This window comes from Camellia sinensis, chromosome 13, assembly GCF_055761805.1.
Source record: "Camellia sinensis isolate YWXY chromosome 13, ASM5576180v1, whole genome shotgun sequence".
Classification (NCBI taxonomy): Eukaryota; Viridiplantae; Streptophyta; class Magnoliopsida; order Ericales; family Theaceae; genus Camellia; species Camellia sinensis.
The window spans coordinates 153,298,468-153,370,556 of record NC_138973.1 but is presented as its reverse complement, the minus strand read 5'-3'; the positions used below and the strand labels follow the sequence as shown (position 1 = coordinate 153,370,556).

General features: G+C 38.3%; 1 protein-coding gene and 1 long non-coding RNA gene across 8 annotated transcripts; one reads left to right on the top strand and one right to left on the bottom strand.

The window, feature by feature from the left end:
* The first annotated feature begins 13,978 nt into the window (after positions 1-13,978).
* Positions 13,979-30,669, top strand: LOC114310547 (uncharacterized). 7 transcript variants are annotated; one of them, XM_082903777.1, is made up of 8 exons: positions 13,979-14,340; positions 14,453-14,999; positions 15,106-15,249; positions 16,363-16,474; positions 16,585-16,674; positions 19,071-19,137; positions 19,244-19,315; positions 30,398-30,669. In XM_082903777.1, exons 3-6 carry the CDS (start codon positions 15,215-15,217, stop codon positions 19,110-19,112), a joined length of 279 nt encoding a protein of 92 aa, XP_082759903.1. In that variant the 5' UTR covers positions 13,979-14,340; positions 14,453-14,999; positions 15,106-15,214; the 3' UTR covers positions 19,113-19,137; positions 19,244-19,315; positions 30,398-30,669. The 7 variants fall into 7 exon arrangements, with proteins under 7 accessions (XP_082759903.1, XP_082759901.1, XP_082759906.1 ...); XM_082903775.1 differs by having other exon boundaries at positions 13,979-14,999; XM_082903780.1 differs by lacking the exon at positions 30,398-30,669 and adding an exon at positions 25,949-27,922 and having other exon boundaries at positions 13,979-14,999.
* Positions 30,670-35,299: 4,630 nt separating this feature from the next.
* On the bottom strand, positions 35,300-47,178 carry LOC114310544 (uncharacterized). Its single transcript, XR_003646163.2, has 3 exons — positions 46,945-47,178; positions 36,016-36,065; positions 35,300-35,630 (listed from the first exon to the last, which is right to left on the bottom strand). It is a non-coding gene; the product is annotated as an uncharacterized LOC114310544 (long non-coding RNA).
* Between the last annotated feature and the right edge of the window lie 24,911 nt (positions 47,179-72,089).

The window sequence follows — 72,089 nt, the reverse complement described above, 5'->3', positions numbered from 1 at the left end:
AAAACATGATCAAACTTGGCAACTTGATAGAAAACATGGTAAATTCCCAAAATATAAGTGAGATGAAAACATGCATGAAAGAATTCTTTGAAATCATGCTCAATTTGTGAAGAAATGAACATGCATGCATGGTATGACCTAGTTTTACTCAATTCTAGTGTAATTCCTTCATAAGTTCACCTAATTCACTCAAAGTCTTGTAGAGTCTAATTCAATTACACAATTTAGAGTTTGATTCCTTACCTAGAGACTTGAATTCACAAAGGTTGTAGGTGAAACTCCCAAACTCTCTTCAAATGTCTACAATTCTAAGAAAACCCTCTCAATGACAAATGTTGATGCCAATTCTCATCCTTGGTCTCCTTTCTCCATCTCTCTTTCGCTTGATCACTTGGAGGCTCAAAGATGTTGTCAAAATAAAGGCTCTAGTGGGTGTATAGGCCTTATGTAGGCTTGACAACAGTGTAATTAATTAAGATCAAGTAAGTGGACATTAATTCAATTTAATTTAATCGTTTCAAATCACATTTTAATTAAACCTACCATAAAGTTCTAAAAATTCCAATTAACACATAAATCAAATCAATTTCTGTATTGGATGCCGATAAGGCTTTCAATTCGCAAATTGAAACCAAAACATGAACAGATCTTTCTACGTGAAACAGATATAAACACATAATGATGTAATGCACATATATTTGACTTAGGATTTCTTTTTAATTACTTATTTGGCATACTCAAACAAGTTGGCAAATGGCAATGGCCAAGTCAGGTTCTGCATAGGTTGAGACCGAACTGCCTCCTATAGAAATTGCCGCATATGCATCCAGATGATGTGCTCAAACGTGACCTGATAGCCATGCTGATAGCCGTGTAAGACTCGAACAAACTCCAAGCGACGCTCAGCTTTATGCCCAAGTGAAAGGGCATTCTTATGTACGATGGAGTCAATGAATAACATGCTTGCTCCAGTGCAAGCATGTGAAACTTGTGTCACCATGGGCCCCCGGGAAGTACTGTTAGATAAGGTTGTATATGGATTGTTGGTCCTCAACTTCTGGGAATGGCTGGTATTCCGTCTTGGCAAGGAATCCTAACGCATCAGCAATCATGGATTCAGTGATGTTGACAAGATGGCCATCAATAGTGGACAACAGTCCTACCTCGGTAAGTGACTTATACATGTTCTGGTAGAAGAGTCGTACCAGACGAGGATAAGTGGGCGCTGTCACAGTGCAAAGGCCCAATTGTTATCGGAGGCGGAGCTGCACAATGGCCCAAGAGGTGACTGGGTCATTTTGAAAATAGGTGAGCTGGAACTGTGTGAACTAGTGAAGCGGGCGTGAAGCCCACTCCGACCGTGGCAACTCAACCGGTGGTGGTGGTGAGGATGGTGGTGACGGTGGCGGTGGTAGTGCCGAGGAGGTGGAACCTCTGGCCTTTTTGGAGTCCTAGGCGGATATCCGTCGACTCATGTCCTGCACACACCAAAAAATAGACACTTATACCCATGAAACCAGCATGAGAATCAAATAAAATATTTAAGCACAAGTCTGCCCACTAAAGTACCAAATGCAATTCTCATAATTTTTTTTTAATTTATTATTATTATTATTATTATTATTATTTTAACAAAAAACGAAGAAAATAGAATAATATAAACTTACATATTAACATTTTGACAAGTATTGAATTAAACTAACATGTAATACTGAGATAATAGAATATAATAGATGGACAATACAATAAATTAGGAAAGCTAAGTATTAGAATTTTTTTTTTTTAGAGAGAAATAAATGAACTAAAATAAAACACAAAGAAAAATAAAATAAAAACAACTAAAGTAGTATACTACAACTAAATAAAGACAAATAAAATAACAAAAACATAAACAACAAAATAAATAAATAACCTATGAAACAAACAAAGAGCTAAGTAGGAATTTTTGTTTTTAATTATTTTGTTTTTTGTTATTATTATTATTATTATTATTATTATTATTATTAAGGATCAACAATAGATGATGACTTCAATAAAAACAAAAACCAAACTCTACTTATCTACTCCTACACTCACAAAAACAAAAACTTTACGGCAAAATTTTTTGTTGTTGTTATTTATTTATTTTTTGTTTTTGTTTTTTTGTTTTTTTTTTTTGTAAGGATGAACAATAGATCAGTATAAAACTATCCCTAAATCTTCACTACAATGGAAGATTGAAAGAATAAATATGAAGTTTTAAACAAAAATGAAGTATTTATCTTTAAATAGTGAAGAAAAAAAGAGAAAGAAGAATGATCCGTCGGAAAAAATGGTGGTCACCGGAGATTCGACGGAAAAGAAATAGGATGCCGGCGGTGAGATGGTGGTGAGGAAGAAGGAATGAGGGGTGAGAGTTGAAGGAAGAAGAAGTTGGTGATGGTAGGGGTATGATGAGTTGGTGGGTTTGTGGGGTTATGAGAGAGAGAGAGAGAGAGAGAGAGAGAGATAGATGATGAGAGGTAGAGAGAGAGTGTAGTTGGGAAAGTGATAGTCAAAGAGGGTCCAGGGTTAGGTTTTGTTGAAATCAATTATTTATTATTATTATTTTTTTACTGAATGTATTTTTTTAATTTTTTTTATTAGTTTTATTATTATTAGTTTTTTTAAAAATAAGTTATACTAAAATAGATTAAATAAAATATATATATATATATAAGAAAGAAATCTTTTTTTTTATTTTTTTATTTATATATATTTTTTTATAGAGAAATACAATAAATTGAATTAAATAAATAAATAAAGGAAACAAACTGCAGGTTTTTTTTTTTTCTCTCTCTCTCTTTGGGAACGCCCTTCCGCACGTGCGGGATTGTTCCATGTACGTGCGGACTCACCCCGCACCAAGCACGCACCTGCATATAAAGCAGGGGTTGCATTAGATTCAGAAAGTTTTGCCGCACGTGCGAAATTTTTTTTTTTTGAAGAACGACGTTCCGCACGTGCGGCGTGCAAGCCGTACCACACCACGCACCTGCAATTAATGCAGGCTCAAAAAACATTTTTCAGATTATTTTTATTTATTTTTCAAAGAATCTTCGCACATGCGGGAGTGAACGCTGCACGTGCGAACGCACACCCCGCACCTCCCCTACACACCTGTATTTAAAACAGTGTGCCACTTTGTGGAATGAAATTTTGCTGCACGGGTGGGAATTTTTTTTTTATTTTTTTTTTTGAAATGCAACCCAAATAAAATTTACAACGAACTAAAACCCAAGTAAAAAATTCAAATCATTTTTACCTTAGTTTCGCATCTGAAGTAAATAAAGCATAACAAGAAGAACTACATGCTCACCAAAGGTATGATCTTCACACGAAACCACGGGTATTACTTTTCTCCCTAACTGTGTTTGTAACTTTCCCTATTCTCCAACAGGGTGACAGACTAGGTTAATTCGGTATCTAGAATCGAGGTGCCTAAGGCTAACTCGACCTATGAGGCTACCATACAAAGTTCAAGCCGGGGTGGTTTTGAAGCAATCTCCACACCCCTGGGTATTCAAACCAGACTTTAGTCTCGAAAATTCCAAACCTTTGCGTTCTAGGCTTTGCCATTCGAACTCTAGTTTCCACCATCTAAGTTGGTCTCCTAGGAACTCACTATAAACACAGTTAGGTGGCTATACCAGACCGTCAGATGCTGTTCAGGCACGGCTAACACCAAAGGAATTACTCCTTTAGAGGATTTAAAGTCTCATAGATGCAAATAAAGCACAACAAGAATAAAGAAAAATAGAATATAATATAATAAAAAGAAAAGAAAAGAGAACAAGACATCAATCTCTCAATCATAATAAAAAGGGTCCATCAAAGCAATGGACTCAATCATATCCCCATTCCCAATCCCCTCTATATATGGCTTTGTCTTTGGCCATTCACTTTGAAAGTGTGGCCATTCTTTGGATCTTGCACTTCAATGGCGCCATGAATAAATGCCTCTACAACCACAAAGGGACCATCCCATCTTGATCTAAGCTTACTCGGAAAGAGTCTCAATTTTGAGTAAAAAAGCCACATTTTTTGGCCGAGTTCAAAAGATTTTCTATTAATGTGCTTGTCATGGAATTCCTTAGTCCGAGCTTTAAAAATTCTCAAACTCTCATATTCATCATTCCGAATTTCCTCCAACTCATTGAGTTGCAATTTCCCGTTGAGCCCAGCCGCGACCATATCGAAGTTAAACTTCTATATGTTTTACAATACTCGATGCTCAAGTTCAACCGGAAGATGGCAAGCTTTGCCAAACACCGCCCTATATGGTGACATCCCAATGGGTGTCTTATAAGCAGTGCGGTAGGCCCATAATGCATCAATAAAACACTGTGACCAATCTTTCCTATTTGGCCTCACCGTTTTCTCTATTATATGCTTTACCTCCCTATTTGAGACTTCCACTTGGCCACTAGTTTGAGGATGGTATGGAGTGCCAACTTTATGAGTGATAGAGTATTTTTTAACTACCGACTCAAAGAACCGGTTACAAAAATGTGTACCCTGATCACTTATTATGGCTCTAGGAAACCCAAAACGACTAAAGATGTTTTCATACAAAAATTTGATTATTATTTTATGATCGTTTGTTCGGGTAGCTTTCACCTCCACCTACTTAGACACATAATCCACTGCCAAGAGAATATACTCAAACCCGAATGACGACGAGAAAGGGCTCATAAAATCAATCCCCCAAATATCAAAGATCTCTACTACAAGAATAGGGGACATTAGCATCATGTCACGCCGAGATATCGAACCTATTTGCTGACAGCGCAAACAAGTTCTACAAAATTGATGGGCATCTTTAAAAATTGTGGGCTAATAAAACCCGCTTTGTAAAATCTTAGCGGCCGTTTTATGCCCACTAAAATGACCGCCACATGCAAAAGAATGACAAAAAGTAAGAATGCTATGCACCTCACTCTCCAGCACACACCATCTGATCACTTGGTCAGAGCAATATTTAAACAATTCTGGATCCTCCCAAAAATAATACCTGACCTGCGAAAAGAATTGGCCTTTGTCTTGCTTAGACCAATTTTGAGGAATTTTCCTAATGGCCAAGTAATTCACAATATGTGCAAACCACGGGGGGCTCGCTCGTGACACCGCAAGGAGTAGTTCGTCTAGAAACAAATCATGCAAAATAAGAAGGTCACTAGCATACTTAATAAGGATTCGGGAGAGGTGATCCGCCACTGCATTCTCAGATCCTGAAGCAACAAAATCAATCTAGTTAACCTTTGTTTGGTCTCTTTCTTTGATAGTAAATACCGCAAAGCAGAATGATCAGTGAAGACTATGACCTTGGAACCTAGGAGATATGACCGGAATTTATCTAAGGAAAAGACCACAACTAGCAACTCTTTCTCGGTAGTAGTATAATCCAATTGTGCATCCAAGAGAGTGTGACTAGCATAGTATATAGCATATGGTGCCCCATTGACTCTTTGACCCAACACAGCCCCAACAGCATAATCTGAGGCATCACACATGATTTCAAAGGAAAGCGACCAATCTGGTGATTTCATGATTGGGGCGGCGGTAAGGGCCATTCTTAGTGTTTCAAAAGCCTTCAAGCATGCCTCATCAAAGATAAAAGGCGCGTCCTTAACAAGTAAACTACACAAAGGGAGTGATATTTTACTAAAGTCTTTGATGAACCTACGGTAAAAACTTGTATACCTTAAGAAATACCTAATTTGACGCACGAAATTGGGTGGAGAAAGGCCTGCAATGAGGTCAACCTTAGCCTTGTCTACCTCTATACCTCGAGGGGACACAATGTGTCCCAACACTATACCCTCACGAATCATAAAATGGCTTTTTTCCCAACTCAAAATTAGGTTTGCCTTAGTACATTGTTCCAACACTTTAGTCAAGTTCCTAAAGCATTTCTTAAAAGACAGTCCAAACACCAAAAAATCATCCACGAAAACCTCTAAAAATCTCCACCATATCGGAGAAAATGGCCATCATACATCATTGAAAAGTCACCGGTGCATTACAAAACCCAAAGGGCATACGCCTATAAGCAAAAGTGCCAAAAGAGCAAGTGAATGTGGTCTTTTTCTGGTCAGCGGGGTACACCAGGACTCGATTATACCCCAAGTAGCCATCAAGAAAGCAATAGAAACCCTGCCACGCTAACCACTCTAGGATCAGGTCAATAAAAGGTAAGGGAAAATGATCTTTCATAGTCGTGGAATTCAGTCTCCTATAATCAATGCACACTCGCCACCTAGTAGTGGTTCGTGTGGGGACTAACTATCCTCTCTTATTCTTAACAACAGTGATGCCCGATTTCTTGGGCATCACTTGTGTGGGACTCACCCACTTGCTATCCAAAATAAGGTATATAATACCCATATCTAACAGTTTCAACATCTCATTTTTTACCACCTCTTTCATATTAGGATTAAGCCTCCGTTGCATTTCACGAGAATGTTTGGTGTCCTCCTCTAAATGTATATAATGCATGCACATAAAGGGATCTGTCCCTTTCAAATCGGCTACCGACCACCCTATAGCACTCCGATGTGCCACAAGAACACTAATTAATTGATTTTCCTACTCTGCAGTTAAGTCAAATGCAATGATGACTGGTAAAGTATCCTGAGGCCCTAAAAATGCATACTTGAGTTGAAGCGGCCGGGAGTGGCTTCAACTCAAGTATAGGTAGTGTGACCAAAGATAGTATGGCGGGTTCTCTCGACGAAGGAGGAAGTGACTTAAACCAGGCTTGCCATGGAGGAAAATCCAGTGTAGAAGAAGCATTAAGCAAGGCATTCACCTCCTCAACCGACTCGTTAATATGAAAATTTTCAAAACCAAAATGAGTTAAACAAGCTTCTAGAGGGTCCTCTACAAGAATGGAGGGCAAAGCTTCCTCCACAATCCCATCCACAACATCCACAAATAAGCACTCCTCCCTCTTATGGGGTTGTCAGGATGCTTGAAAAACATTAAGTTTCACTTGCATGTTACCAAATGAAACTTCCATAACCCCAGTACGACAATTTATGCATGCATCGGCCATAGCCAAGAAAATTAGACCTAAGATCACCGCGATTTGCTTCCTAGAACTGCTACCGGTTCCATATCTAACACCAAAAAGTCAACAGAAAAGTAAAACCTATCAACCTTTACTAGCACATCCTCAATCATGCCACGTGGCACTTTGAGGGATTGGTCAGCCAACTGGAGAGTAACAGTAGTGGGCTTCGACTCACCAAGCCCAAATTCTTCGTACACAGAGTATGGCAACAAATTGACACTAGCCCCTAAATCTAATAAGGCCCTATTAATGAAATGGTCCCCTATAATGCATGCAATGGTTGGGGCACCAGGGTCTTTAAGTTTAGGGGGTGTGTCATTCAACAAGATGGAGCTTACTTGCTCCGTGAGTATGACTTTTTGGGACACGTGTGTCCTAGATTTACACTTTTGCGTACAAAGGTCCTTCGTAAATTTAGCATAGGAGGATACTTGCTTAATTGCCTTCAACAGGGGGAGGTTGATTTTCACTTGTTTAAAGACCTCCATCATCGCTTCCATTGATGCCTCCTTCTTATTAAAAGGGGACGGTGTATTAAGGTATTGGGAAAAGGGTGTCCTAGGCACATGTGGTGCCTTGGGCTCATTTGAAGTGTTAGGGACTAAGTCATCCCTCTTAGGTGTTTACCCCTCACCCTTTCTCTCATTGGGTGGACCATCGTGGTCACTCTTTTTAACCTTAGTTGCATCAGACGCAACTGGCTGAGGCTCTAACTCCCTCCCACTTCTCAAGGTAATCACAGCTTGCAGCTGCTCATGGTGCTTTCCATTCCCACCTGAACCCTCTACCCCATATTGACCCTTAGGGTTGGCCACTGTCTGACTCGATAATTTTCCCTCATCTCTCCTATTCATGTTATTAGCCATTTGACCTAATTGGGCCTCTAGCTTGGCAATGGAGTGAGTGTGGGAGTGAACTACTGGTGCTAACCCCTTAAGTTCTGAGAGAACTTCTAACACCTGAGTCTCAAAGACAAAGTTGCCTTGAGGAACATGTGGGGGTTGTGGTTGCCAGTAAGGTTGTGGTGGTCGGTAAGGTTACGGTGGCCGGTAGGAAGATTGGTTGGCAAAATGATTAAAATTCTGCCTTGGTGGTGGAGGGTTGTAAGAAGTGCCTTGTGAATGAGGTCTCCATGAAAAATTAGGGTGATTTCTCCATCCCAGATTGTATGTGTTGGAGTATGGGTCATTACTCGGGTTGGAGAATCCTTGAGCCGCATTCGCATGCTCTTGGATTAACTCCGGAAATTGTGATGCCGAAGGGCACTTACTCAAGTCATGAGCAGGGCTCGCACAAATAGCACACGCCTCGTGAAATTGAGGATGATCTTGCTGTGTAGGGGCATGTCCCGCAGCTAATAATTTGTCCATGTTGTAGGACAATGCCTCTACTTGATGAGCTAACTCTAGGTTTTGCCTGACCTCATAAATGCCCCCTCTCTTCGGGGCTCCAACTACTGGTTGCCAGACTTACCGGGCTGTAGAGGCAAGGTGAAGGGAATTATTACTTAGGTTCTCAAACAATTGCCATGCCTCAGCATCATTTTTGGACATGGATGTCTCACCACAAGATGAATCCACTATTTGGCGGTGAGGCTCAGTTAAGCCATAATAAAATGTTTGAACAAGTTACCAATCAGGCACTTGGTGGTGAGGGCACTGTTGGAGAAGGTCACAAAGTCTCTCCCATGTTTCGTGAAATTGCTTGCCATCAATTTGAGCAAAATTGGTGATGGCTCGCCTAAGTTGGTTGGTTTTACCGATGGGAAAGTACTTCTCCAAGAACTGTTCCTGTAAGTGGTCCCAAGTTGTGATTGAATTAACAGGTAAAGAATTCAGTCAGTGTTTGGTTTTGTTCTTTAATGAGAATGGAAACAATCGCAACATTAAGGCCACATTTGTGAAATTCTGGATTCTTACTGTAGAGCAAATTTCCAGAAATTCATTCAAATGTTTATAAGGATCATCATGAGCTAGTGCATGGAATGATGGGAGCATTTGTATGGTGCTAGACTTAATCTCATAATGAGCAACAGTGGTGTCAGGTAATTGGATGCATGATGGTGATGTATATGCAGTGGGTGTGAAATAATCCTTAAGGGGTTTGGTTGGGCTCATTTGGGACATATAGATTTTCCATCTCTAATGGATCAAAGTATGGATATGAATATTCAAGCCTAGGAACACGGGCAGAGGCTCTAAGTTCCCTAAGAGTCCTTTCTAGTTCAAAGTCCAAACTCCACAATTCAAGGCGACAAGAACGGCGCCCGTGCATACACTACTCACTCACACACACTAAGTTTTGACTCTGTGCACTAAGTTATATAAGCAAAAATACCAAAGAAAAGTATACTCACAGCGATTTAACGAAAATGCTTTACTCGTCTTGCGGGTGCTTGACGTGTAGACGTTATCTCCAACCTCCAATTGAGCTTTGTCTTTCTTTGTAGCACTTTGGTGCCTTGCTTGCGAGTGTTTACTTCTTTTTTTAAGCACTTTAGTGCTGCGGTTTGTTTTTTTTTTTTAAAGCTCGGTTGGCTCCACTTGCACTTTAGTGATAGCTTCCACTTTCAAACGCTCTGCACACTTAGCAACACGAAAGCATAAAATCCTAAACTAAAAATTAAAATAAGTATATAACTTTAAATTAATTAATTTCGCCAGAAGTCCCCGGCAATGGTGCCAAAATTTGATGGGTTGTAACACACACCAAAAATAAACGCTAAACTATACCAATTTTTTTTAGAATAATGGCAAGTCCAGGTCCGATCCATAGGAATAATTGTGAAATTAGACTAATTTAATTGCTAAATTTCTAAATTAATTTTGATTAAAAAGATTGAAAGATTTTATGACTAAAAAGGAATTAAATGAAATTAATAAATTAAATTGACAATTAAAAATTAGGGTTTGAGATATTAATTTTTGGGAAAAATCCTAGGGCAATGAGTTCATATCAATTATGTTACGGTTCGAATGGAATAATGCTTCGCAACTATAACTTCAAAGCATTTAACAAGAAAATCATCACGTTCAATGTACAGGTACGCAACCATCTCAAGTAGTACGAATCGTTCACTCTAAACTAGGGTAGCAACACGACTCGTCCCTTGTAATATGGTTTGTCTCATACCTTGAATGTGAAAGAATAGAAAACTATTGTATGAAAAACATTTAACAATCACAGAAAGCCGAATACTTGAAGAAATAATGAAAAATATATATGTGAAACTTCTAAAACACCATACATTTGTTTAAACCTTTACAAAATTAAAAATAAAAAAGAAAATCTAATTACATGGCTAGGGTTTCATCAAAACCCAAGAAAAAAATAACCTAGCCACTCATAGAGGAGTGGGAAGAGGTGAAAGAGATGGGAGAGATGGAAGCCCCATGGAAGTTATCTTGAAAGTTTGAGAATCCTTCTTTTTTCTCCAAACCCTAGCCTCTCTCTTCTTGGAATTAATTTCAGAACCTTAATCTAGCCTCTTTCTTGTCTATTTATGCTTCTGTTGTCTTTCAAACAGGTTTAAAACATCGGGCCCATTTTCCAAGAAAAATCAACACACGTGCAGAAAAAGTCAACGCACATGCGGGAAGCTGTTTTCTCTCCAAATTCTGTATTTTTGCCCATTTTATGCTCCGACTATGTACAACCTAATTGACATTAAACACACATAAAATATATAGTTTGACAAGCTAGTAAAGTTAAAAGATCCTAATTAACGGTTTCAATGTTGTACAATTCGGCCTTAATCATAACCTTCCATCATAAGCTTATTATACATCCCACTATACTTGATTATCCTCTTCCACTTCTCCTTGCCCATACCCTATCGTGATCCAACCCTTCTTGTTCAACTTCACATTCCGCCATAGCTATCGCCAGTCTCCCTTTCCCTTTGCCCGCAACCATCTATCACAATCCCCCAATTCACTACCTCATTCCACTCCTCCCACTGCTAGTGCCCCTACCTCAATTGCCATTGTCTTTGCTATATCTTCCTCTCATTCATCTTTGATCACCATCACTTCCCTCCCCTTTCATCAGCGACAACCACATCCTTCATTCCCTTCCACTGGCGACTACCACTTTTTCCCCCCTAATGGTGACACCACCTCCTCTTACTTTCCACCTACGACCGCCACGCACTTCCTTTTTTCCACCATCGATTACTACTTCTTCTTCATTTTCCACAGCAATCGCCACTTGCTTTCTCTTTTTCACCGATGACTACCACCACCGTCTCCCCTTCTCCGTTGGTTCCCATTACTCATTCTCATCAATCACTATTATTATACTTCATCATCCCCATTCCCCTTTTCCTTTTTCATATACAGCTAGTGCCTCCCTCGCCAAATTCATAGCTATATTAAAGATACGAGTCAAATGCAGATTTTTAGACTACAAATTTTGAAGATTTTCAGATCTTTATCCCCATAAATGCCTGTGATTTTGCTTGTTGATTTTGTTTAGATCTCGATCGAGAACGGGAGATGATGAATGTAGTGTTGGGGAAGCAGAAAGAATAAATAAGGCTGTTGTCAAAGAACAATAGAAGGAAGAGTGAGAGTGGTGGATCAAGGCAATGGTGGTTGCATCTGAGGGAAGAAAAACATCGTTGAATGTTAAGGATGGGTAAGAGAGAGGAAAGAGTGGATGTGGAAAGAAGTGAAAGTAAATGACTAAAAGACCATTTTTTGTTTATTTCACTTAACGGAGATGGACGGATGTATGAAATTTGGATCAAATAAAAAACTCAGGGCTGAAATTGAAAAAATAAAACCTCAGTATGTGATCTATTTACCAAAGTCAAACCTTGGGGTTTTTTTTTTTGTTGTTGTAATTTTCCTAGTATTTATTTTTTTTCAACTAAATTAGACTCCAACGGTTAATGATTTGTAGAGTCATCTCCAATTGGACTACATGAACATAAATTAAAAACTTTTGGACTAAATAGACAAAATTAATAGTTTAGGAATGAAATAGAATAAATGGTGATAGCTTGGGGAATAAAAGTGAAATTAACCCACTCTATTACGACATAACATTATCCCACATCGAGAAGGCAACGAAGCATTAGTTATCCCACCTTCTATAAATAATGTTGATTTATCATTTTGGCACAATTAGGTTCACATCACCATTATCCTATCAATTATTCTTTTATTTCATTGATCTAGATGAATATCAAGTTTTTGATTTTGTGATTTCTTATTGTTTGAAGATAAATAAGTTGTGATTTGGTGTTATTAAACTTTTATAATTATAATTTTTAATACTTTCGAGTTTTTTCAATTTGTAGAATTTTTAGATTTGAGTTCCGATGTTACATAAAATGACTTTGCCAAACTTTTAGTTTAAAACCAATTTTTTGGCAATAATTTTGGCATTGGAAGGATTTGTGTGAAGTCTATTCATTTTTTAGCTTTGCCAAGCCTTTTGGCTTGACCATTGAAATTGTTTGCTTGACATCAGCTATAGAAGACGGAAGAAAATTATGTTTAAATGAATCACCTAAATAATAAGTCTTTATGTGTATTTATAATAATAAAATTTTTTTTTAAAATCTAACCTAATTAGCAAAATAATTATATTATTATTAAATTAAAAATAATAACAAATACTCTCTCTGTTGCATTTTGTTTGTCTTTTTTGGAAATTGTGCCTTTATCTGGATTAAGAAAAAGGCATTTTTGTGAATATACATATATATATATATATATATATATATTGCACAATCAAAAGAACAATTTTTTCTTGATTCGAAAAAAGGCACAATTCTAAAAAAAGAACAAACAAAATAAGAGAGAGGGAACACTAATTAAGAAGTTTAGTTTTGCGCGGCTAAAGAGCCTGCGGGGGTTGGAATAAGGTTTCTAAGTGCAGTAGAAAAAGGTTTGTAATCTCAATGGATAGACGTATTAGTTGGACAAGAAAATGAGAAAATTATTATAAACATGGGTCAATAACGTATTATAATCTTAAAAGGATTTACTACTATAGTTAACATGGGTAGGCCCATAAAGGCTACAACCCACTATGAACAACCCAAGCCCACCACTTAGGGCCCAATGCATAATCCAATTAATGAAGCCCAGCACTGCTGAAGCCCCACACAGCAATAAAAACCAATGACACCAAGACATATGGCAAGAGAAGGGCAAGCCACATCAGCAAACAAAGATCTGCAAAGTTATTGCCACTGCATGTCGCCATTAATGAAACCCCTTACAGCATTTATTGCGATAAGCCCTCTCCGTCGGAACAGCACGCCCTCACCCTGAACAAGATAAGCTACAACATAGACTTTCGGCCAGGGTGATAGGTCGGAAGGGACAACGAAATGACTACCAGGGGATATAAGCAGATGATGAAGACAAGAAGAAGGTTAAGCTTTTCTATCTCTATTCCCTCTTTATACTCCACTTCTCTCTCTAACTTGCTTGTCGGAGGGTTCGTTGAGAGACTTCTCGTTCTCCGTTGAACTCTTATGCAAGTCTTCAAGTGAGCTTAGTCATTCGAACATAGGCTTAAAGAACGTGGATCAGCTCGACCCGTCCTACCATCATGAACTGTATCTCCAATAGCAATAACAGATATATTGTAATTATTTTCTTAATTTCTTGTCCACCTAATACGCGTTGATGACCCATTCATTGAAATTACAAACCTTTTTCTAGATTCTATTTTCAGTTTCATCCCATGTGCAAGGAAGAGACGGAGAAGTGCGCGCGGTTTTCACAATTGCGTTCAACGTGATCATGTAGTGAAAAAATACACTCCCAAAAAAACAGAAAAAAATAATAATAAAAGACTCTTACACACCCGCACCCATTGCAGAAACAGAAAAACAGTGTCACCGAGAGAGAGAGAGAGAGAGCCAGAGAGAGAGAGCTCACCGAGAGAGACAAGCAGCTCACCGATCTGATCTGAGATGGATGAGAGTGTGAGAGACTAAAAGCCCTGTAGAAAATACTTATGCCCATTAAAGTAATTTATTATTTGCTGATATACATGTTCGTTGGTTGAAATATGTTAGGGCAATGACCTCAAACCCATTGATCGTCTTTCTGAAATGCCAGATGACATTCTCTCTTTCATTCTCTCGTTTTTGAGTATTAGAGATTCTGTCAAGGCAAGGATAGTGCCTAGAAGATAGAGATATATCTGTCCATTCATTTTGAATCTTGATTTTGATCTTCATACCGTGATCGGAATCAACTACAAAGCAAGGTACTCAAAGAGTAAGTTTGTAACTGGAGTTGATCAATTTTTGGAACTATACAATGGTCAAAAGCTAGACTCTCTCAGGATCTGTTTTTGTCTTGGTAACGAGCACGCTGGTAATGTTGATAGGTGGATTAGATTTGCAAGTATAATGAAAACTGAAAAGCTTGATCTTGACTTTTCTGCTAGTCCTGAAAGTCCGCTTCTTCCTCAACCTCAAGGTGATTCATCTCAATTAAAGTATTTGTGCCTAAAATCATGCAACCTAAGGCCAACCCCTAATCTCCCTAAAATCCCTTGATTTAAAACATGTGCCTCTAAATCAAAGTTGTGCTAACAGTTTCGTTTTTAGTTGTTTAAACCTTGAATGGTTGAGGCTAAAGAACAGTCTTCTACCTGAAACTTTATGCATTCATGGCCTATCCCTCCATTTGAAGATTTTGATTGTGCATGAATGCTATGGAGTAGAGAAGTTTGAGATTTCTTCTATTGGTCTTACCACATTTGAATATATTGGTAAAGTGAAAAACTTCTCTTTTCTTGACGTTCCTCGGCTGGAAAAAGTGCATATCAGGTTCATGGTTGTATATGAGAGGGGCACACAATAGATGTTCAATGGAATTGCAAATGATCTTCCTCAGCTTCAAACCTATCACTAGTTTTGACAACAGATGAGGTGAGAAAAAAATGAAAGAATTATTACTTTATTGTGTACTTTTTCATTTTGTGTATGAAAATGGGATATTTTTCTATATAAAACTTTTTTCTTCTTTTCTCCTCAGGTCCTCCCAATACCTGCAAGGATAACTAGATTCAACTCTCTCAAACAATTGGAGTTGTTTGTTTTGGTATCATCAGACTTTAACCTTCTCTCTCTTACTTCGCTCTTAAATGCTTCTTCTCTTCTGCAGAAGCTCCATTTGTAGGTGAGTCATCAGAATCATTTTGATATTGTTATGGTGTAGTGAATTGAATACAAATTCCTACAATTGCAATGGTAGTTTCACATTTTTTTAGCAATTTCCTATAAATCATGTTACCTTTTATATATTGTTCATTTCCTTATTGGTTCATTTATCCTGGTAAAATGCAACAAATATGGGCCTCTGTACTTGTATTTTTACTGTAACTTGCGCTCCGTTTGTTTAAACAAAAAACATTTTTCAATGGAAAACATTTTCTATGAAAAACATTTTCAGAAAAAATATCTCCCTATGTTTGGTTGGGTTCTTGAAACTAATGTTACAAAATAGTGCCAACTTTTTAAAAATAACAACTATGGAAGACTCAAAAACCCAAAAAAATCACGACATATTTTTATAGAATAACAAAAGTAGCCTTTTTTTTTTCAATCTCTTTTGCAAACAACCTGCAGCCGCGCATTCGTTCACCCTCCCTCGCCACCTCTACAACTTCCCCATCTGCCTCACTCCAGCACTCCTCCACTCCTCTCCACCTATCTCAATCATCTCTACTTACCTCCGTCACTCCCCTACCAATATCCGCAATTTCCCTACCTAGCTGTGCTACCCTCAAATCATTCCTACTCAACCCAACACCCTAGTTGACCTAAAACCTAACCACTAGAACTATCCAAAACCCAAAATTTACAAAGTGCACAATTTGGAATGGGTTTTGACAGAGGACTTCATCACCAATTGCCTGATATCTCTACATCCTTGACTCTAGTGCCTAAATTCATGCTTTATGAGATCTCCATTGATGAGCTTCTTTGACACTTGCTTGATTAGAGTTTGCTTCTTTCTCAATTTTGTTATGGAACATTGTCCAATCTAGTGTTTAAAGGTTTAATGAGATATAGTCATTTATCTCATATTTAAGCCACTAAATTAGTATTTTCTCAATTTTTTTTTTTAAACCCATTTTCTTGTATTCCTGATTGTAGGAAATAATAAGTAGTAATTATTCATTTATAATTTTTAAGCTTTTCAAGTTTTGATCGCAAACAATCTTTATTGATAAATAATATTTTGTTATTTGGTCACTATAAATAGCTTTCATGGATGGGTTGTTTGCAGGTACATTACTAAGACATTGTATGGTGATGATGATGAAGAGGTTACTCCTCAGAATAGCGGCACAGTGGAGGAGCCAAAATGTTTAGGTCTTTACCCTGGATCAAATGAGAAGGTTTTCCTTGTTTTGATTTAACATCAATTATGTGAAAAATGAATCTTTATCATCTTCAGAAGCTTATTACTGCTTTTAATGTATGTATTGGAATTATTTTTATTTTTTAGATTCTCTTGAAGAATGGTCCTTATGGATTCTATGTTCAGCTTGGTGAGGACAGGAAGGGATACTTGCCTAAAAGACCCTCGGTTTCCCAAGTATGTACAGCCTCATTTGTATTTGTAATGGGACTACCAAATTTTTGGAGCTTTAATTCCTGGCCTACTGCCATTATCTGCATATATGTAAATGCTTAAGTTAAGCATCTATGCGTCGTTTTCTTTTCAAATAAATTAGGGATGAATACTTAGCCACTACTGGTCATTAAGGAAGTCTTGTGATGTTAATTTTCTTCCTTTTTTACCCCTTCAAAGCAATTAACATCAAGGGATAATCTGCGGATCAGATACAAAGGGTTGGGTCATGCCTGTTTGGTTTAATTTGGTTATTCGAATCAGGCCTTCAAATTTCAAGAAGTCCATACATATACAGACTGAAATCAATAAATCTAAACATTAATTTATGCATAATGTTATCATAAAATCTATAAACCTAAGACCGAACATAAACATATCTAGAGATTCTAGACTGGTCTTGCATGCTTTTCTCTCTTTATGCAAGCATTCGTGTGCTGACACTTGTTCTCTTGGAAGAAGAATACACCTTGTGGAATATGTCTTTTATTTTGCATATTTGTGTTGTGAACTGCACGATAGAAAAAAAGATGGATTATAAAAGATTAAGGGGCATATATAAAATTTCAAAGGGGCCAATTTGAAGAACTTTATAAGTACAGGTTAACTTGTAACTTTAAAAGAGTTGAGGGAGGCACTGCCCCCTCTGGGCCAATGATGGCTCCGTCACTGGCCACATGAATATCTTGCTTCTTCTGTTGATACCAATTTCCAGAGTGTTTTTCTTTTCTTTTTGTTGTAAGTATTGTAGATGCAGATGCAGTAGTCGTCGTTGTTCTTATTATTATCTGAATCCAATAGTGTGTCATATTTATTGTCGTTAATGAATAATTTTTGTTTGTTGCTATATAGCCTCTGCTCCTCGGTAGCCTCTGCTCCTCGTGTTTCATCAGTATTGAATAATTAAAAGTGGGATACAAAAAGTGCAGTTTATCAGCTCCCTATAGAATTGACAGTGGTCACATCATCCTCCCAGAATATCGCTACTACTTTTGTAGTTAATTTTATAAATTCCATTAATCTTTAAAACAATATTTTCCCTTATTCTTGACCTTGCAGGTCGTTTTTCTCACTACTTCCATTCAGTCCTTTTAGACTTCTTGATTTTTTTTGGAAGGTTCTCCTGTTCCAGCGCAATCCTCACTGACTGAATAATGACTCATTTGTTATTCCTGAAAATCTTCTCTGCTTCAGGCAGATGCCCCTCTATTCTTGCCAATGTTTGTCACATTATTCTAGAGCAAACTGTGCTTCAACCACTGAGCTGAAACTCCATTCCAGTGTCTGTGGTTATCTCTCCATCATATTGTCATATAGCTGGAAGGTTTTGGATTTGGTTGTTTCGGATCATTTGGTCATCAATCTTCCTTTTATACTTCATCCCTTTCTTCTTTTCCTTTTTTTGGGTGAATAATCTTCTTCTTTTCCTTGTCTTGGTCCTACTTCTGAAACATTTTGGTATTAGAATATCTAGTTTTGCGCCAATCTGATTTTGTTGAAGTTAAAAGTCACATTTCATCCAGTTTTTATTTGTATCACAATTTGATTTCGGTATTAGAATAGCTAGCTTCCTCTACTTTTTAAAAAGTTTTATCATGTGCCTAGGGCAAAAAAGATGCTATCCCCAAGTATGAAAAGTCCTGCATGATATTTTTTATAGGTAAAAGAATATAACTAATGTATGACATATTTACAATCATATAACTATAGAATGTTAAAAAAATTTACTAGTTCGTTTGATGCCCCCTTTTAAAATACTTTACTAAAGCATGTGAAGCTTCCACTAAGGTTTTTAAGCACCAAAGTTGATATGTACTAATATATTTTTCATCAGTATGTTTCTGTTTTTATTATTATGGAGAAAATTATTCTTTCCTCCAAGGGGAGTACCTGGAGGATAATTGCATTTGGCCATGATGCAATAACTTGGTGCTCAAAAATGCTGGCTGTTGTGGATTAATTATAAAAATATGGATTTATAAATAATAATAATAAAAAAAAGAAAGAAAAAGAATCTTAAAAAGATGGATTATGTGGATGCTCTCTGAGGTCTCTTGGTGCATCTAGGCATCTACAGATGGGAGATCGACTTTCATCCATGCCTTCGTTTTATTTTTTTAGGATATCATACACAAGCTTCAATTCAGAACTTTTTTATGAACTGTTTCGATATGGCAGTTCATGCATCTGTAAACATTGCCTGCTTCTTTCACCCCCCACTAAAAAAATAAAAAATAAAAAATAAAAAATAAAATAAATGAATAAAATGACTTGTATTTGTTGTAATATTTAATTCATACATGATTGAAAACATTTATTATTTCAGAAATTTTTTTGACAAGTAACATTTGTTATTTCAGATAAAAACATGTAGACTATATTACCCTGGAAGATGCTATTGAGTTGCTGCGCTATCCTGCGACATTGGTATGTCTTCATCTAAATAGAGGGTTTTTTTAAAAAAAATTATTTATCATTGTCAAACTCATTTTTCCTGCATCTATGTTGGGGAAACCATCCTGATGATGGCCAGCCAGTTGTATTGAAGGTTGCAAAGTTTGGATTTTCCATTAGACATCGACGCACAATCGCGCCTGTGCCCAAGGTATATCTTTCTTTGTTAAGCATGCCTTTATTAAATAGCTATGGTATTTTCTAACTCTTTTTCTTCACTAAATTCAGCTTGAATCTCCTATTTTAATACTCATTTTAGTATAAGAAGTATCCACAGCAAGTTTAACTAATAAGCTATTGGCCACCATATTAGCCTCCTATAGCAAAACCTTACAATTGGGTTCTTAAAACTAGACAGCTGGTGTATATAGGTCAATTCTCAGCCATACACAGTTTGGAGTATTTTTATCAGTTTGTGAAGTAGGTATAGGAGTTGGATGGGCAAGAAGCTGAAATCTGCCCTTAAATGTGGCACTTGGGGGTAGGGGTATTATTTTAGATGAACATGAACACCTAATACTTATAAAAAATTGAATATGAACACCTAATACTTATTAAAAAATTAAATATGAAACACCTAATGGAGAACTATGTTAATACATATATAGGAAGTGTTATTTATGGAGTGAAATGTCTGCAGTCACTGTCATTTTGAGGTCCCAAAATAAGGAGAAGACACTGACAAAGACATTGAACACTGAACAAGTGATGAAAAGAATTACTAAAAGTGTTATATGAAAGTTTGTAAAACATAACTTAAGTAATAATTTGGCAAAACAAAAGAATGAATTTCCAGCATGAAATGCTTGTCACGTAGCAACAGGCCTGAGTTGTCTTTATGTCCTAAATATTGATTAAATTACACATGATTAACCATGCATATATGCTATACTTTTAACTACCAAGTACCAACCAATTGCACGTGTATTTATTTGTGAGATTGCCTTTTTCCTTTTCCTGTCTTCCCCTTGTGAGGTGGGTAGATTGAGTCTCAAGGGTCCAGCCATAGACATATTTTGTTCTTGATTTCAGAGACCAAATTTAAGGCAAAACGGGCAAATATAAAGCCTCTCCAAAACAAGGAGGGAAATGAAAAAAATAAGAATAGAAAGGAAGAAAGAAACATACAACTATTGGGAGTATTTTTGGCTTTTGCAAAAGCAATGTACAACTTTTCCAAAGTATTGGACCCTCGGAAATGCTTTAGCGGTAGAACTACAGCTCTGCTAGAGGGCTGCCCTCTTAAACTAACAAGAAGAGAAAGATTATAACCTACTGGGATAATCCAGTTGGCTGGAACACCTACATCTCGTTAGGAGGTCAAGAGTTTAAGTCTTGTCACAGGCAAGACTACCCTTAGGCTACAACGTCCAATTACCCAAAAAAAAAAAAAAAAATATAGACTATGAATTTAAATAATAAATATATGAATAAACCTTTAGGAGTGCAGTCATAAGGATTGAGTAGATTGGCCGATCTGCATACTGTATTATACATTGAATTTAATGGGTTTATAATTAAATGAACCTTTAGGAGTGCAGTAATAGGATTGAGTAGGTGGGCTGATATACGACAAACAGCTGCACACTGTATGATACATTGAATTTGGTGGGCGTATAATTAAATAAACCTTTACGAGTGATGCATTGAATTTGGTGAGCTTATAATTAAATAAACCTTTAGGAGTGTAGTCATAGAGATTGAGTGTTGTTTGGACTGGATTTGTGATATACATTTAGCGATGTCCAAGGAACGCAAATCATTACTGGCAAACAATTATTTTCCATTGAACTCAACTGGTGAATTCGTCTTGTAAATCTTCCCATCATAAATGTTTTAAAATTTGGATTAAGTGGATGGAAAATTGGATCAAGAATTGGGAAAAAAAAGAAAAATCTTTTCCCAAACTCAAGTGCAAACTTGTGATATTAAGATCTTTAAAATACATATCAAGCAAATTTGATGTGGATTCGTTGTGTTGGTGAGTTATTATTTCTTGATTAGCTTTTGTATTTGTTTTCCTATGCTGGTTCAATACATACATGTTTTTCTTGCTTTTGAAAGACTGCTGTTTGAACCTTACCAAACCAAACCAAGCCAAACCAAACAAAGCCTTAAGTCCCATCAAATGGGGTTGGCTACACGAATCCTTCTTCTCCACGCGGCCCTATCAAAGGCCATTTCGTTAGTCAAATTAAGTAGATCCATATCTCTATTTATAATGTTAGCCAACGTTAATATAGGCCTACTCCGTCCCCTAACACTCTCCTCTACCGTTACAACATCGCATCTCTTCACTACTGCCTCTGTTGGTCTCTGTTGAATGTGACCAAACCATCTCAATCGATTCTCTCTCAACTTATCTTCTATCGGTGCTACTCCTTCCCATTCCCGAATACACTCATTCTTAATTCTGTCTTGTCTAGTCTTGCCATACATCCACTTTAGCATCCTCATCTCAGCCATACTTATCTTATCTATATGTTTCTTGGTTGCCCAAACACTCCGTCCCATACAACATCATTGGTCTAATAGCCATTCTATAGAACTTACCTTTTAGTCTAGTGGGTATTCGTTTATCGCACAGTACCCTAGACGCACTCCTCCACTTACACCATCCCGCCTTAATCCTATGGGCCACATCCGCATCAATCTCCCCCGATGTTGTGATAATCGACCCTAAATAACGAAAATGTTCACTCTTATTTTGGTTCTCAATCTTCACTTTTCCTGTACTTTCATTGTTACTGTTACTAAATTTACACTATGTACTCTATCTTATTTTTGCTTATCCGGAAACCTTTAGATTCAAGAGCTTTTTTTTCAAATCTCCAACTTTGTATTAACTCCTTCTCTAGTCTCTTCTACTAGCACGATATCGTCTGCAAAAAGCATGCACCATGGCACGTCATCCTGAATGTTTCTCGTCAACTCATCCATAACTAAAGCAAAAAGATAAAGGCTTAAGGTAGATCCTTGGTGTAACCCAACAGTGATAAGAAATTCATTTGTCTCTCCAGCAGGCGATTTAAGAGTGGTCACCACCCCTTCATACATGTCCCTAATCACATCAATGTAACCTTTTGTCACCCATTTCTTCTCTAACACCCACCGTATTACATCTCGGGACACTCTATCATATACTTTCTCATGGTCGATAAACACCATATGAATGTTTCTTTTCTTTTCTTTTCTTTATACTTTCTATTACTCTCCTCAAAAGATAAATCGCTTCCATTGTTGACCTGTTGGGCATAAACTCAAATTGATTCTCTGACACCTCTGTTATATCTCGTAATCGGCGTTCCATCACCCTTTCCCATACTTTCATTAGATGGCACATTAGCTTGATTCCTTTATAGTTGTTGCAAGACATCTCCTTTATTCTTATATATTGGCACTAAAATACTCTTCCTCCACTCATCTGGCATGTTCCTAGTTAATAAAATTTTGCTAAACAACCTAGTCAACCAAGTAACCCCTTTTTTACCTAAGCATTTCCAAGCTTCAATAGGGATATCATCGGGTCCTAAATCCTTATTTGATTTCATCTTCTTAAGTGTAATCTCCACTTCAAAGTTCCTAATCTTGCGATAAAACCTATAGTCTTGGTTTATTGTATTACTAGCCATTTCTTCCCCTATTGCCGTACCTCTATGTTCTTAATAGTTTCTCGAAATAGTTCTTCCATCTTTCCTTAATCTCTTCATTATTCACCAATACCTTAGAATCTTCACTCTTGATGCACTTAACTTGATTAAAATCTCTTGTTTTTCTCTCCCGTATCTTAGCAAGTTTGTGTACTCTCTTCTCTCCTTCTTTACTATCTAGTCTAGTGTATAGGTCATCATAAGCTTTTAACTTAGCCTCTCTCACTACTTTTTTGACCTCATTATTAGCCAATCTATAGCTCTTAAGGTTTTTCTCAGTTCTATCATTCTGTCACTTTTTAAAGCACTCTTTCTTTGCCTTAACTACCGCTTGAATCTCTTCCCTCCACCACCAAGTTTTCCCAGCGCTGGGTCCTGTCTCTTTTGACTCTTCAAGCACTTCCCTTGAGATTCGCCTCATACAATTGGTCATCGAGTTCCACATAGCGTTAGCATCATCTTCCAAGTCCCAAGTTCCTTCCTTATCCATTCTATTCTTAAATATTTCTAGTTTATCCCCTTTTAGGTCCCACCATCTCGTCCTACGACGCCCACCATCCTTCTTAGCTTGGTATTGCCCTCTAAAACATAAATCTAGTACCAAAATCCTATGTTGAGAGGTCAGGCTCTCTCCAGAAGTGAAAAAAAAATAATACACTCATAACATTCACCCTAATTGGTAAACGATGTTAAATTTACTGCCCATCCATGATGCAAAGATTTAGTGCGACTTGGAAAGTTTGCATGAGATTGTGAGTCGAAGTTTTCAGATCCCAACTCCATTGTCTACTAGTAGAAGGGGAAATAGAAACGAAACACACTATAACTTGAAAGATCCAAAGAGGCAAGTACAGCTCAGAAGAAGTCTAATGAATAGTCTAATGATCAGTGTACATCTCAGTTACTTGTTGAGATGGGGTGGAGCAGAGGAAAATTCTTTTTAAAAAATATTAACTCTGGTCCCTATTCAAATTATTTCATTCAGAGCGCATATTATTTGTTTTGATTGTCACTTTTTTCCATTGTCATCTTTGAGAATTCTTATTTTATTAACTTGGTTTTCGTCTATTTAAACCTTTTGCACAGAACTTGAAGCCGAATGATATAACCTTTGAGAAAGCATTATAGCTTTTGTTGGGTAACGGTGATGTTACATATACCAATTAGTGTACACACTAGTGTACTAACTAGTATTATGATATTATTATTGGCCACATTTATTATACAAGTTACAAATACCTAAAATCATACAAATGATGTCACATCATCTATTAGTACACTAGAGTGTATATTAATTGGTATATATAGCATTATTTCTTAGGTAAAGATGTAAAATGATGTGGCCGACCCAAGAGCAAACTAAAGCTTGAAGGGGCTGTTGAGGCAATATAGGCATGACATATTCTATGGCCGAGGCTGGGTACAAGAAATTTAAAGTCTGTGCAATTGGTATGCATATATAAAGACATCCATTTGCGGCATCTCCTCCAGCTCTTCCATTGGTGAGGTTTGAACAGAGCCCATACAGGTTGTATCTAACTCACAGAGACATATCTGATGGCAGGAAATGTAGTGCAATGGACGTTAGTAGTAGCCAATTTTGTTGTAATTCATGAATAAGCTTTTAAGTAATATATCTGTCATCAACTTTAATTTAATGTAGTGTTACTTGGATTCCCTTTGATTTGGCAAAAAACTTTCTTTACAAAAATGTTTCTTAAAAAAATGTTCTTTGTAGATCACATTTTTTTATGTTTGGTTGCAACCTTAAAACTAATATGCCAGCTAGTGATTGTATTAGTAGTGGTGGAGGTGGTTGTGTTGGTAGTGTGGTGGTGCTGGTGGTGGAGGTGGCGGTGTAGTGGCGACATTAGTAAGATTTAGTTGGGAAAACATTTTCATTTTTAAAAATAAAAAATGTTTTTCCCAAATGAGTTTGTTTTGAATTTCTATTAAATTTTTCAGAACACCAAAAAGTAAAAAATATTTTTCAGAATATGTTTTCAGTCAAACGAATGGAACGTTAGGATAGGATAGGGACAATTTTTGAACAAATTGTACTCTTATATCTACCTATTATATTATTTGGATCAAATATTGTAAATAGTTCATTAATTCATTGCAACCACTTAGACCCAGAGCAGAAAAACTTAAAAAGAGTCATTAATGTTGCGCACTTATTGTAGTTAGTACAACAGTGGCTTGTGCAGTTTTGCACTGATGCAACAACTGTAGGGATGTTGCAATTACATAGAGTCAAGCAAGAGTCCGAATCCGAAAGGCCTTTGGTTGTTGCAGTCAAGGTTGTCGCCAGTGCTAACCCCAAATATTTCATCACTACAATACCTTTGATAGAACCCAATGCGACTCTCAACCCTTGAATCCGTGCCATGACTGCATTCGAGATTGCCATATATGATGTTTGTGATGACGCCGTACCCGGGAACCTGACTTGCTGATTGGTCAGCTGCTCACGAAGGCTTTGGTGATTGTAAGGTCATCCAAAAGCGTAAGGCTTTCTTGAATGAAATGACCGGGTCAGTACCCTAAGGCCTCTCCAGTTTGTCCATAGTTGTAATTGCTGAAATTTAATATCAAAACATAAAGTCAAAATATGCAATGAATTTAATTAGCATAAAATGTTTTGAGTAGTTATTAAAATTGCAAAAGCAAAAAATATTAGGTGGGTCAAAAATTTCAGTTCGATTGTGTGCTGGTTTAATGACATGTGGTCATGTGGTAATTTTGTTTATATATTTCTAAAAAATGGTCACATACCCCCAATTATTAAGTAGATATATAATCACATGATGTTTCCAAAATATTAGATAACTTTATCAAAAAAGTAGAATCTTAGTTGACTATATTGCTAAGCAGGGGTATGGTGACCAGAAACCTGGAGGTGATTAGCAATATCAAATTATGATAGAAATGAAGATGATTAACAGCGACAAAAGAGCATAGAGTATAATGCACAAAGATCCCAAATACCAACTGTCATTTATTAAATGGAGAGGATCTTAGTCCATAAAACTCACTACGAAAATATGATGTGTCATATTATTGACTGAAAATTTTTGTGAAATTTGTTGATTTTGTGTAGCTTTACTATTTTTTTTTTTTTTTTTAAACAGGCGCTTTACTACTTTTGAACTTAGCACGAGATGTGCATGGGGCATGTCGTTGGTAGGACAATTATGATAGAAAGTCTATGAACCCATAAACAGAACCAGAAAAAGTGATGTGTGGCTCAGATCTACTATTTATTTAGTGGGGTTTACACATGAATTAATCTTAACCATTAATTATGTTTTCTGTAAACTTTTCTGAGCATTGCTTTCTGGGACAGTAGAATTGCTGCAATTATGAGGAATCAATTCAACAATTTCATGATTATAGTGATTGACAAATGATAGACATGTATTTTTTATTTTTTTGAGAAGTGGCATATAGCATATTATATAATGATAAAAGAAAGAGTACATAAGTCCACAAACAATACCAGGACTAAAATGTTAGCTCTAACCCACATGGAGCTGTTATTGAAGGGTGGCTCTCCAAGTCAACAAGTAGGAGGGAAGATGGCAGGTGGCAGCCAGCCTAATAACTCTCATTCCTTGACTTTGTTTCTTTCTCCCCGTGTATATATATAGAGAGTGAGAGGAAGAGAAGAGATAGGCAACACAGAGTGAAAAAGCTGTGTGTAAGAGAGTGAATTCTATAGAGAGTTGTGAGGTGTGAGTTGTAATCTCCCTCCGGGATAATTTTATAGTGAGAAATATCTCTCCGTGGACGTGGGCTATTGCCGAATTATGTAAATCTCTTGTGTCTCCTTTTTGTGTGTGCGATTGATTTCTGAGTGCCCCTAATCCTAACAAGTGGTATCAGAGCCTTGTTGGTCGATTTTTCGAAATAACAGGGTATGTTTTTCAGAATTGTCGAGAAATTAAGTTGCTTGAAATTCACTTTTGAGCATACTAGGAGGAAGCCCTCGATTAGAGGAGTCCAAAACTGCAAAGTAAAGCCCCAAACGAGACTCCATGCGCTCTTACGCACCACCTAAATCTGTCGAGTGAAGCCTAGTCGTAAACACGCGCAACATGTGCCGTTGACAGAACCGATGCGTCATCCTAGTCTCAGACACGCGCCTGACGCGCGGGGAAAGGAATGAGAGTGTTCTGCGCGTAATAGTGATGTCACCGACACGTGTCATCACCAGGTCATCGCTACGTCAGCGCCAGGTTAGCACCACGTGTTTGACACGTCAGCGCCATGTATTCGCCAAATCAGAGCCACGTGTCTGCCACATAAGCACATTAGTTGACTAGTCAACTTGTCGAGTTTACCTGTCTAGACCCAACCCAGAGGCAGAGGGTTTATTTGGTGCTACGCGGCTGCAATACATTCACAGATCTGAACCGTCAACATATTTGGGCTAGATCTGAGCTATTTGAAGTCCGATTTTGACGATCCAATAGTGGTTTCCAACTATTTGGAGTATTCTGGAAAGATTTGTATGGTCAGATTTTTGAATCAGAGTTTCTGTAAAAAGTAAGAAGAAGATGGAAGAATCTACTTCAACTTCGGGATCGATGATCAAATTAAATGCTTCCAATTATAGAATCTGGAAGTCGCGGATGGAAGACGTCCTATACTATAGAGACTTGTTTGACCCTATAGCTCTAAAAAAGGTTAAACTGGAAGTAAAGAAGGATGAAGACTGGATAAAGATGAACTAGAAGACTGTCGGTTAGATCAGACAGTGGATAAACCATAATGTGTTCTACCATGTCGCCCAGGAGACATATGCATATGTCCTCTGAACAATATTAGAAGGAATGTACCAGTTGAAGACCGCCTGGAATAAAGCCTTGGTGATGAGAAGGCTTGTAAATCTGAAGTTGAAGAATGGTGTGTCTGTCGCCAAGCACACCAGTGAATTCAAGAATCTGGTGAATCAACTTGCAACTGTCAAGATGCCCTTAGACGATGAAATGTAAGCCGTACTACTGCTCAGTTCTTTACCGGACAGCTGGGAGACGGTGGTTTCTCTCAGCACCTTTGCACCAGAGGGGAAGCTGACCATAGCATGGTCATAGACGCCATGTACAATGAAGAGACAAGAAGGAAAGACATAGGAGGTAATCAGTCCGATGCTTTTGTCACAGAAGATAGAGGCAAAGACAGAGGTAGAGGAAGAGGCAGAGAAAGAAGCAAGAGTGAAGGCAGATGGAACAACAGGAGTAAATCCAGAGGCAGTAAAAGTCAAGGTAACTCTAGCTTCACTTGCTTTCACTGTGGCCAGGAGGGTCACATAAAGAGGAACTGCCTAAACCGAAAAGATAAAGGCCAAAACAGTAAGTCAAAAGGAGATGAAAACACGACAACCACAACAACTGATGAAATACTACTTGCAATTGGTGAAGAATAGGATTGCCTTCACATGGCTAACCATAGATGTACAGAGTAGGTGATAGGTTACCCTAGTTTATAGTTTAGAAACAATTCTTAGGATATGTTTAGTGTAGTTTATTGTAAGTTTAAAACTAATAATCAGAAAGCAGAAACTAAAAACACTCACCCCAAACTTCCAAATAATCAACAACAAAAAAAAAAAAAAAAGAAGCTTATTTAAGTTATTTATGTTTAATAAGCTATAAGTAGAAATTATATTAAACGGTCAGACACAGACTTCAAAAATAAAGAACACAAAAGCTATAAGTAACTTATATAAGCTACATCAAACAATCCCTTAATCACCTTGTTGAGTTTTCAAAATTTGTAGGTAAATTACACTCACTTTCCTTAAGATTTAGAGAAAATATAATAAATTTAATAAATTTGACATAATTATATCGAGTTCACTTAAGATTTTAATTCACATAACACTTACTCCCGTTTCATCAGTAATTTGTTAGTCATATGGACAACTGGTCATCAAAATTGAGAAACTTGTTATATTTTCTTCAAATATTAGGTCAGTGTAATTGACAAAAAGAATATATGTATATATATTATAAAAACTAAAAGCTAGTTTGGTAAAATAAATAAATAAAGATACTCATCATTTTCATATAATTTTTTCATTTTTGGAGCAAAAATAATTTTTAAAAATTGGAAAATATTTTTGGGTAAATTACGGTGACCACACTTGAGGTTTAGAAAAATTATAACCATCACCATAAGTTTGACATTATTACACATGCTTATCTTTTAGTAAGGCTAAAACTATTAGAATTGATGTAGATGGTTCGTAGACACATGAATAGATAAAAATAAAATATATTTTTTAATGTAAAAGAAATTACAACGTCATTTTCTATCCATACCATTAACGAATTACTAATGAAAAGGTGCTAAGTGTAATGTGAATAATTTTTTTTAAAGAAAGTCTAATTTAACAAATTTATGAGACGCGGCATATTTTTAGAAATCTTAAAATAGATTAATGTAATTTACCCGCATCTTTTGACGAAAATAAAACTAGTTTGACGGAAATAATTAAATTCTAACACAAATAATTGTTGAAAAAAACCAAAAAAAAGCATGTGTTTCTTGTGTACACATGTGTGACATGAATGACTAAAAATTAAAATCCTTAACATGCCAAAAAGTTCAGCAGATGAAATCAATGACAAAAAGTTGAGCTGTTGCTTTCACCAAATAGTAATGATTGGAGATCAAAAACTCATATATAAAAAAAATTATTTAAATTTATTCTAAGTTTGAGTTCTATAATACAAAAGTAAAATTTACATCATATACAATTTTTTATTTTATTTCCCTATGTTTGAGTTTTTAATTCCTAACATTATTGTCTACAAAAATACAAGTTCTAGGACGGCACGTTTTTAAAAGCATAATTTCCTGGATCTGAAGTTTCTTGGACATAGAGATAGAGGTTGGTTTTTCTCAAAAATACTGCTAGTACCTCTGTAGGCATAATACATACCACTTCAAAGGTTCAAACATCTTTCTTTGTAATATGGTTGAGCTCATTAAATTCCTGTGTTGTGTGTGCGACTTTATTTATTTATTTTTATTTTTTTGTGTTCGTAAGTGGAATCCATGCATACAATTCTTTAAATTTTATCTAGTCATATATATTTCATGTTCGTAACAAAACGATTTTACAATTGGAATGGACTTCTCTCTAGTCCAGATTGGAGGACACTGTTCGGGCCTACGCGTTCACCACGGGGCTTATTTTGATAATCCAAATTATTAATTTTGTCGAGTTCTGCTGTATGTCATTTACAAAAAAAATTAGCTCGATTCGATAACCTAAACTTGTTCAATTTATTACATTTGTCTCCAAAGAAATAGACGGTATGTGTGTTTTTTAAAGTAGTTTATTCTTTTTTTTTTCTTTTCTTTTTTTTTTTTTTTGGTGTGACAAATGCAGTAAATTGAATAAGCTGTAATTATCGAATTGATTTAATTTTTTTAATGGATAATATACATGAATAGTCTGACAAAATGAACGATTCGAATCATTAAAGCGAAACATGCATTCTGAATGTTTAATTTCTCAACCCACCTAATTGACAGGATGTTGATGAAGTCTGTCTTATGTTTTGTAGGTTACTCCTAATCTTTATGGCAATCTTGTGGCAAATACAACGGCTGGAATTGCTGGAGGCACTGGTGTCATGCCAGGGGGTACTCACCATCATTCAACATTCATATTCTTTTTCTTTCTTTTTCACTACGCCAATAACTTTCTTGAGTGCGACTTAAAATTTCCATAGTTGGAAATATGTTGTGAGGCTGGCTACATTCATTCTAGTTGTTCTTCTCCTTCGGGACTGATGTATTTTAATAACTCACTAATGATGATAATGATTTGAGGTAATGTTGGGGGTGATCATGCTATTTTTGAGCAAGGTGCTTGGGCAGGAAATGTGGGAAATGACAAGTTAGTGGAGCATAACAAGGCAAACACAGTTGCTCTCCCCTACCACCATGCAGCTGCTCCTCCTCCCCTTCTTTACCACCTCCTCTGTGCACTACTAACTCCTTCATTGCTTGTAGAATCCTCTTCATCACTCAAGCTTTGACAGTAAAAATTCAATATCACGATAATACTATGTCATCGTTGATACACAATTTCACCAATTAATAATGAGTCTACATCATCTGAGGTAAAATTGTACAGTAAACTATTTGATTTCTATTTTCAAAAACCATTTTTTCATTTTTCAATCCGTATTTTTTTAGTGAATTTTTTTAATATTTTGATCATTTTTTTAAATAAAATTAATAAGTACAATATGTGAAAAAATCTTTAAAAAATTCAAAAATATATATATGAAAATTTATTATGCTTTCGTATTTTATTGTATTTATTGATTTTTTAAAATATTTCTTCACAAAATTTTTAGTTTTTAATAGTATTTAAGTTAAGTGCATCTAAAAAGAAAAAAAAATTAATTAAAATATTTAAAAATTTACTAAAAATATAAAAAAACGAATTGAAAATTTAAAAAATAATCTTCGAAAACTGAGACCGAATTGAAAATTTGAAAAATAATCTTCGAAAACTAAAACGGAATTGAAAATTTGAAAAATAATCTTCTGAAACTAAATAAGCTATTTTTTATTGGTCCACGTCCACATGTTGCGGTTGCTGACATAGAGGAAAACGGAGCATTGACGGCTCGGTTTATTTTGAAGTATAATTCCTGATTCAACTATAGAGTCAGGGGGCCGGTCCTGAAAATTCAGGGGCCCAGGCGAGCATATAAATTTGGACCTCTTGTACATACACTCAAAAAATAAAAAAATATTTATTAATGGTCACTCAAGTTTGCTTGAGTAAATTTGGACCCTTTGTTTGTTTTTTCAATTGGGCTAATTTTTTTATTTGTTTTTCATATAGACCTACAGCATGTTTTTATTTGGGCCTTTTATAATGGGCTGTTTTATTTTGAAGAGCTTCTATTTTTGGATTGTTTTGTTTTTGAGAGCTTCTAACAATAATTGAATTTTATTTAAAACTTGATAGTATAATGGATCTTCAAAATTTGGGACCCTATTTTGGGCCAAATTTTGGGAGTCCTAGGCACAGGCCTTACTCGCCTTACCCCAGGACCGGCCCTGTATAGAGTATAGTACTTTGTGTGTTTGATTTTTACAATGGTATTGTCCTAATATAGGAGTACTTGTATGCATAGATAAATGTTAAATACATAATAATTTTTATATAGCAAATCATATATATGGAAAATGTATTTTGACAATTATAAATTATAATGATAAGACTTTTTAATTCTCCATAAATAATCACATCATTATGTTTTTTGTTTGAGCACAGCTTGTTTCTAGTTCAAATCTAGACGGGAGCATGTTATGCGGGGCCACAGGCCTAGTTTGAATAACCTAAATTATTCATTTTGTTAGTCCTTCGTGTATATTATCCATAAAAAAAATTAAATCGATTTAATAATCATAATCTATTTAATTTATTACATTTATCATAAATACAATGGACAGTTTATTTTTAAAAAAACACTTACCATCTATTTTTTTTTAAAAACAAATGTGATAAATTAAATAGGTTAATATTATTGAATTGACCTAATTTTTTTGTGTGGATGATATACACACAAGACCCAACAAAATAAAAAATTTGAATCATTTAAACAAAACTTATTGTGGGCCCCACAAGCTCGAACAATAAACTCCAATCCAGATTTTGGATTGGAGACAAGCTATGCTTTTTTTATTCAACTCTCGAGAAATGTTAAATATGTATAAATGTTAATTACATAATAATTTTTATGTAGCCAATCATACAAAATCATATGGAAAAACTATTTTTACAGTTATAACTCATAGGATAGATTTTTTAATTTTTTTATAAATAGATCACATAATTATGTATAAAATTTTTAGGATTTTTTATTCAATTCTCTAGAAAATATTTTCCATTAGTTCAAGAACAATTAAAATATATTAGACTTTTGCTTTCAAGTCCTAGTAGTAGGGATGCAACTTGGGCGGGCTCAACCCAAGCCCAACCCAATTTTTTTTAAGGATTGGACAAAATATTTCCAAATTTGGTACGAGCATGGACAAAAATTCAAAAAGCCCGAATTAAATTTGGGCGGGCTTGGGCAAAGATGTCAAACAACCTGAGCAACCCGAAACTCGAATTATACATATATAGATATATAAAAATATTAAATATACATATAAATTATTAGTCATTACATGATATTAAAGTAATTTATATTATTAAATCATATTGAATATATATTATATATATAAATAACATAAAATCTTACCTTTTTTTCTTTTTATTTTCACTCATAAATTGTAAGAACTACTATAGTGACATATCTATTACATCATATAAATTATTTGTTTTGATTATATTAATGATTTTCTATTAAAAAAAAAATTGTAAATATAGTCAAATTTTAATAATTTAATAGTGTAGCTACAAAAAAAACTGAAATTCATTTATAATTCGGGTAACTCAGGCAATTCGGGTTTAACTCGGATTGGGCTTGGACAGACAATCTCGGGCTACAATTCGGATTTAACTCGGAACGGGCTTGGACAAGTCTCAACTTGGGCTGGGCTTAAACAACCTCCCAACCCAATCAAACCCGCTCGAGTTGCACCCCTACCTAGTAGTGACACGAGAGATAGAGATTAGTATAAAAATATTTTTGTTTAAAAAAAATTATACGACAAATATAATTTTGAAAATGTATTTTTAATTTTTTTTAAATAAATATAATTCAATAATTATTGAAATTCAATTAATTTAATTTATATATAGTAGTGTATACTCGTGTCTAAAGGCACGTGTAAATAATGTTGGTATTAATACTTTACAAAAATCAATTCAAAATGATGACAATTTCACCGTTACAGAAATCAATTTAAATCAATTCAAAATGACAACAATTTAATTGCAATATAAAACTTAACACATAAGTCGAAATGTCAAATTACGGGTTAGCAAACTTCATAATTAAAGTTTAAATAGCAAATTTATAATATAAAAATGTTGTACACAACATAAGCAAAGATATTCACGCCAAAATGACAACCTTCAATAAAAAATGTTTCTATTTCACTTTATCAAATTTCAAAGTTTCAAGAAATGATGAATAAACATTTTGATACAAATGAGTAATCATCCTACCTTTATTAATATATATATATTAATCATCCAGTTTAGAATGAAAGAGCCAACAGTCAATACATAGAAAAACAACACAATCCCAACATTTCTAATGTGAATTAGTCGCCTGCAACAAAATCACTCCAACACTTGAATTCACTTTAAAAAATCAATTAAAAGAAATCATAACAGGAAAAATCACATCAAAATACCTTTGAGAAACAGAGAAACCAATAAATATGAATTAACAAAAATTGAACATAAAAAAAATTTCAATATAACCCTTCTTGATACATATGATCAAGCACCTTCCAATTTAGTTTTCAGGTCTCTTGATTTGTGTATATCATGACTTATGAGTTCACATATTGCTGCTTAATAAATATGAATATGAATTGTGTCCAAAACAAAAACAAAAACAAAAAAAATATGAATATGAATTGTTAAGTATAAGAATTCACAAGTTAGCAATTGGGAAGTATAACTCTTCTTTCTTTTCTTTTTTCAATTCAGCAACAAGAATTTAACAATTTAGATAATACACGAAAAAAAATGAAAATAAATAATTACATCTAATCTGGAATCCCATTATAGGCAGCTCATGACAAAAAGCTTTGCCCAATTAATCATTATACAACAATTTACTAAAATTGAGGTATAGAACATGTACTCAAAGTTCTCACTATCATTGTTTTTCTTCAATATACTCATCACATCAAAAGAATGCATAATGAGAAACCCAATACAAAAATCTAAATACAAAGACGTTACCCTTTGCAATATCATGGACAATTGCCACTTTCACACACTTATTTGAAGGAAAAAACAAAAATAAAAGTCAAAGTCAAAATATATGACTCTAATCGAGTGCCAAGGATTCACAAAAAAATAAACAATTACATGAAATTGAACAATTTATTTTGGTGACGAGAAGAGATCGAACAATTTGTGTAATAAATTTTTATATTACAATTTATTAGAGAGTGCCTAATAATGAAACTGATTAGAAGGCCTTTTTAAATCCAACAATTAAAATGCTTAGCTATAAAATGAAAATTACCGCTACCTCAATAAGATAAAAAGGCCTTTTTAAATCCAACAATTAAAAGGTTTAACCATAAAATGAAAATTACCACCACCTCAATAAGATTAAAAAAAACTAGAAAGATTGAAGAGATTGAACTATTGTTTTTAAAACACCTCCAACAATTTTCTTAGACATATCAAAAAAAAAAAAAAACACTTCCAACAACAAGACCAAAAAGTGGTAAAAGTGTCCAAGGCTCTGGTAGAAGTGCCCTCATTATTGTAACATTTGAAAACCAAAAAGTTGGCATCAGCCCACTGGACTAAATCATCAAATAGCATTACTCACCATTTTAGATAGGAACCAGGATTACAAGTCATACTTAAAGAATGGATAATGACGAGTCATACTTAAAGAATGGATAATTACACCCATCTCAAGCATTGATGCAAGATAGGTAAAAATTAGTAAATCAGTGACAATGGCAAAAACAAGACAAACAGGTAAAAATAGTAGGAAAAGCATCAATAAAAAGGCAGATTGTTTCAACTAATATAATATAGAGAAAGCAATGAACAAAAAACTACCAACCGCAGATCCCTTCAAGTCCTGATGTAGAAACCACCATGGAACATTTTTGGATGATGTTCTGAACATGCAAGTGGAATAACAATTAATATCTATCGAAAAAAAGTAGAAAAAGAAAGCGAAAGAAAGAGAGGACCAATAAATATGCTATCCTAGTGAAAAATGCAAGAAAGAGGCAGCACAGTTCTTCAATAACATTGTCATCAAAATTGCACTAGAAAGCAGTAACAAAAATTTGAGCATGCCTTTAAACCACAAATATGTTCATGAAATCATTTATCGGAAAACCAACTCTAAACAACGTAACCAATGCCCTATCTGTCATATTAAACTGAGATGGAGGTTTGTGGTAAAAATAGAATAATCACGTCATAGACAAGAAAACACGAATTGCTAATGGAAATTTTTAAGAGACAACAGACATGTCATAATATCCTACAGTTTACCTGATATATCCTGCCAACGTACGCAGCCCCATAAAAAGAGCCAAGCCTGCCTACACACCACAAAGACCAAAAATTGAAGGAACATATAGCAGAAACGCAGAAGATATATACAGGACTGATCGCTACAGCATTGTTACTCGCATTTTCATCAATAGAAAAAGCACCAACATCAATCTTATACATGGCATATCCAACAGGACCCTCCTCATGAAAGTAAAGAAAGTATATAGAATCCTCTTCAATCCTTGATTTCTTTGATGTCAAGTCCGGCTGGACACCCGAAACAGTCCTCTTCGTCGACATCAAGAAATAGGCACCGGAGAAAACGGGTATTCGATTTTTAGATATATACATATACACATGCCTAGGGGTGTGCAAAAATCCGAATTACTTACGAATCCGCCCAGACACACCCAACCCACTAGTGCTACGGACGGTTTTGACCACTTTAACGGTCGGCTGCGGTTCTGTTTTGAAAATTATATATAATACACATTCATTATTATTATGTCAGAGCATTGATAATGGTATTACCTTTATCTTAACTCAGCCCCACTATTCAAAATATAAATATTTTTTTATTAAAAAAATATTTTCAAGATAAATTGCACTTCTCCTCTCAAAACATAAATATTTTCACCAAACTCTTTGTCTCCTCTCCTCAATTCTCTCACCCACTCTCTCTCCAGTTCTCCATTACCTCTGTCTCTCTCAAAACATTAAAATCTTCTCTATTTATGTATCTCTCTCTCTCTCTCTCTCACACCGACTGATCCCATCTCTTCAAGTCCGGCTGGACACCCGAAACAGTCCTCTTCGTCGACATCAAGAAATAGGCACCGGAGAAAACGGGTATTCGATTTTTAGATATATACATATACACATGCCTAGGGGTGTGCAAAAATCCGAATTACTTACGAATCCGCCCAGACCCACCCAACCCACTAGTGCTACGGACGGTTTTGACCACTTTAACGGTCGGCTGCGGTTCTGTTTTGAAAATTATATATAATACACATTCATTATTATTATGTCAGAGCATTGATAATGGTATTACCTTTATCTTAACTCAGCCCCACTATTCAAAATATAAATATTTTTTTATTAAAAAAATATTTTCAAGATAAATTGCACTTCTCCTCTCAAAACATAAATATTTTCACCAAACTCTTTGTCTCCTCTCCTCAATTCTCTCACCCACTCTCTCTCCAGTTCTCCATTACCTCTGTCTCTCTCAAAACATTAAAATCTTCTCTATTTATGTATCTCTCTCTCTCTCTCTCTCTCTCTCTCTCACACCGACTGATCCCATCTCTCTTTCTCTCTCGATTTACCTGATTGAACACTAAAATCCTAATCTTCAGCTTATAAATCTACCAAATTTGAAACTTTTCTCACAAAAGAGTGTCAATTGAAGAGATGCAAAGCGGTAATACAAATATATATAATACACATTCATTATTATTATGTCAGAGCATGGATAATGGTATTACCTTTATCTTAACTCAGCCCCACTATTCAAAATATAAATATTTTTTTATTAAAAAAATATTTTCAAGATAAATTGCACTTCTCCTCTCAAAACATAAATATTTTCACCAAACTCTGTCTCCTCTCCTCAATTCTCTCACCCACTCTCTCCAGTTCTCCATTACCTCTGTCTCTCTCAAAACATTAAAATCTTCTCTATTTATGTATCTCTCTCTCTCTCTCTCTCTCTCTCTCTCACACCGACTGATCCCATCTCTCTTTCTCTCTCGATTTACCTGATTGAACACTAAAATCCTAATCTTCAGCTTATAAATCTACCGAATTTGAAACTTTTCTCACAAAAGAGTGTCGATTGAAGAGATGCAAAGCGGGTAAGGATGATGGTGACATTGTGCCCTGGTAGAAAGGTAAGTTTCTCCTCTCTATTTTCAATTTTGTCCACTGTTTTCTATCATGAATAAAGCTTTGGACCCCCAGTGGGGGTACTGGGGGTCCCTTCCCATTGGTCCAAAAAAACAATTTTTTTTTTTTTTTTTTTTTTTTTTGAGTTTCCAGCCACCCCCAGGCCGACACATGGCACTGGGGGGGCACTGGGGGGTCACTGGGGGTCACCCCAGCTGGGGGTCTGTAGCATTACTGTTTCTATCATATCTAGTGTGTATGTAAGAGAGGTAGATTTGTATAGTATGTCTAATTTTGTTTTGTGTATATTTGTTTGGTATTCATTTTGTAGGCGAGATGAATAGAAGCCATAAAAATTGAAATGGGGAATGAAAATCACTCGACCGAAAATCGCCCGCCAAACCGGACACCCGATGTACACGGTTTCGATCATTACCTCGAGCAAAATCGGATGAACATTTTCTCTACCCAAAGCAGGCCGGTTCAAGTGACGGTTCTATGATAAAACCGAGCTGACTCGACCCGTACACCCCCCTACACATGCCTATATGCGAGTGTATTTGTGGGTGCGTACACGACAAAATGAACAAACAGGAGAGGAAAAAAAAAAGAGGAAAGAAAAATGACATGACTGCTTGCAAGAAGGAAGGAGCATGCCTTTTTTCGTTGACCCAAATGCAATAGACAGCAGATCAAAACCCTAGGGTTGAGAACCGAGTTGTTCGTATGCGTATACAATTCACTTTTTTTTTCGTTTGGGTAAATTATGACACTCCCCTAAAGTTTGCTTTTATTATAGATTTCCCGTCAACATTTTAAAAATTACACTGACCTTCCAATCAATATTTGTTTTTTAACTGAAGGGTGGTTCTAAATGCACCCCAAAAGTTTGGTTAGGCACCCCATTACTTAAGACACCCAAAGAAAAAATTCAAAGTTTTGGAAATTTTGTTGAACACCCAAATTATCCCAATCTTACCCTCATTTATTCCAACAACCAATCACCACTTCCCTACCCCACTCTTCTGCCACTGCCACCGGCGTCCCCTTCTCTTGTCATTTTCCTTCTCATCCCACCGTCCACAGTCGCCTCTTCTCATTTTCTTCTCTTTCTTTCTAAACCCTAGATTTAAAGACCACAGACCTTAGATCTAGGGTTTCGACATAGAAACCCTAGATTTAAAGACCAAAGACCTTAGATCTAGGGTTTCGACATAGAAGATAGTGGAAGCGGGTTGCAGTGAATGAGAGGCTGTCAAAAGGGGTTCATGATGGAGAGAGGAGTTGAGTTGGGGATGGCGGCTGGATTAGGGTTTTGCGGCGGAGAGAGAGATCATAGCGAAGAAGATGAGGAGGTCATTGTGGCGGGAGGAGACGGCAAGAAAAAGCAGTGAGCGGTGGAAGAAGAAGAAGAGGGCAGGGAGGAGGAGGAATGGATCGCTATGGCAGAGAAGAAAGGGAAGAGGTGTCGGAGATGGGGAGGAAGTGGTGGCTTGCAGGTTGTGAAAAAAAGGGTTTGGGGGTTGACGATGAATTGGAAAGGGGCTGGGGTTGGCGACGGGAGGTGGGAGGGAAGTGGTGATGGGAGCTGGAGAATGGTGAAGAGGGCGAGTTGTGGTGCTGTCGGTGATTACTGTGGCGGCGGCACCGAAACTGGGTTGAGTGGGGGTAACGATTTTGAATTAGGTTTTTTGGTAATTTTTTTTAGAGATAGAATTGTATTTAAAAAAAAAAATAAGAATAAAGAGTGGAGCGTCCAACAAATAAACAAAAAATATACAATGACCAAAATACCCAAAACTAAAACGTTGATATTACAATATTGCTCTAACTCTATTACACTCTTTTCTCATCTTTCTCAAGATCAACAACCCAACTACTGCCACCATCACTCTCATTTCCATCTTTCACAACCACCATTACCCACCCCTTACCATTCTATCCACCTCATTTTTACACACTTCACGTTGAGAGAAGGTGGTGGAGGAGTAAGTTTCCTTTTTTCCCTTCTACTTTTGTACTCGTTTTTCCTTAATTAACAATTATTGCTTTAGGTCTATGAGCATAGAGGTATTTCAGTGGTTGGTTTTTTATATTATTTGTCACAATTGCATGTGTTGGATAAGGTGGTTGAACTTGGTGTGCCAAGTGTGGAAGGTAACACATGGTTCCCATTATTTAGGTATATAACTCATGTATATCAATATACCAATAAAATCATTGTGTAGCTCGATTCAATTCATTTTAAATGTAGGTCACACAGTATACGAGTTAAATCTATGACTACAATAATTTTTTTAATATTTTTATGTACACGTACATATCTTTAAGTTGTATTTTTTAAGTAAAAAGTGAAATGTTTGTGTCCATTTTATTTGTTTGTCTAACAGTGAGTAGCGTCGTTACAAAAATCGAGATAGAATTTTTCATTGTCCCTAGAATTACTGAATATAGAACGCATTGTCTAAATGGTCCCGAATGATAATAGCTATCATGACTAAAAAATTATTAGATAATTGCAATATATCGTGTAATATAACTAATGTGATTATGCAATTCACTCAATAAATAAAAGAACAAAAACACAACTCATCTTTTGTTTGTTAGTTTTTTTTGGAGGGAGGGGTTAAGATGGGCATTCATTCATTAAACAGAAGAAACATTGCAATACAAAGGGGGGGATGCGTGACCCCTCTAATGTCATCAAGTAACAATTTAGCAATACATAAAGAAGGGAAAGTAAAAACATGAAAATCTTCATCCCGCAATAGTTCCAAGTTTGCAAAGGCATTTGTATATGAATTTGCTTCTCAATAGATATGACTAAAGATATAACTAAACATTGGTGATCCTATCTGAGCTATGTGCTAAAGCTGATGATGTGTATCTAACTCACCCAACACAAGTTGTTTTATCATCAAAGTGTCGGGTTCAATATCCAATTATCTTCTGTTTTTCAATTAGATAAGATAACTAAGATAGATAGAAAAAATATATTTTTAACTGTAAAATTTTGATATTACAAGACTATTGAATAATACCCATCATGTTTAAGTCAAGAATTGGTGGATGCCCATTTTTCTTTCAATAGTGTTATATCATTTTACGGTCCTATGAACAAAAAAGATGAAGATTGGGCATAAGAATAATTTGATGTCACTACCAATAATGTAAAATGTTGAATTCTTGCAATTGATGATTAACACTGATCATTCACATCCATTTATTAAAAGAAGTTGATTACAATCGTGAGGATACATTCCTACATGAAGAGATACAGAAAGTCAATTTAACTTCTCATGAAATCTTCTTGTGCAAATCCTTCAACATACAGACACTTCTTGTAGTTCCACCACCAACATAGGAAATGTAGTTAAAATCAATTTACCAATAAGTGAATGTAAAATATTGAATTCTTGCAATTGATTATTAACACTGATCATTCATAAAAGAAGTTCATTACAATCATAGGCATACATTCCTACATGAATAGCTACAAAAAGTCAATTTAACTTCTCATGAAATCTTCATGTGCAAATCCTTCAAAATACAGACACTTTTATAGTTCCACCATCAACATAGGAAAGGTAGTTGATATCAATCCATCAACTTTTGTATGGTTGATTAGCTTGCCCTATTCAAAAAAACATATTAAGTATTATTGACAAACAATTATAATAATTGTTTTAAACAATATTAAAAAATAATTAGCAACTTACATACTCTGAATAATTTTCAATATGGATGACCACATTTCTTACAAAGCGAACAAGTTCCTCAAGAGTATTACCATAATGACAATAGCTATATACATCATTCAACGAGTTGGGTTTTGGAATAAAATTATTCCAAATGCGGTGGTTAGCAACATATCATTGCAAACATATTTTTTCCACAGCTGAGTTGTGCCTTTGCTTATCAAGTCTTGATAGGAAATGCCATATGTTCCAAACATTTCTCATGAAGGTCAATCTTTCCTCTAATTCCCATAGGCTACAATGGTTGTGAACCAAGTTCTCATCAGTGTACTTGTCAAACAAAATAGCAGATGCGAACAAAATCACTTATAAATAAATTTAAATAAATGGTAATATAAACAACCATCTCAACAAAGTATGAATGAAGTCATCCAGCTCTGAAGGCATCTAAACGAAATCTTCCTTCATTTGAGATTGCGATGTCTAGCTCGCTTTCCATAACTCATCAAAGCATGTTACGGTCATTTCACGAACACAAAAGTGTTCAGGATAACGCCACAGATGAATACTATGTTGTTTATGAGAACTACTCAAGAAGTTTAAGAGCCCATGTCAACAATTTGAAGAACCAGCCTAGAGTTTCAAATTGTTGACATGGTTCTTAAACTTCTTGAGTAGTTCTCATAAACAACATAGTATTCATCTGTGGCATTATCCTAGACACTTTTGTGTCCGTGAAATGACCGTAACAGGCTTTGATGAGTTATGGAAAGCGAGCTAGACATCACAATCTCAAATGAAGAAAGATTTCGTTCAAATGCCTTCAGAGTTGGATGACTTCATTCATACCTTGTCAAGATGGTTGTTTACATTACCATTTATTTAAATTTATTTATAAGTGATTTTGTTAACATTTGTTATTTTGTTTGACAAGTACACCGATGAGAACTTGGTTTCATAACCATTGTTGCCTGTAGGAATCAGAGGAAAGATTGACCTTCATGAGAAATGTTTGGGACAGATGGCATTTCCTAGACTTGATAAGCAAAGGTACAACTCGACTGTGGCAAAAATACGTCTGCAATGGTATGCGGCTAGCCGCTGCATTTGGAATAATTTTATTCCAAAACCCAACTCGTTGAATGATGTATATAGCTATTGTCATTGTGGTAATATTCCTAAGGAACTTGTTCGCTTTGTAAGAAATGTGGTCACCCATATTGGAAATTATTCAAAGAATGTAAGTTGCTAATTATTTTTTAATTTAGTTAATACTGCTTAAAACAATTATTATAATTGTTTGTCAATAATACTTAATATATTTTTTTGAATAGGGCATGCTAATCAACCATACAAAAGTTGATGGATTGATATCAACTACCTTTCCTATGTTGATGGTGGAACTACAAAAGTGTCTGTATTTTGAAGGATTTGAACATAAAGATTTCATGAGATGTTAAATTGATTTTATGTAGCTCTTCATGTAGGAATGTATGCCTACTATTGTAATGAACTTCTTTTATGAATGGATGTGAATGATCAGTGTTAATCATCAATTACAAGAATTCAATATTTTACACTCACTTACTGGTAAATTGATGTTAACTACCTTTCCTATGTTGAAGGTGGAACTACAAGAAGTGTTTGTATTTTGAAGGATTTGCACATGAAAATTTCATGAGAAGTTATATTGATTTTCTATAGCTCTTCGTGTAGGAATGTATTTTCTGTAGCTCTTCGTGTAGGAATGTATGCCCACGATTATAATCAACTTCTTTTATAAATGGATGTGAATGATCAGTGTTAATCATCAATTGCAAGAATTCAACATTTTACATTCACTTACTAGTAGTGGCATCAAATTATTCTTATGCCCAATCTTCATCTTTTTTGTTCACAAGAGCATAAAATGATATACACTACTGGAAGGAAAATGGACATTCTTCAATTCTTGACTTAAACATAATGGGTATTATTTAATAGTCTTGTAATATCAAAATTTTATAGTTAAAAATATATTTTTTCTATCTATCTTAGTTATCTTATCTAATTGAAAAACAGAAGATGATTGGATATTGAACCTGACACTTTGATGATAAAACAACTTGTGTTGGGTGAGTTAGATACACATGTACACATCATCAGCTTCGCACATGGCTCAGATAGGATCACCAATGTTTAGTTATATCTTTAGTCATATCTATTGAGAAGCAAATTCATATACGAATGCCTTTGCAAACTTGGAACTTTTGTGGGATGAAGATTTTCATGTTTTTACTTTCCCTTCTTTATGTATTGCTAAATTGTTACTTGATGACACATTAGAGGGATCACGCATCCCTCGTTTGTACTGCAATGTTTCTCCTATTTAATGAATGAATGCCCATCTTTACCCTAAAAAAAATAAATAAATAAAAGATGATTTGTGTTTTTGCTGTTCTTTTATTTATTGAGTGAATCGCACAATCACATTAGTAATATTACATGATATACTACAATTATCTAATAATTTTTTTAAACATAATAGCTATGATCATCCGGGACCATTTAGACAATGCATTCTATATTTAGAAATTCTAGGGACAACAAAAATTCTATCTCGATTTTTGTAACAACACTACTCACTGTTAGACAAACAAATAAAAACAAACAGACACAAATATTTCACTTTTTATTTAAAGAATACAACTTAAAGATATGTACGTGTACATAAAAATATTAAAAAAATTATTGTGTAGTCTAAATTTAACTCGTATACTGTGTGACCTACATTTAAAATGAATTAAATCGAGCTACACAATGATTTTATTGGTATATTGATATACATGAGTTATATACCTAAATAATGAGAACCATGTGTTACCTTCCACACTTGGCACACCAAGTCCAACCACCTCATCCAACACATGCAATTGTGACTAAAATAATATAAGAAACCCACCTCTTAAATACCACCAAGGATTCTCTAGAGTATTTTTTTCCTAAAGTAGGATCCTCTAGAGTATTTTTTTCCTAAAGTTTCCTAAAGTGGTGTATTGTGTGGTTGAGATTTAATGCTGAAAAATTGATGTGACTTGTCATTAAATCTCAACCACACAATGCACTACTCTAGGAAACTTTAGGGAAAAAAAACTCTAGAGGATCCTTGCTCCTTAAATACCTATATGCTCATAGACCTAAAGCAATAATTATTAATTAAAGAAAAACGAGTACAAGAGTAGAAGGAAAAAAATAAAAAAGAAAGAAACTTACTGCTCCACCACCTTCTCTCAACGTGATGAAGTGTAAATATGAGGTGGAGATGGTATGAGGTGGGTAGGATGGTAAGGGGTGGGTAATGGTGGCCGTGAAAGATGGAAATGAGAATGATGGTGGCAGTAGTTGGGTTGTTGATCTTGAGAAAGATGAGAAAAAGAGTGTAATAGAGTTAGAGCAATATTGTAATATCAACTTTTTAGTTTTTGGTATTTTGGTCATTGTATATTTTTTGTTTATTTGTTGGACACCCCACTCTTTATTTTTATTTTTTTGAAATACAATTCTATCCCTAAATAAAATTACCAAAAAAACCCAATTCAAAACCCTAACCCCCACCCAACCTAGTTCCGGTGCCACCGCCGCAACAATCACCGACAGCACCACAACTCCCCCTCTTCACCATTCGCCGACTCCCATTGCCACTTCCCAGCCTTTTCCCACCTCCCGCTGCCAACCCCAGCCCCTTTCCAGTTCATCATCAGCCCCTAAACCCTATTTTTACCAACCTGCAAGCAGCCACTTCCCTCCCTTCTTCTTCTTCTTCCTCCTCTCCTCCTCTACCATCGCAATCCATTCCTTATCCTCCCTGCCCTCTTTTGAATTTTTCTGATTGGGGGTGAAATAGGAATAGACGACGATGACTACTACCACCACAACAAGCCAACTGTGCATCATTCTAAAATGGTTTGTCTGTTTCACAGGGAACTCCCATGAATAGTGGGAAGACATTTCCGGCTATCATCCCTGTTAATGAGATGATATATGTAATTTCAGAATTACCTACTTGGTACACTTATCTTGGTGAAGATACTACACTGTTTGAAGTTTTTGACCCCAATGCCAATGAAGGGAAAGGAAAATGGTCTTCTTTGTCAAACCCTCCATTCTATCCTAGTTCCTGTGATGATTATGGTTATGGGGCTTGGTATTGGTCTCATGTAAGCTAGACTATTTCTCATGCTGTCATCGAGTGTAACATCTTTTTCTAGAAAATATCACATGGGAGCGTTTTGATACATATAATCCAATCGGTGAGGTCCATTCTCCTTTCAGAAATGGAGCAATGTTGATATCTGATAAGTCATGGGCTGCCACAGGTGCTTACTCTGAATCTCCTGTATGCACTTCTGATCTCACAGCAAAATTTGGATTTGTTAGGAAGAATGTTGAAGATCTTGAGGCCATTAGATCTTCTAACCCAGATCTGGCTTATTATGTGATGGACTATCACCTACTTGACTCATCGAATGGATGGTATTGTCTTCTCCAATTCGGCATCGATGATGAACACTTTCGTAGAGGAAATCAATACATTTTTGCTTCTGTATTATGTTTGGTCAAAAAACGCATGGTTGATGTGTTTTTTAATGATGTATATCCTTGGCCATGTCACTGCAAACCGTTGACCAAAGATTCTTGTGACGTTGAAAAGAGTATAGGGAAGATTGAAGTATTACGTTGAAAAGAGTATAGGGAAGATTGAAGTATTTGGTGCTACAGACCTGCACAACTCTCTGTTTCCTATTGGGGCCAAAAGCCTCATAACGTACCTAGTCGCTTGCTTCCCCATGTAAGTTGCTTCACCCCTTCATATTCTTTTGGTCTAGTCTTTATTTAAGTTGCTTTAGTTGCTTCAACCCCTTCATATCCACTTATGAAGCATGGATACTCCGAAATAGCCTCCATACGTGTATTGGATACGTATCGGATACAGATACGCATCCGATACACCAGAATACATATCAGATATGGTAAAGAAGTATCACAATTTTTTTTTTAATTTTTTGAATTTCAGATACGTGAGGATACTTGAAGGATACGCTTGGGATGATTTCGGAATACGGCAGTACAAAAAAATAATTTTAAAAACTTGTAATGAGAGAACATAAGAGAAATTAATAGATCTGAACCCAAGAAATTAACAGCAAGGTTTCGTATCGAACCAGACGAACAAAGCCCGAGCACTAATGGATCAGAACAAGCATCAAGAGTCTTCAAGATATGGAGGAAAATTAATTACGTGCAAAAATCGGGATGAAGAACAAGAAATTAATCTATTAACAACAAATCTACTGCTTACCTCGATAGATCTTTCGATTTCGAGCCCAGCTTTGACCAAGATTCACCCATGGCCTAAGAAAGGATGTGTTTTGAACCACATATCTCTGAATTGAAGATCGAAAGCGAATCGCTCAACAACGATCTAACTTGATCTGGAGACAGAATTCAAAGCTGAGAAATCACCCATGGCCTAACTTGATCTGTCGTCTTCACCTTGTTTTTTCGAGTCCAGATCCCCTCCTTAAGCCCCCTCCTTCATTCCCTCCTTCCATGGGCTCTCGGGTCCATTTGAAGTCCAGTTTTGTTTATATTTTTAAATTTATTCAGTATATTATACTTGTAAAAAATTAAGTTGATCGGATATCAGAAATTATGTCATCAGAAAATTGGGATTACAAACTATTTTTTAATAAATATTTTTCCGAACACATAGTTTCTGATACCCGATCAACTTAATTTTTTACAGGTATGATATAATAAATAAATTTAAAAATATGAACGGTTCGAATTATCAAAATTGGGCCTCAAAGTAGGCCCGAAGGCCTTGCAAGTAGGGGTGTGCATAATACCGCCGAAACCGCCAAAACCGCACCGAACCGCACCGCCAAGGCAAATTCGTTATTATTTGTCAATCGAACCGCCGGTTTTTGGTAAGAAAAATGACAAATTCTAGTGACACTTTTATCAATCCGCCGGTTTCTATTTTTCTTCCAAACCGCACCGACCCGCACCGCTATTAAATCATGTTTTATAGGATTCTAAAAATTCTTTTTTATTTAGTTTGCTTATTGTTCTATACCTTATAATATAGTATTACATTACTGCTCGAGGAGAATTTTATGTATTGTATTTGATCATTGTAGCTTCCACAGATGCTTGTAATGAACTGATGGCATAGTCGTTGATATTATCATGTTGTTGCTACACTTGCTGCATCAGAAGAAAGCTTCGTAAGATGCTTAACATCACGATATCTCTTGTCTTTTTTTTACTCTTTGATTTAAGTTTTGTAATTTGAATTATATTTTTTATAAACCGCCAATCCGCTCGAACCGCCAAGGCAAATCCGTCATTATTTGCCAACCGAACCGCCGATTTTTTATAAGAAAAATGACAAATTCTAGTGACACTTTTATCAATCCGCCACCCGCCATACGGTTTCTATTTTTCTCTCAAACCGCACCGACCCGCACCGCGCACACCCCTACTTGCAAGGAGGAAATTAAGGACCAAAATGAAGGAGAGGATCCCAATTGTGTTTTTTCTTCCTCGTCTCCCTTGTTTTCTTCCTCCCTCTCTCTTGCTTTGGCCTCATTCGGAACTCTTATTTTTAGCTAAAAAAGGCAAGATGTTATTAAATTAGTCAAAAACTAATAATTCATATCAAAAAGTTAAAAATTTTCTTTTCTCTCTACTTTTTATATATTTTTTCGTAAAAAAATAAAAAATTATCCTAAACATACTAATTTTTTTTAACTCATATTTTAATTAAATAATTAAAAAATTACTAAATTAGCCTATTACCGTTTGGTTTTCTTTTCTTTACCCAGCAGATGAAAAGGATGTTTATTATAATATATATAAAATAGGTTTGTGGCCCATCCACCACCATCTCACTAACCTCTAACAGTGCATTCACCTTCCGCCTCTTTCTATCATAATATTATATATATAATATTTTAATATTAAAATACGCTACACCAATAAAAAGATATTTATATTGTGTTTATTAATTTTATTATTATTTTAATTTTATAAAAATTAATATTTGTTTCTTTAACGTTAATTTTATCATTTTTAATATTTTTGAAAGTTAAATTAAACCAAACTATTCATATTTTATATTTTTAAAAGTAAAGTCAAATCAAACCAAATTAATTATATTTTTTATTTTTAAAAATCAAATCAAACCAAACTAAATATATTTTTTTATTCAAAAATATTTTGAAAAGTTACTTACAAATTATAAAAATAATATTTTTTACGAACGTATTCTCGCTGTACCCATATACTAATTTTTCAAATTTCATCGTATCGCCGTATCCATATCGTATCGTACCCATATCCGTGTCGTAGCGTACCCGTGTCCGTGCTTCCTAGATATCCACAAATGGAAGCTAGCTATATGCGGTAGTTTTTGTTGGACTAGTCTCTATTTCCCATCTTCTTTTTCTCAGTTTTCACTTTGTTTGCCATACTAATTGGCATTCCATCCAAAAGCTCTTCATAAAGAACACCCTGAAGGCGTCCAAGGATAATGAACATTATGACAGTGCTCTCTCTATCTACTTCTATTTCCAGGAATATTTTAGCCAAAGTTTTGTTCTATTTATTGTCATCACATTAGTAGATATAGGTCTTCCAACAACACTGGCAATATAGTTAAGACCTTTTTCTATTTATAGTTTCAAGGAGATGTTATAAATTTGAGCCCATAGTTTCAAGGAGATGTTTTAATTTCAGTGACATCTTTTAGTGAAATTCATTAGTCATTACTTCCAACAATTGTTTGTATAGAGCGTGTTTCTTCCTATTTTTGCTGAATCAGGAGCAGGGAAGTCCCTTGCTTTATTCTGATTTTTCTAGGACAGCAAGGGATTGCTGCTCAAAAGTTGTGTGTTGGAACAGCAAGGGATTGCTGCTCAAAAGCTGTGTGTTGGAACAGCAATGGCCTCACTTGGTCTAGGCACATTGGTTTCTTCAAAAACTTAGATTTTGAGTTGTTGACGTGTCAAATTTGCCAAACGGCATCGGATTAGCATGAAACTTGACACACATGACAAGCTAGGCACGAGAGACTTGTGGAAGAAGACTAGACTTGAATTGGGCTCTCGATTTGGGAGATAGAGCCAAATTTCGGTCTAGGCACACTAATTCATTAAGAAACTTAGAATTCGAATTGTTGACGCGCTAAAATCACCAAATGGCATCGGATTAGCACAAAACTTGGCACACACGACCACTAAGGCAAGAGAAAGTTGTAGGAAAAGATGGGACTCGAATCGGGTTCCCGGTTTGGGAGTTAGAGTCGAATTTTGGTCTAGGCACACTAGTTCCTTAAAAAACATAGAATTCGAGTTGTTGGCGTGCCAAAATCACCAAACGGCATCAGATTAGCACGACACTTGGCACACACGACAAACTAGGCATAAGAGACTTGTGGAAAAAGACGGAACTTGAATCAAGTTCTCGATTCGGAAGTTGGAGCCGGATTTTGGTTTAGGCACACTAGTTTCTTAAGAAACTTAATATATATTCAAGCTGTTGACAAGCCAAAATCGCCAAATGGCGTCAAATTAGCATGAAACTTGCCACACACAACTAACTTGGCACGAGAGACTTGTGGGAAAAGACGGGACTCAAATCGGGTTCCCAGTTTGGAAGTTAGAGCAGAATTTTGGTCTAAGCATACTAGTTTCTTAAGAAACTTAAAATATATTTGAGGAGTTGATGAGCCAAAATACAAAATGACATCGGATTATCACGAAACTTGGCACACACGACCACCTAGGCACTAGAGACTAGTATGAAAAGATGGAACTTGAATCGGGGTTTCTGGTTTGGGAGTTAGAGCTGGATTTTGATTTAGGCATACTAGTTTTTTAAGGAACTTAATATATATTCAAGCTGTTGACGAGCAAAAATCACCAAACGACATCGGATTACCACGAAGCTTTGCACACACTACCATTTAGGCACGAGAGACTTGTCAGAGATGACGGGACTCAAATCGGGTTCCCAGTTTAGGAGTTAAAGTCAGATTTTTGTCTAGGCACACTTGTTCCTTAAGAAACTTAGAATTCGAACTGTTGACGTGGTAAAATCACCCAATGGTTTTGGATTAGTACGGAACTTGGCACACACGACCAACATGGCACTAGAGACTTGTGGAAGAAAACGAGAATCGAATTGGGTTCCCGGTTAGGGAGTTAGAGCTGTATTTTGGTCTAGGCATACTCATTTTCTTAAGAAACTTTATATATATTCAAGCTGTTGATGAGCCAAAATCGCCAAACGGTGTCAGATTAGCACGAAACTTGGCACACACAACCAACTAGGCACGAGAGACTTATGGGAGAAGACAAGAGTCGAATCGGGTTCCCTGTTTAAGAGTTAGAGCTAGATTTTGGTCTAGGCATACTACTTTTCTTAAGAAACTAAATATATATATTCGAGCTGTTGATGAGCCAAAATCACCAAACAACGTTGGGATAGCAAGAAACTTGGCAGGCACGACTAACTAAGCACGAGAGACTTGTAGGAGTTAGAGCTGGATTTTGGTCTAGACATACTACTTTTCTTAACAAAATAAATATTCGAGCTGTTAGAGAGCCAAAATTGCCAAACGACATTGGATTAGTATGAAACTTGGCAAACGTGACCAACTAGGCACGAGAGACTTGCGGGAGAAGACGGGAGTCGAATCGAGTTCTCGGTTTAGGAGTCAAAGTTGGATTTTGGTCTAGGCATACTACTTTTCTTAAGAAACTTAATATATATTTGAGCTATTGACGAGCCAAAATCGCTAAATGGCATTGGATTAGCACGAAACTTGACACACGCGACCACCTAGGCACGAGAGACTTGTGGGAGAAGATGGGACTAGAATTGGGTTCCCAATTTGGGAGTTAAAGCCAGATTTTGGTCTAGGCATAATAGTTTCTAAAGAAACTTAAAATATATTTGAGGTGTTGATGAGTGAAAATCACAAAACGACCTTGGATTAGCAGGAACCTTGGCACACACAACCAACTTGGCACGAAAGACTTGTGGGAGAAGACTGGACTCGAATCAGGTTTCCAAATTGGGAGTTAGAGTCAAATTTTGGTTTAGGCACACTAGTTTCTGAAAAAACTTAGAATTCTAGCTATTGACACGCCAAAATCATCAAATGACGTTAGATTAGCACATAACTTGGTACACATGACCAACTAGGCATGAGAGACTTGTGGGAGAAGACAGGACTCGAAACAGGTTGCCAGTTAGGGATTTAGAGCCAAATTTTGGCCTAGGCATGCTACTTTTTTAAAGAAATTTAATATATATCCGAGCTATTGACGAGCCAAAATCGCCAAACGATGTCGAATTAGCACTGAACTTGGCACACAACCAACTACGCACGAAAGACTTTTGGGAGAATAAGGGACTCGAATCGGATTCCTAGTTTGGGAGTTAGAGCTGGATTTTGGTTTAGGCATACTAATTTTCTTAAGAAACTTCATATATTCAAGTTGTTGGCGAACCAAAATTGACAAACGGCATCGGATTAGCACGAAATTTGCCACACACGACCAACTTGGCACGGGAGACTTATGGGAGAAGACGAGACTCAAACCGGGCTCCCAGTTTGGGAGTTAGAGCCGAATTTTGGTCTGGGCATACTAGTTTCTGAAAAAACTTAAAATATATTTGAGCTGACGAGCCAAAGTCATGACACGACATCGGGTTAGCACGAAACTTGGCACACGACGAACTGGGCACGAGAGACTTGTGGGAGAAGATGCGACCCAAATCGGGTTCTCGGTTAGGGAGTTAGAGCTAGATTTTGGTCTAGGCATACTAGTTTTCTTAAGAAACATAATATACATATGAGCTGTTGACGAGCCAAAATCATAAAACAGTGTCAAATTAGCACAAAACTTGGCACACACGACCAACTAGGCATAAGAGACTTGTGGGAGAAGATTAGACTCAAATCAGGTTCCCGGTTTGGGAGTTAGAGTCAGATTTTGATTTAAGCATATTAGTTTTTTAAGAAACTTAAAATATATTCATGCTGTTGACGAGCCAAAATCACCAAACGACATCGAACTAGCACAAAACTTGACACACATGACCACCTAGGCACGAGAGACTTGTGAGAGAAGACGGGACTCGAATCAGATTTTCGGTTTGGGAGTTAGAGACAGATTTTGGTCTAAGCACACTAATTCGTTAAGAAACTTAGAATTCAAACTGTTGATGTGCCAAAATCACCAAACAACATTGGATTAGCACAAAATTTGGCACACACGACCACCTAGGCACGAGAGACTAGCAGGAGAAGACGTGACTCAAATCGGGTTTCCGATTATGGAGTTAGAGCCGGATTTCGGTCTAGGTATACTTGTTCCTTAAGAAACATAAATTATATTCGATGATGCGCCAAAATCGCCAAACAGCGTCGGATTAGCACGAAACTTGGCAGTTAGAATTCGAGCTGTTGATGTGCCAAAATCACCAAACAACATTAGATTAGCACGAAACTTGGCACACACGATCACCTAGGCACGAGAGACTAACGCGAGAAGACCTGACTCAAATCGGGTTCCGATTATGGAGTTAGAGCCGGATTTCGGTCTAGGTATACTAGTTCCTTAAGAAACATAAATTATATTCGATGATGCGCCAAAATCACCAAACATCGTCGGATTAGCACGAAACTTGGCACACACGGCCACCTAGGTACGAGATACTTGTGGGAGAAGACGGGATTGGAATTGGGTTCCCGGTTTGGGAGTTTGAGTAGAATTTTGGTCTAGGCACACTAGTTCCATAAGAAACTGTAGTTGTCGTGCCAAAAACAACAAACGGCATCGAACTAGCATGAAATTTGGCACACATGACCAACTTAGCATGAGAGATTTGTGGGATAAGACGGGACTCAAATCGGGTTCTCAGTTTGGGAGTTGGATCCGGATTTTGGTCTAGGCATACTTGTTTCTTAAGAAACTTATAATCGAATTTTCTTGCTTAATTATCATTTTCCAAACATACAGTTGTATAATTTTTATGTTTCATGTAATTAACATATAAATATATTATCATTAGTTTTTGATTTTTTTGTTTTCAAATGTTGCCCAAGGACTACGAATTTGCTTGTTCATCCTGATATTCAGGGAGAATGATGCAAAGAACTTTTTGTTTTTGTTACTTTAAATTGTGGACAACATTACGTATTTAAGCATTATGTAATATGCACCATAAATACAAGGGAAATTTGGTGACGTTCAGTTATGAATGCAAAAAATATTATTATTATAGAGAAAATTGTTATTTTTATACATGAAATTTTTTATTTTTATGCATTCGTTTTGTTTCTTTCTAAATTTTTTGTCCATTTAATGTACGTAATTTTAATGTTTTTAATACAATTTTTTTTTTTTTGCGGCAGCATATTTTTGGCAACGACTTCACGTCGTCGCACCATTATTATTGGATTATTATTTTGCGACGGCATAAGTGTAGACACCCCATTTTTGACCGTCCTCAAGACTTGGACATCACCGTTTGAACACTCGGTGATCATCCACATTTTGTGTTCATCTTGAGTTCCCCGAGGTCTCGGCTACGTGCCTTGCCTTAGGACCTCTTGACTCAACTGTGTTGTGTTTGGTTTTGCACCAAACACTTGTGTTTTTGTTTAGAGGGCAGGGAATGGCTTGTTGGCCATCCTCACTCCTCACCGGCCATGGCTTGAGGCCACCGGTTGTGTCTTCTTGCCACCGGCCATTGGTGATGGCCGGTCGGCACTTTGCGTAGTCGACCGACCATTTAGTAGGCCGATGACCTCCTTTTCTGGCCGGTACCACATTGTTGCCTCTTGCAAGTATGGTGCATGCCAGCTGTGCCAGCTGGGATGCACAGACCCTCCCCCCACACACGTGTGTGGCTGTTTTGGCCCCTTTGCCTCTTTTTTTTTATCCAAACTTCTTCTAGAAGATTGCACCCTTTGCTCAAGCTTCTTGAGGAAGCTTGACCCTTTGTCTTAGCTTCCTCAAGAAGCTTGGACCTTTGGGATAGGTTCTCTTAGAAGCTTGGTCCCTTTGACCCTTTCATTTAGCTTCTCTAAGAAGCTTCAAGCCGTTGCCTTGTCTATATAAGGAAACCTCTCTTCTCCATTTGAGAGGTTTAGCAAAACCAGACCTTATATGATATATATTTGATATATATCACTCTCTCTCTCTACATATATATCTCCCTCTCTCTCTTCATTTGTATGTGTTTGAGGGCCTAAAAGTGTAGTTTGTTCTTAGTTTTGCACTAGAACACCTACTATTACACCATACTTCGCCTTGGGAGGTGTTGAGAGGTTGTTCTTGGAGTTTTGAGCTAGTTTTGATCATAAGGAAGAGGTTGAGGTTGCTGTTCTTCAAGTGTTCTTCAAAGGTAACACTATTTGCTTTATATTCTCCAATCTTGCACTAGTTTTTAACCCACTTTGCATGCTGTTTTAGACTTTGTGTATAACTTGAAAAAGTCTTGTATTTGCATGCTTAAGATCTTTCATTAAGGACATTTTGTTGTTTGGGGTCGACCTCTCCCTCATAGGCCTTGTTTGGCTCTTTTTGTGCTCTCTTTGTTAAGCTTTGAATACTTCAGTGGTGATGAAGAGAGTTTGAGGTCTTGCATAGGAGAGGGACACCCCTCTCTCTTTGTCTCTCTTTTGTTTGCATTTTTGGCTCATAAGGGTAGTATGCATGCTTAGTTACTTTTGGCTTCATTTCAGAGGTTTTTGGATGTTATTGGGTCATATTACATCTCTATTTTTGGTCAGATTCATGCCCCTTTGCATGCATAATATACTTGCTTTGCATTCCTCCTCTTTGCCTAGAAATGCATCTTTCCTTTAAGACCATCATGCATGCATGTTCTTGCCTAACTTTGTGAAGTTCTTGGTCATATTTCATCATGCTTGAGGTCTGTTAGGCACTGATTTGATCATATTTGCCATGTTTGGTATAACCTCTTTGCATTTTGGCTTGTGAGCCTTTAGTGTGTGAGTCATGAGCATGCTTGATCATATTTGCCATGTTTGGTATAACCTCTTTGCATTTTTGCTTGGGGTAGGTGTCGAGTAATGCCCTCTTTAGTGCCCTTGAATGCCTTCTATCTTACACCCATCCCCTAGCATGTTTTGTCATCATTCTTCGCATGCTTTTCAGAGTTTAACATGAGTGTTGATGTCTATGTATATCACCTTTGAGTGTTCTTGAGAGTAGCCTTCCATGCTTGCGTTTTTGGCTCATTGGTGTGCATGTTTGCATGAGCACTTGTCCATCATTTTTGGCACTTTTGGCCACTGTTTTGGGGTGTGGCTAAGGCCTCCCATTTCAGTTTAAGACCACCCTTGTATATAGTTGCATACTTAGCATGTTACATGTTGCATTCCATTAGTTGCATGCGTGCATTATGTCTTGTTTACATGTTTGCATATTGTTTAGTTAGTTGCACCATATAGTCTTGTTGCATGCTTGATATGTTCATGTTTAGCTTGCATGGATAGGTAGCATGGCATTGCATTAGGTGCATTACTTTGCATGGTATATGGCATACATCGCATTACATTTTGCTTGGTTTGGGGTGTCAAACCAAGTATGAGGATTGAGAATAGTTCGTACTTGAAGTGACAAAACACGTTTCAACCCTCGGTCGCCAATGCCCTTGATATCAACATGATAGGGCATTGGCACTCATTTGTTTTGTTGCATGCATTTACATTGATTGACAAACTTGGTGTCTTAGGCCATCATGCATTGGAATGCGTGATTGGTGGCTCGAGTACCAAGGGCCACACTCCCTTGAATCCATAACATGATTGGAAGAGTGGCCATGCACACATTTGCTTGAAAATTCCATGCCATACACTGCTTGCCCTCTGCTGCTGTCAACTGCAGGATCCTGCAGGAATAAATGGCTGACCGGCCATCTCTAGTGCCGACCGGCCAGCCATGTCCAGCCGATGACACCATCTTTGATCAATAAGCCTGTTCCCATGGTCAGTGACCTTTTGTTCTGGCCGGTGACACTCCACAGCACTCAGAAGGAAGCTCAAGGTAGTTCTGGGGACTTTCATAAGTTTCAGAGGGGTGAGGCAATGTAAACATAGGCAACAGTGGCATGGTACCGGGTTTTCGGGCAAAGCGGATCGAGCATGCATCATCCACGCATCCCGAGGCAAGGCTGCGGCCACCTTCCTTCTGCATTTAATTTGTTGAATAATTAGAAGTTCTGTAATAATTAATTTAGTAGTACTCCTTTGGTTGTGTAATATTTATTCGAACCCTCTGAGCGAGGGCAATTGTGTAATAAGTGTGTGTGAGTTTGTGTATGTTTTCCAACCCCCACTTCTTTCTTCCCTTTTATTTACTAGCTTTCGATGGTTAGTATTAGGACATATTTAAATTAGCATACCTTATGTTATGCATGCGTGCATTCATCCATTTGTCTTGCATGCACCGGGCTCGGCGCATTATGCTAACTGCATTGTATTTCACTTCTTTACAAAAATCTGTTTTCCAAAACGATTTGCCGGGTTTGGACTCTTTGGTGATTTATCAATCTCACGTTGCACATTGTGGTTCAGATTTAGAACCATGACAATTTGAGTCCTGAATTGTAGTGACCCCAAATGAACGAAACAGGATTCCCTTTCGGGACGTTCGGGGGACGTGTGAGATCAGATTAAGAACCGACACAAATCGCGTCCGAACTGTAGCATCAGGCCCAAGGGCGTGTTTACAGTTTCTGGTGACTCTGCTAGGGAATTTAGAGAACTTGACTCGAACGCATGATATCCTATTTTGACTACACTTATGTGCTTCTTTGCATTGCATGTGCATTGGTGCGCCTAGGACACCGTGTTTGCCATCTGCTATTCCTGAACGGTTTGCCGGAGGCTTGCTTTGTCAAAGCATGCCATAAGGCTGACCGGTTATGGGCTTTGCCAGTATGGGAGCACAAACCCCGATTTTACTGAGGCACCCTTTTCGACCATTCGACCTAGTGCATATTCGGAATCCATAGTGACCATTCCAAGCTAGGACAGGTTGCTTACCCGATTATAGGTTGTTTGAAACCGTTGCGTGCGTAGTGAAAGCCTAGCTCTTGACAAAATAGGACAGGGAAACCCTACCCCAACATAGGGGTGTTTTGGTTCTCACTTGTTTGTTATGTGCTTTAGAGTTGGCTTCTACAGGAGAATGCATGTATCAGCTCACAAGTTTGGGTATCAGGCCTGCGGGCACTAGTTCAGTATTTTGGGAATCAGTTATTTGCGGGTATCAGATTCAGTTTTCGGGAACAGTGATTGGGAACAATAAATCAGTATTGAGGAATAGTGTATTCAAGCTTATCAACCGTGTGTTGTGATGCCCGACTGTGTGTTGTGTATATTTATTTTACGCTGTTATGCTGCCCGTTCGTCTGGTTATTTATTTCCTTATTGCTTTATTTATCTTTTTGCTAGGTAGTTTAGCACGATTGCTTCCGACCCAGTAGATATTCCCCAAGCACTCTGGACTAGAGGTCGCTGACTTCATCGATCTGAGGATCTAGTTGACGGACAACCAGTGTTTTATTCTCTACCCCCGGTTATCAGACGAAAGCCGAGAAGACGCAGTGTGTCTGAGCAGAGATTGCCAGAGCAGTGGTCAACCCTACCAGCGAACAATCAGGCCGAGGCCTCAATTTTCACCACAGAAAGGGAATATATACCAATAATTCAATCAGAACAGAGCAGTATGGCAAGCTTAGAGGAGATGGTGCGCCAGCTCCAAGAGGGCATGAAAATTATGCAGCAAGACGCTGTCCGACAGGCGGAGTTCGCCAAGCAACAGGCCACGGTTATGACTGAACAAGCAGAGTTAATCATAAGGCTACAGCAGCAAGCCGGGGCGTCTGCTTCACATCAACCTCCTCCTCCACTAAGGGTTCCGATACCCGAGGAGACACCAAATGTCCAGAATATCCAAGAGGATACAGACATTCCAACGGGGCCGGCTCCGCCCCCGATTCTACCGCAACTATCCAAGGCACCCACACCTATCAATGCACCGGATTCTCCCTTCAAGTTCGAAGTGGGCCCCACGGCATTAAAGCTGAGCAGGCTAGAAAAGATGTTTAAGAAATTCCAGGGAGTCAAGACCATCCCTGATATTGAGGACGGGTATACCGACGTAGCCGTGACGCTACCGGACCGATTCAAGATGCCACACATTGACCGATTTGATGGGTCAGGGGACCCCATGGTGCACCTGAGGTTGTTTTCAGATATCTTAAGGCCGATGGGCCTCACCAAACTACAGAAGCTATCTTTGTTTGGCCGGACCCTGTCGGGTGTGGCGGCCATCTGGTACGCAAAATTAGAAGATGATGTCAAGAGAAACTGGGATGAGATGGCCGAGGCGTTCATTGCACAGTACTCTTATAATACGCAAATCGAGATTACGACCCGTGATCTTGAGACAACAATGCAGGATCCTAAGGAGAGCTTTTCGGAGTTCGTAACCAGATGGAGGGCCAAGGTCTCCATGACGACCCTAAGGCCCACCGATAAAGATCAAATTCGGATGATTGTGTGCAACCTCCAGCCTAAGCTGATGTAGAAAATGATCGTGCTCCCCTTCCCTACCCTTTCAGATCTGCATGAGATGGGAGTACAGATTGAGGATGCCTTGAAGCAGGGCTTGATTGACAATGATAGAGAGCAACCCAGGAGAACTTTTAACCTCAACACTAATGCAGGCCCAAGCGGCGCTACAACTACAAGAGCCTTAGAAGTGAGCATGGTCACCACCATTCCCCCTCCAAGAACCATGGCAGTTACGCCGTTCTCCAGTGCGTCCGGAAGTAACACACAAACAGCCAAATACCCGCCCAAAAATCAAAGAACCTTCGCTCCACTATATATGCCCCTGTCCAAAGCTCTGGGGGTTTTAATCAAAAAAGGGCACTTGAAGCCCCTAGAGCAGAGGCCATTGCCGGAAAAACTTCCCCCTACCCAAACCCAATCAAATATTGCGCATTTCACCAGCAGCACGGTCATGACACCGACCAATGCTACTGATTACGTCATGAGATTCAAGATCTCATTGATAATGGGGTGATTGTACCTCCCGAAAAACCCAATGTCACAACAAACCCTCTCCCACCGCACCAACAAGCTCCACCTCCCAAAAGAATCAATTTCATCCAAACTGGGGTCGTGTCTTACGATCCTAGCATATATATCACCCCATCCCACCTACCCAAGCCGGAGGTGCTCCTTCCTAGCTGCACTAATTTGTGCATGTTGGACATCTCCAGAACCCAACCTGAACCAATGGTGGTGACTGTCGAAGACAGAACAAGGGAGTTTGTCGAGGAGAATGGGATTATTGAGTCAAAATCTGAGGAATCTGGGAGTTTTTCCAAAGAGATATACAGTCCGAGTGACTACATTTTATCGGTAGGCCAAGATAGATCAAGTGGAGAAACAAATTTTTGAAAAGTAGTGCCAAACATGGACTGCTTTGCCAGATACAGAGTCGCCACCTAAATATTTTTTTAAAATGGGGAAATTTAGGAAACCCTGACTCGGTGCCGAAGGCCACATGTCCGTCATCACCGGAGTTGTCTCGGCTCGGGAGCTAGGGTACGATTGGGGAAGGTCAGCTATGAGCACCCCCTCTCGCCCGGTTTGAAGACCGGCCTCTACTAATCATGATATCCGTTTTTGAAAACTTTATGTGTTCTTATTCCGGTTATTAGCCTAGAATTACTATGTTATGCGCACAGCAAACAAGTATAGACTAGATTGCCTAATTTGGAAATAAGCATTGCATATCCGTTTGTTTTGAAAAGCGTTTTGGAATTTGCTACTCGCAAGTAGGCTGAAACACGGATTTTAATGAGTTTTCCCAATTCAAACAATCCACCCTTCACCCACAGGCATTCAAACAATTTATCACATAAGCATTTAGTCGCATGGCAAGCATACTGTCATGGCAACACTCACACGCATGCGGGATGCTAAAGCATAACTACTTACATCGTACTCCGTGCCAAAACAGTAAACTAGTTAGCAAATATGCATGTCCTAATTCATGTTAAAATGACTAATGCATCGCATGCAAAAATGTAATTAGAATAGGCTCGGTTAACCTAAATATGGCATATGAGATGCAACCAATTGATTCACGTATTCAATTTGGAATTTGAAATACGAATGCAGTTAGCATGATGTACCAAGCCTAATGCGTGCAATACAAATGCATGAATGCACGCATGCATAGCATAAGGTATGCTAATTTCAAAAATGCCCTAATCTACCATTATAAGCAGGTAAATAAAAGGGAAGAAAGAAATGGGGATTGGAAGACATACACACACTCACCCACACTTATTACATCATTGCCCTCACTCGGAGGATACAAATAAATATTACAGTCCCAAATAATAAGCAAATAAAATTATTACAGAATTTCTAATTAATTAAAAGAAAGAATGCAAAAGAAAGAAGAGGGTGGCCGCAGCCTCTGCCTTGGGATGCGCAAATGATGCGTGCTCGAAACCCGGCTCGCCTGAAAAACCCGTACCATATCTCTGCCACCTCTGTTTACACTGCCCTGTCTTTTTGAAAATTACCAAAACCCTAGAACAGGTTCCTTGAATGTTGCAGAATACCACCGGCTTAACAGAATTCCCACCGGCAGTCCAGGATTTCCATCGGCATTGTTTGGGTTTACCGGCCATTCAAATATTGCCGACCGGCACTGAATTCTGCCGGTCGGCAGAAACTTCCTGCAGAAGACAGTTTTGACAGCAAATAGAGAACAGACAGTGCATGGCATGGGGTTTTCAGGCACATGTGAGCATGGTCATGCTTCCTATCATGCTTTGAACTCAAGGAAGTATGACCTTCGATCCTTGAGCCATCAATGGTGCATAATAGCCCAAGGGATCAAATTTGTCACTTGATGTAAAGATGAATGCAACAAAAAAATGAGATCCAAAGCCTTATCATGTCGAAGTCAAAGGCCCCGGCGACCGAGAGTTAAGACGTGTTTCATCACTTGTAGTATGAACACTCCTTAACACTCACACTTGGTTTGACACCCCAAACCAAGCAATGCAATGCATGTTATGCAAACATGGTTCAAATGCAACATGATACCAATTATTCAAGTCATGGCAAATGTTATGGAACTATCATGACAAATATGCAATGCTAAGCATGCAAGGTGCAAATGTGATGCAAACATGGACCAATTTGCCATAAAGTTAGCATGGGACTACACATTAATGAAACAATCATGCAACAAACATGAGGCAAGCATGCAAGAGGGCCTTAAATGGTAGAGGAGTAGACCTTCACCCACCTCAAAACAGTGGCAAAAAGTGTCCAAAAAGTGGACCAATGCTCATGCCAACAAGCAAACCAAAGGTCCTAAGGTTAAGGCACAAAAAGAGGCATTTTACTCCCACTAACATGACCACTCATGGCATGATCAAGACAAGTAAAAACAGAATTTTCACATGCAAAAATGGACTCAAAAAAAAAAACTCCTTAATATGGCAACTAAAGTAGCTCCAAAAAGGCATATGCACCAAGGCTCATGTGTAGGCATAAAAGAGCGCACCATCAAGGCATGAAAGAGACCATACATGCACACATACAAGCATAATTCTTGGGCTGAAATAAAGTCCTAAATGATGCCAAAATCATGAAGATGGTTCAAGCTATACATGTTAGAGGTCGAAATGCTCGAGGCTTACAAGCCAAAACACCAAGGGATGACATCAAACCATGCAAGCATGACTGAAATGAAGGGCCAACAGACTTTAAACATGATAAAATAAAGCCAACATCTTCATGGAACCAAGCCAACACATGCAAGAATTAAGGCCCAAACACAAGACACGATCCTAGGCCAAATGGGGGAGTATGAAGCAAGTATACTAAGCATGCAAAGGGCCATAGATCCGGCCAAAAACAGAGATCCCATATGACCCAAAAACACCCAAAAAGTTCTGAAATAAGGCAAAAGAACAAGCAAGCATGCATGTTACCCTTTTGGGCCAAAACTCAAGGAAACAAGACAATGACGGGAGAGGGGTGTCCCTCCCCTATGAAAGACTTCAAACCATCTTCCTTACCACTAAAAATACACTGGTTTTCAGTGGTGAAGAGATCAAAACACTGAAGTAAACAAAGCCCTACCAAAGAGGCAACAAAAGAGGCCAAAAAAGGCCTAACAAGGTGAGTTTGCACTCAAACTACAAGACAACCTTAATGAAAGTTCTAAAGCATGAAAATATAAGCCTTTTTCATGTTATACACAAAAGCTAAATCAACAAGCAAGATAGGTAAAAGACTATTGCAAGTTTGGGGAATATAAAGCAAGATGCTCACCCTTGAAGAACCTTTGAAGAACAAAAGGTCCAGCCCTCTTCTTTTGATCAAAATCAGTCCAAAAACTCAAGAATCAACCCCCCAAGTCCCTCAATCTCGGAGCTAGGTGTAATAGTGTGTGTAATGGTGCAAAAGTAAGGTAAAAACACACTTTTGGGCCAAAAATCACACACAAAGGAGGAGAGAGAGGGAGATATAGAGATAGGATGTATCTATATCTCTAAGCTCTGGTTTTTGGTTCCAAGTCTCTAACCTAGATCAAAGAGGAGAGCCTTCCTCTTATAGGACTCCCCCTTGCAAAGCTTATACAACAAGCTTGGTTAGAGGGAGATCCCTCCATACACGTGTATGGAGGGAGGCAGAGTTGGTGCCAGCTATCACAGCTGGCACAAAATATCTCCATAAAGTAGATGAACAGTGGTCGGCTGCCCAAAAATGTTATTTCGACAAAATTTAGTGCCGACCGGCAATAAGAAGTGCCGACCGGCAACAAACAGTGCCGACCGGCAATAAAAAGTGCCGATGGAAGCAAAAACTAGCCGGTGGCCTCTAGCCACTGCCGGTGGTATGTGGGGATGCCTCACAAGGCATTCCCTACCCCTCCAAGGCAAAACACAAGTGTTCGGTGTGAAACCAGACACTAAACGGTCAAGTTCGGAGATCCTGAGGCAGGGCGCGCGAGCCGAGACTTCCGGGAACTCCAAACGAACACAAACATGGATTATCACCGAGTGTTCCAAGCGGTGACGTCCAAGTCTTGAGGACGGTCAAAAATGGGGTGTCTACAGTTGCCCCTCTTTGACAGAACTCAAAAGTCATAATAATGACGGGAGTGAATGTCAAAGCCCAGAGACGACCCATTTTTGACAAGGCCGAAGACTCAAACAAACATGTAAGACAAACAAGATATGCGCCTGAAGGCAGGGGCAAAATGCAAGACAATGCACAGAGCTCGGGCATAACTTATGATCATGCAAGGAAAGCTGTAACGAAGCACACATGCGACAATTTTAAGCTAGCATATACCAAACTACACTACAATGCAGAGAGGATGTAAGAGAACTATGTAATTCTCAATACGTCTCACTCGGAGGATACAATACCTGTGCGGTTCGTCTGGTTGCACCAGCCTCAGATGAACCGTACATACAATATCGTGCCTGCAAAGAAAACAAACTTAACAGGTATAATATTGTTAGGAACATACATAATAGTATATTCGGAATGCGTAACAAAGCAAAGCAAGTGGGAAGCATAACAATGCTGTGAAGGTACAGATGTGTAAGTGGAACATGCGGTCTACGCCAGCAATGAGATTGATTATGAGCATGCGATCTACGCAGGCAGTGAAATTGACAAGTATGCGGTCTACGCGAGCAAAACATGCGATCTACGCAGGTAATGAATTTAACAATTATGCGGTCTACGCAAGCAATACATGCGGTCTACGCAGGTAATGAAATTAATAATTATGCGGTCTACGCAAGCAAAACATGCGGTCTACGCAGGTAATGAAATTAATATGCGGTCTACGCAATCAAAACATGCGGTCTACGCAGGTAATGAAATTAATATGCGGTCTACGCAATCAAAACATGCGGTCTACGCAGGTGATGAAATTAATATGCGGTCTACGCAATCAAAACATGCGGTCTACGCAGGTAATGAAATTAATGTGCGGTCTACGCAATCAAAACATACGGTCTACGCAGGTGATGAAATTAATATGCGGTCTACGCAATCAAAACATGCGGTCTACGCAGGTAATGAAATTAATGTGCGGTCTACGCAATCAAAACATGCGGTCTACGCAGGTAATGGAATTAATATGCGGTCTACGCAATCAAAACATGCGGTCTACGCAGGCAATGAAATTAATGTGCGGTCTACGCAATCAAAACATGCGGTCTACGCAGGTAATGAAATTAATATGCGGTCTACACAAGTAATAAAATTGATTACAAACATGCGGTCTCCGCAGGTAATGAAATTAATATGCAGTCTACGCAATCAAAACATGCGGTCTACGCAGGTAATGAAATTAATGTGCGGTCTACGCAATCAAAACATGCGGTCTACGCAGGTAATGAAATTAATATGCGGTCTACGCAAGTAATAAAATTGATTACAAACATGCGGTCTACGCAGGTAATGAAATTAATATGCGGTCTACGCAAGTAATGAAAGGTACTGTTACACAGCATGATTTGAAACAATTTGTGGAATTTCACAAGGCATGAAAAGGATACAGGGTGGGACATTCTTCGCACGCATCGAGCATTGCTCGCAGAAATTGTGGTCTGAGGTCAACTCGAAGGTTCACGTTTCAAAAGTGCGCGTCCTCGTATGGTTTAAAGTAATGAAGGTGCGAAAACACGTCGTTGACCCGAACACAGGCATGGAAAGTGCGTTGACTGCAAGGGGAGTTTCACTGGTATCAATTCTGATACTTTGCTTCCTTGTCACTCTATGCTTTACTTTCCTTTTTACTGGTAGTTTAAGCACATTGCACTGCCTCGGGCAAGTTTTATTTTTTTTTCTAAAAAAATACACATTTTGCAAAACACGTGATGGGAATGAAACAATCCATTTTGTTCAAAAGATGTTGCATTTGTGGACTTTCTGTGCATCGCATCGCAAGGTATCACACCACAATGTGAACGAAATCGAACTCATTTTGAACACCGAGTATTCGCATCGTAATAATCAGGTAGTGAATCGACTTACAACTCGATAAGCAAATGTACAAAGGCATAATAGGACCAAACAAGCGTGAGTACAACTCGATAAACAAATCAAAAACTCAAGGAGAGTGGAATACAACTCGACAAGCAAATGTTCACTCACTTGCTAAGCAGACAGACGCGACTTCGCAAGAATCGATCACCGGGGGAGGGATCGAAGGTGATGGAGTTCCCCAATGCCTAGCATAAACAGCTTAGGAAACCAGAAGGAAGCCCATCGGCTTGGAGTAGAGACCACCGGCTTGGAGTAGAGACCACCGGCTACAAGGAATGGCTACCGGCCATGAAATTGCTTGGTCGGCAAACTATTATGGCCGGTCGGCAAAAAGTTTGACTGGCCGGCACTTAATGAGGGGATCACCAGAATGTTGACACCTGTCCCCCACTCAACCTTATCTCCTACAAAAGATCCCAGCTTCGTAGTTTTTCTCATTTTCACACTGATTTGCTCCAATGGAAGAGTTTCTTGCTCAAAATCTCACAGCTTGGATTGCTAGCTTGGATGGCTCGGAAAAGTGAATTTCCGGGGTTTTGGCATAAATGCACTATTCACTCTGGGTCGCACCCCATTGCACCTCCCGTTTCTTCATGCCGCGGCAAGGTTTTGGAATCCGGTGACGAATGTCTTTAGCTTCGCCGGGCAAGAGATATGTCCTACCTTTGAAGATTTCCGAGCCTTAATGGAGTCCGAGCGCGACGAGGAGCTCCTGCCCCAACTTAATTTTGGTCATGCCCAATCCTTAGGGCGCATGTGTGGACTCAGCATGCGTGACGCTCGGTCCCTAATTTGTGACGGGATGCTGGACATTCCGAGTTTGGCCAATCGATTTTCTGATGCTGGTGATCGCAACAACCATCACTGGCAAGGCTTCCGGCGACACGCCTTCTGTTTGTGCATGCTATCCCATTTTCTATTCGTCTCGGGCTCTGGAGGGGCTAGTGTCCGGCTGATTGAGGTTGCCCAAGGCTTGAAGGAGGGCAAGAGCTGCATTGCGATGACTCTGACCGAGACATTAATGGGCTTAGACGCCTTTTACCGTCATGAGACGACCAGATTAGCAGGGAGTCCATTACTACTACAGGTAATGTTTCCCACCCAATCTCGCATTTATGTATTGCTCACATCACTAGGCCCTCAAGCTCGGTCTTTTCTCACAAAACCCCATTTTCACTTTTCTCTCCTCGTACATCTCTCTATTCTTTACTCTCTCGTTTTTCAATCCCTCCCCAGGTATGGTTGATGGACAAACTGCAGGTTGTGGACTCTTGCCCAGCATATTTAGCTCGCGGCTACTTCTTCCGGCACCGTCTAGTCAATGCCTTGGATGAGGGATGGTGGTTCGCTTGGATGTGCCGCTTGTCCACAGACCGGATTGCTTGGCGGTGCCCTTGGCTGAACCTTCCGGCAATGAGTTACAATATGCCCCGGCAGACTGGGATTCAATTGGTTGGTCTCACTCACTGTGTATTCTACTTCCCATTTCGGATTCGACGCCAATTTGGCCATGATCAGACCTGCCCGCCAGAGGGGATAGAGTATCCTGCTGCATTCCCAGCCCGAGGCGCACAGCTTGCTTGGCAGGCCACCGCGTGGAGGATGAGAGAACTCCTGGCCCCCGCTCTTACTTTCAGTTGCACTTTATCTGACGAGTACGTGGATTGGCTCAACGAAGAAGCACAGATTGGGCCTAGCTTGGCATCGGAGGCTTCGTCCAGCTCTGGGAAGGGGCGCAGGAACACCTGACTTGACTATGCCCCAGATTTATTGCTTTATTAGTACTTTCAAGTTTTCTTTATGAATGTAATAAAAGGCAACTTCGATTGTATGCAAGAGTAGGAGAACTCTGTTTTGAAATCAATGACATTGAAGGTTGTGGTACTGAAAATTTTCCGTTTTTGGTCCAAAATGGTCAAAGTTGTAAAAGATTATTTGAACGAAGTCAGCTTTTATTAAAACTTTTCAAAATCATTTTCGATGTGGATCAGAACTGGACACGTCTGAGATCTGTCACTGAGATGCACAACCCCAGATCCCTGCAACTGGAAAGTTGCCCCTAGTCTGAAGAGCACTGCAGTACTGCACAGCAACGGAAAGTTGCCCCTAGTCTGAGTGGCACTGCACTGGAGATTCCAACGGATGCTGACAGACAAAGATGACTGAGATGATCAAATGGACAAAGTTGATCGGGGAAGCGTTATGGCTGAACTTCAAGATGAAGCTGCCTACGTATCCCAAGGATGGGAATCAAGCCTTACGTAGTTCAGGCTTAAGTTCACTTGAGTATTTTTACTCTCCTTTTGCGCTCTAACTTTTGCCAAGGCCGCCCTTTGCGGGTTTTCAGCCTTGCGAGCTCAGTTTTTATATTTTCTAATTTTTTGTGCTCTAACTTTTGCCTAGGTCGCCCTTTCGGGTTTTCGGCCTAGCGAGCCTCTCAAGGGTAGTATTTCTTCAACTTATCCATATTGATCGGTTGGGAGAATTCTAAGCCATCTAAGTCCATCAGAACCACAGCTCCACCTGACCAGATAGCTTTGATGATGTAGGGGCCAGTCCAATTGGGTCTGAACTTGCCCCTTGGGTCGTGGATGGGAGCTCGGTTGTCCTTGAGCACCAAATCCCCTTCTTTTAGGTTTCTGGACTTAACCTTCTTGTTAAAAGCCCGAGCAATTCTGCGCTGATAACTTTGGACGTGGTACAGTGCTTTCAGCCTTCTCTCGTCAAAGAGCATGAGTTCCTCAAACCTGCTCTGCTGCCAATCTGCCTCAGCTATCTGACACTCAGCCAATACCCGTAAAGACGGAACTTCAATTTCGATAGGTAGAACGGCCTCCATTCCATAAACTAACGAATACGGAGTCGCTCCGGTAGAAGTTCTAATTGAAGTCCTGTAGCCCCACAGAGCAAACGGCAACTTATCTGGCCAATTCCGGTAGGTTTCCACCATCTTCCGCAGTATGTGCTTGATGTTCTTGTTGGCGGCCTCAACTGCTCCGTTGGTTTGCGGCCGGTATGTAGATGACTTATGAAAAGCCACGTTATACTTCTCCAACAAGTCAACCACTTCTTTCTTAAAGTGGGATCCATTATCCGAAATAATCTCGTTTGGCACCCCGTAGCGACAGATGATGTTGTTTCTGATGAACTTTGCGACGTGCGACGCCTTCAACACAGCGTATGATTGGGCCTCGACCCACTTTGTGAAATAATCTATCGCTACTAGGATATACTCATGTCCATTCGACCCCTTCGGGGTAACAGCTCCGATCACATCAATTCCCCAAACGGAAAATGGCCATGGAGACGTCATGTTGTACAGCTTGGATGGTGGGATATTCATACGGTTTGCATGGATCTCGCATTTGTGGCATCGCCGAACAAAACCGATACAATCCTCCTCCATGGTTGACCAGTAGTAGCCCTGTCTGAGGATCTTTCTGGCCAGCATTACTCCATTCATGTGCGCACCGCACTCCCCTCCATGGATGGCCTCCATTAGGCGCTTCGACTCTTCAGCTTCTACACAGAGCTTATGCATTCCCAGATGACCCCTTTTGTACAGCTTACCCCCGCAAATGATGAACTGAACAGCCATTCGTCTGATTGCCCTCTTATCCTTGGCATTTGCCCCTAGTGGATACGTCTCCTTTTCCAAGAAGTTCCAAATATCGTAATACCAGGGGTTGTCGTCTTGGGCCTCATCTATGGCGGAAATTGACTCGTATGCTGGCGCAAACTTCTGATCAATAATGACCGGACGCATCCGGACTCCGGACGAGATGTCTATCATGAAAGATAGAGTTGCTAGTGAATCGGCGAACCTGTTGTTCTCTCTTACTAGGTGGGTGAAATTTAGCTTCTCAAATCGAGGAATTATCAAATCCAAGGTTTGGTGGTAAATTATCATCCTTTCCTCTTTGACTTTCCAGTCTCCTTTTGCTTGAGATACAACAAGGTTCGAGTCCCCAATGACGTCCAACCGTCTTGCCCCTAGTTCTAGGGCTGCTTCTAGGCCGGCAATACATGCCTCATACTCTGCTTCATTGTTCGAGACTTTGAACTGGAGCTTGAATGCTAAAGGGATACGGGAATCGTCAGGCGCTATCAGCAACACCCCTATCCCATATCCATACCGGTTTGACGCTCCGTCAAAATACATCGTCCAAGTTTCATCCTCGATGTGCAGAATGGCTTCATCTGGGAATAGGTACTCAACCATTTCATCCCCCTCAACCGGGTGGTCGGCAAGGAACTCCGCTACCGCTCTTCCTTTCACTGACTTGCGTGTTACATACTTCAAATCAAATTCAGAAAGCAATAGCAGCCAGCGAGCTAGCCTACCCGTAAGTGCTGGTTTCTCGAAAAGATATTTGATGGGATCCAAACGTGAAACCAACATTACAGAGTGAGCTAACAGGTAGTGCCACAGCTTCCTGGTAGCCCATACCAAGGCCAAACAAGCCTTCTCCAGCGGTGTATAGCGGGTCTCGTAATCTAGCATCTTCTTGCTCAGATAATAGATGGCCCTTTCTACTTTGTCCTCTGACTCTTGTGCGAGCATGCAGCCCATGGTAGTCTCAGTTACCGAAAGATACAATATCAACGGTCTCCCCGGCTCTGGTGGTGACAACACGGGCGGGTTCTGTAGATACTCTTTGATCTGTTCAAAAGCTGCTTGACATCGGCCATCCTATTGGAACTTCTTTCCTTTCTTCAGGAGGCCAAAAAGTGGTTCACAAGTCAAGGTTAATTTAGAGATAAACCGTCTTATGAATTGCACTTTACCCAGAAAGCCTCGTACCTCCTTTTCAGTCCTTGGTGGTGGCATTTCTAAGATGGCCTTGATTTTGGAAGGGTCGACCTCAATGCCCCTTTGTGTAATCAGAAACCCTAGCATCTTCCCCGCTGCAACACCGAATGTACACTTCTGGGGATTCAACCGCAGCCGAAACTCTCTGATCCTTTGGAAGAACTTTTGTAAGGCGGTGTAGTGGCCTTTTCTTTCTTTGGACTTGACAATCATGCCATCCACATACACCTTGACCTCTTTATGGATCATATCATGCAATATTGTAGTTGCTGCGCGTTGATAAGTAGCTCCGGCGTTCTTCAACCCAAATGGCATCACCCTGTAGCAATATGTCCCCCACGGGGTGGTGAATGCAGTCTTCTCCCGGTCTTCGGGTGCCATTACTATCTGATTATAGCCTGAGAAGCCATCCATAAACGAAAGTAAGGCGTGTCCTGCCGTGAAATCCACCAATTCATCAATGTGTGGCAAGGGAAAGTCGTCCTTCGGACTGGCCCTGTTCAAATCTCTGAAGTCTACACAGACCCGAATTCTGCCATCCTTCTTCGGCACCGGAACAATGTTGGCCAACCAAGTCGGGTATTCGGATACCAGCAGGAAGCCTGCGTCAATTTGCTTGGTGACCTCTTCCTTGATCTTAATGGCCCAATCAGGGCGGATCCTTCTGAGTTTCTGCTTGACAGGTCGGGCCTCAGGATCAAGAGGGATTCAGTGCTGTACAATCTCAGGATCGATTCCAGGCATGTCTTCGTAGGACCACGCGAAAACATCTTTGAAATCTTTTAATAAAGCGACTAAGCGCTCGCGTTCCTCAGAAGACAACGTGGACCCGATCTGGACCAGCCGCGGGTCCTTCTCAGTACCAACATTCACAGTAGTGATTTCATCCATTAAGGGTTTAACAAATCTTTCCTGCTCTTGATCAATTAATCGTTGCAAAACCAGAGGAATTTATTCCTCGTCGTTTTCATCAAAATTTTGAAAATCCTGATTTAAGCAATAAATCAAAGGCACAGAAAAATACTCAGAAACCACATCCACGTCGTTCTCATTAAATACTTCCAAGCCGTCGGATTCTTCTGTTACAACAGACTCAAAAGAGAAAGAAAATGACGACCTAGACAGGACTGTGGTATCCGGGTTATCACCCCCAGGAATACCGGACTCAGACTCAGTTGAGCTGGAACCTGATTCCGACGCACAAGATTCGGTGGAATCAGATTCCGGCTCACTACCTGACCCGGTGCTGCTAGATAAAAAGCCTTCTTCATATTGCCAGATAAGAGAAGGTGCGATGGACGCATCCAAAATAGCTGATGGTAGGCCCGCAGCCGCTTCATTCCCGATCACACAAATCGAGGAGCTATCCCCCAAGCACTTCTGTTCGATCGGAGGATCTGAAAGTAGACATGCCAGTGCTACCCCCATTTCATTTTCAGCGTCCTCAGACTGCACTTCC

What these genes read in the sequence shown, in the direction of transcription:
- LOC114310547 (XM_082903777.1), top strand. Translation starts at nt 15,215, where the DNA reads ATGCTTCTTCTCTTCTGCAGAAGCTCCATTTGTAG. An exon ending in TGCAGAAGCTCCATTTGTAG is followed by an intron (nt 15,250 to 16,362) that starts GTGAGTCATCAG and finishes GGTTGTTTGCAG; the next exon opens with GTACATTACTAAGACATTGT. An exon ending in AAAGACCCTCGGTTTCCCAA is followed by an intron (nt 16,675 to 19,070) that starts GTATGTACAGCC and finishes TTGTTATTTCAG; the next exon opens with ATAAAAACATGTAGACTATA.